Here is a 72,089-nt window from a genome sequence, read left to right on the forward strand (position 1 = left end):
CTAACTGCTGATGGGATAGTCGGGGATGGAATAGCTACCTTAAATAGTTGAAGCATACATTCATTTCAGCTGTGATGGACACAATTTTTTTCCATTCGAATGAAAAATTTGGAATTAATAATCAAAAATGATTTATCCACTTTATTACTGTGATATATTTCGAAATAAAAAAAAACTTTTGCAATTGTTCAGTGACATACTTTGAACTAAATTTTCTTCTGCCTCTTAAGTTTTAAATTTTGGTATTGTGTGAATTTTTTAATTGAAATAAATCCAACAATTAAATTTAAACAATTTGCTTGCCATTCTTAACCGAAGTTCATGTTTAAAATCTCATCCTCGTATTATTTGTCGCGTTATGCTTCTCATATTTCTACAAATTGATATGCTTAAGCTGGTTCGGAAGGTCATATTTTTCCTGCTACAATCACTTATCAGGCTTATGTGGATTTCCTTCCTACCAACTCTCTTACCTTACTCGGTACTTAAAAAGTTGGAAAAACTTTTCGTTTTTGTTTGCGGAAGTATATTGAAATACAATGAAATCATACTCGATGCCTTGCCGAAGATTTTGTATATCATGTATCAGATAAAAGTTTGTTTTGAGTAAGAAATACAAATATTTTTTCTCAGCTTTTATTCCTTTTTTTGTGAATACTTTTTTATAAATATTTTTTAAGTTATTTATTTGAATTCTTTATTATTTCAAGAACTTATTTCTTTTCCATTTGAAAGTTCATTTTAAGGCTATGAATTTAGTAGTCAATTTATTTGTGCATTTAAGCTAAATTTGTATATTTACTCTTTATTTATAAAAACCTAAGTTTTATACTACTAACGTAACTAATATTTTAGAATGAAAAATTTTAAAAGAATTTGTAAAATATTTGATATGCATATTATTAAAATATATATATAAACTGTTTATACAAATTTATACAAATTAATTTATATGTTATTTCTTACGTTTTTAATATTTATATTAGGTTAATTAAATCACAAATACAAATACATCTAGCGACACCAAATCGGGCTCAACATCCACACAGATTCATAGTCGAATCTATGTGGATGTTTCGAAACTAAGGAGTATACGACACTCCATACCTGAGACGGAGCCACCAAGTATTTTAATACGTGTGCTGAAACTTCATGCCGCAGGATGGTTCTGCTATCAGGGCCATCCCTGGTAATATATATGTTGCTATAATAATTTTAAAAATTCTCTTTTTCACATTTTAAATGCAAAATTATAGATCTAGAAAACAAAATATGTGCATAAAATTTTATAAATCAATTTAAAATTAGTCATCCTCTATACTGCACTCAATGGAATATCGAAAAATATTTCCAAAGTCACTGTCGATTATTATAAGCACTGCAATCGTTATTATGATAAAATGGACCGGTCAAATTGATTTCAAGATTAATCCAGGGTATATATAATCCCTACCTTTTTCTTGCCTTGGATTAATGTTACCCTGCTTAGTCTAAATATGAATGTCAATTATTTGGGTTCTATTCTTGTTTCGAAACCCAGCTGGAAAATATACTTAGCAAGAGGGGCTCATAAAGCAACTTCTGCTGTTTACTGTTGCAGTTGTAGAATAGCAGTTGGTTCGGTTCCAGATAGCGATTTCAACATAGGATTGTGCTCTGACTCTCTACTGCAGTTGTTGAATAAATTCATCAATACTAAATTAGCCTTTACGGTAGACTCTCATTCGGGAATGACGTAAACAAATCTATTTTTTTAATTGGTTAAAAATTAATATGGACATTTGAGTGTGAATTGTTAAGCCTACCACAAAACTAATTAAAAAATCTACTACTCAGATTTGATTTGATAATTTCTTCTATAAAAAAGCCACATTAAATAAATTGTCTACATATTTCCGAATAAGTAAGAAGAAAATTGCATAAAAACACTTGCATATTTACAGGGGAAAGAAAATAAAAAACTAAGCAGTTTTTATGCACACATACACATACATGCACATACGTACATACAAACATACTATTAAATTTATTTTAAAAGAAAAATCCCAAAATAGACATAAATTTACAACCACAACAACAATAACAACTACAGTCAACAATGCTTGAAGATGAATGAAGAACTCTTTAGAAAACAAGAAAAAAGAAAGAAAAAAACCAAGCAAATAAATCAACGATTGTGCCAAAAATAGCACAAAATACAACAACCCATCTTACAGTAGCAACAACAACGACCGCAGCAACCTTAGCAGCAGTGGCAATAACAGCAGCAGTTACGCTGTGCTTAAATAATAACAGCAACAGCGGTTACGGCTAACTCAGCAGTATAAATTACAACAACAACAACAACAACAACAACAACAACAACAACTACAACTGCTACTTCCACCAAAACAAAATGCCTAAATAAGAGACACCAACGTCATTGCCAATATACCGACTAAACTGTTAACTGTGCTAAATCCAATAAAAATAAAAGTAAATACTTGAAAATAAGGAATAAATAAACAAAAAAAAACAAAACAAAAACAAATTCACTAAGCGTAAGCATGACTAAGCGGCATTGCTGACTTGTCCCACACACCGTTAATATAAGGCGTCTTCTTCTTGTACTAAGTAAAGCACACAAAATAGCTTTGCCAAAAGCCTTAACAACAGCCACACTTAACATTATACATGCATGTAAATGTAATACAAAAGAAGAGTAGAGTTTCTTCCTTTACATTTTATTGTTGCTGTTACTGTTGCTGTTGCTGTTGCTGTTGCTGTTGCTGTTGTTTTTGTTTTTGCTTATAATACCCGTACACCAGCGAATTAAAGCAGTAGAGTGGATTACATTGGTTAACCGATACCACAAAAATGATTGCAATCGCAATTGTTTATTTCAATTCCTGATTCGATTCTGAATGCTGTTGCCGGTAGAAATATTGCTGATATCGCGTCATCGGCTGTTATTCTTTTTAATAATTAAATATATTTTCTATTAACTTGTGACTATTGATCGCTTGCACAATAGAACATATTTTCAATGATGAATTTTAGGGGCTTCTTGTTTTGAGGACCTTGGCCAACTCTAAAACCTTCCAAGAAAAAAATTTTTCTACGCTTTGCGAAAGGTTCAGAGTGGTTGCTAAACCATTGAAATTCTTATATTGCAACAAGAACCATCGGTATAACGTAACCTAACCTACAATGAAATGCTCCTAACTTTTCATAATACAAAAGTTTCACTTATTCTGACAAATTCAAATTGGTTTTTTTCTACAAATTTATATATACCATATTGCATACCATGATCTGCACAAAATAGCTTTCTCTTACATATACCAACTTGGAATACTATAGAGAGTGTTTTATTATTACACTTAAGATTCGGGCTACAAACTGAAGTTTATAGCGTCTTTGAGCTTTTTCGTTTATAAAAGCTGCAGTGAAAATTTAACAGCTCTTGAAAGCTGCTTAAAGATCAGATAGTTTCGGATACGAAAGATCATACTCTCTTGCCTAAAAATTTTGAAGATTTACCTCAAACAACCTATCCATCATGAAAACCTCTCAGTCTAGAAAATAGTGACTGGGCACGAAGTGACTCTCAAAAAGGGGACATATTTGTAAAACACTTGAAAAATATATTTACTCCAAACGATGTTTCAAATAACACCTCTTTACCAATAACAAACCTACATCCCTCGAGCAGTCGCCTTATCTTTAAACTAGAAAATATCACTAAAATTATAAAAGATCTCAATGCGAAAAAAGCAGTATGATCTGATAAAATCTCAGTTGCAATGATGAAACAGTTACAATAAACAAATAACATATAACATATAAGGTTTACTCTAAGCCCAGGAAACTGTCCCAATATTAAAATTAATGAATAAAAAGTACCCTCGAGCAACTATGTAATATACTTAGGAATATATCTGAACACGTGTTTAACATGAAATAAATATATAGAGGCTAAAAAGACACAAATAAATATAAAACTAAGGTCATTGCATTGGCTTATGGGCACGTCATCTAAGCTGCTACTTGAATACAAAATTCTGCTATACAAGTCGATAATAAAACCTATATGGAGTTATGGAATTCAAATGTGGGGAGCAGCGATGCCATCAAATATTGGAAAACTGCAAAGGCTGCAATCTAAAACCCTAAGAATGAAACCACGGTGCACCGCGGTTTATAAAAAATGTCAACTTTCAGAGACTTGGGTGTACCAACAGTAATTGAAGAAGCTGCTCGATATAGCCGTTAGACCCTTTTAAAGTTAGAAGATCATCCTAACCAATTAGCTTACAAGCTGCTACTGAACAAAGGCCACAGACGTCTAAAAAAGGACACCATTAACATCTGGTAACTTTCAAAATTTTTTGATTTAAAATATTATAAATTTTATTTAATTGAATTGAATGTGTTTTTTTGTGAATTTATTTTAATTTTAAACTAATTTTAGTTTTTAATTTTAATTCTAATTTCAATTTTAATTTTCAATCTTATCTTATTATAAATAATTCAACGTCTCAATAGTTTTTTCCAAAGCAATGGCTTAGGGAAAAAATAGATCCACACTTATTGTTAGTTTCGTTTTCAGAAAGATTCAATAAATAATTTATAAATTGAAAAAAAAAAAGAGAATTTGTGAAACTTAAATATGGCAACGCGATATTTTAGGTTAGGTTTATATATAAAAATAGTTCCTAGCTTAGCTGCTTCCCCAATGTTCCGATTGTTGTTTTGCTGTTCAATCTTTTTGTTCTAGAAAATGCCATTGATATATATGTATATATATATATATGTACCAAACTTTGTGATAGTCGCAATACTTTTTAAAAGCGTCTATCAATTACTAAATGCCGTCGGTAGTGATTAGACCTGTAAAGTTCAAAAGTGATATCAAAAATATCAAGAAAAAAAAAACAGAAAAGGTTTTTATTTGATATTAAATAAAACTTTTATTATTAATTTTTTTTTGTTTTGGATCAATGTCATCGATGGATCATTAGCACATCTAATTCTATTATACTGGGGTTGGTTATAGATTTTTAATATAAATATAAACATATGTAGTTGTGAAGTTCATAACAAAATTTATTTTTGATAAGCTTTAATATGTTTGAAAAATAAAAATGGCGGCACGCAATTTTAGGTTAGGTTTGGTTTTTTTTCCTCAATTTTGATTAAGTAAATAATTTTAATTTTATAAAAAAAATGAAATGAATGAAATGAATAATAATGTAAAAATGGTTTCTAGTTAAGCTGATTACTCATTATTTGTTTCGATTGTTTTATAAGTGTTTGTTCTAGAAAATTCCATTGAATCATGTGCACGGACTGAACATATTAATGGTACATAATAGTTAAGTTTATTAAGTTTATTTGTGACGAAAACTTTTTACTTTAGAAGGCTTCACAAAAGTTTTTATTGGGACCCAGTGCAGCGTAAAGTAGAACTTCAGTGGCAACCAGAATGGCAAAGTCTGCTGAAGCCAATTTACAACTTCTCGTCATTAGAGGATTGAAAGTAGGTGACTCATTAAAGTTAAGGTCAAACAGTGGTTTACATGCTGAAGCTGAAGTTTTCCAAATAAATAAGACTAATGAGACGTTAATATTTATTTCAAAAAAAACAAGGGAATGCATTGTTGATAATACAAAATCACTAACAAGGCTTGGCTATGTTATGTTAGTGCTTATTTGTGATGTTTGCATATTATTAGTTTTGTAGTGACTTTATAAGTCGTAGTATTTGCTATATTTCATAGCATTTAATATATTTAAACTCCATTCATCTTTATCTCCCCAATCTCCATTTAATCTCTATCTTTGTCAAACTTAAACTACAGCCACGGAAGATAAAAGTTTTCAGGACGGCAATTTTAAATCTCCTGGTTATTTACCAGTTGATGCATTAACCAACGAAAATGTTCCAATAAAAGGTGTTAACGTCACCAATGGTGTGAAAGCTGTGAATGTCGACACCTCACAAGCAGTTGATATTGCAAACTTGAAGTTCAGAATTTTACTATAACTACACCTGCTCCAGGCGGTTCTTCTAACGATGTTTCAACGCCATCCAAAGCACTTATAAAAACATAGCCACATCAGAACAGGGTATAATTGTCATAACTGAGTAAACTAAATTTTTCATTCGAATATATTTGTGTAGATCACATGCTAAAGTATGGATGAACGTTCATTCAATATTATTTGATATTAGAATTTTTTTTTTTGCGTTCATTCAATAGGAAGTGGAAATGGCAGAGTTGAGTAAAGCTGTTCTATTACGATGTACGACGCCATAAAGCACAAATATTATATATGTTTCCATCTATCGATCAACTTACTATTTGTATTAACAATAATGCTATTTATTTCTTATAGGAAATATTACACATAGTACACATTTAGTTGCTTTAAAGATCATTTTTATTACTATATCTTTTTACTGTATCCTTATCTCGATTGAACGTAATCTTGATTGAACAGCATCAATTGTTAAAGCTTTGATTGATTCTCATATATAACTTTTCATTTATAATTATATGTTATATGTTTAATTAAGGTGATATTATTCACTTAGTTGTGAAACTTCAGTTTCAGTCTCAGTTATAAATTTTATAAAGATTTGTTAGATAGATTTTCAAATAGATTATTAAAATGTACTTCGCAAATATTTGTTTTTTGTAAGATTCTTCTGATTTTCTTTTTCTAATCATGTATTTATTTAAAATGAAAAATGAAAAATGAAAGCATTTAATAGTTATATACTACAATTTCTTCTAATCCATTTTCTCTTCTCTTCTCCTCTCTTCTCTTAAAAAATAAGTATAATAGATATGGATAAAGTAGTGAGTTTTTCTATGAAAATTGATTCAGTATCCTTACTTGCTAAGCAAATCTTTTCATTCGTTCCAAAGACTCTTGTAATACCTAAATAAAGTATTGCTAACAACTTAAGAATATTATCTTTCCTACATTCAAAATTTACTTAAAGAAGCCTTAAAATTCCTTATCGCAGAACTGCATCCTACCTGCATCCCACCTGTCTTTTTTCAAATAGTAGCCCGAACTCAATAGATATCAATAGTGGAGGAAGTTACATATTGCTTCCACTTGTTTTACTAAAGAAATGTGTACCCTCATATGTGGAATATATATATGGCGGAATAAAATAGTCAAACAATCTGTGTAGAAATGACAATCTCTGCAATTCACGAGATTCAGAACTTTTCTTCTCTTCAACTCACCTGAAAAGTATTTGTGTTTTTTATTTATTTTAGGTGCATACGGGACTCGAAAGGTATATAAATTATAACTATAATTAATTACAAATAAAAATATCAAATTGAAACTGTTGGAAAACGGAAGGATTCTAAATTCGGTATTAATAAAAAATAAGTATTAATAAGAGCATTTGAAAATGCTCTTTAAAATGCCAAAAAATTTTTCAAAAATATAAAATTGAATTAAAAAAACTGTAACCAAACAGGAATAAAACAAAAACTGATATCTGAGATAAAGAGGAACTCATTTTATAAAAGATGTTACCAGGTTAAGCAACCTAAAGCCTTCAACCTGAGCATGTCTGATATAGTAATAGACACCTTTCCCAGATATTTAATTTCCAAATGTTTACTATCAATGCTTGAAAACAATTTTTTGTGTCCCATAGTCCATTAATTAATTAATTTTATTTTTTTAAATTTTGAATTAAAAATGGACCAACGGTGCGTATGAGTATTTTTTGTGAAAGTCTGTTGAAAACAGTTTCGTTTAATTTTGAATGCATATTATGTTATCATTACAATCATTTTTAATAAAGGTTTGTTTGCAAAATATTATAAAAATTAAGTATTGAAAACAAATAAAAACACACAGTTTAATTATAGTAATATATATATATAATATATTTTCAATTATATACCATCTCTTATACCATATACCATTTTTAACGTTGGATTTGTTTCTAGTAATTATATGCTTTCAGTTTCTAATAGAATAGGAAAAAGTCTTATACACAAAGTTATCATCGAGTAATAACGAGTATTTGTGTTTGTTGCCGCATAAGAAACTAACTGCCATACATTATAAATATATTGATGTATGGATATCACACATACAAATTATAAACATTATACGAGTATATACTTCACAATTTTACCTGAAATGTACAGATATCAGTCTTTTTGGTAGGTTTACTTACAGGTCAGTATAAACTAGGGAACCATGCTAGAAAATTAGGTCTCCCTCTCAATTAAATCTGTCACAGCTGTGGGAAAGACGATGAGAGTGCCTTTCATCTACTATGTTTTTGCCCAGCTCAAGCAAAAGCCCTTTCTTGAGATAGTACTTGATGAAAAATCCCCTTCAAATTTTCTCGCACTTGATGAATTATATGGAACTATACCAAACATATCCCAAAACCTAAAGAATGCTCAAGAAAAAGAGATTTGAGACATATGCAAAAGTCATTAGCAGAACATGAGCAGTTAAGATTCTCTAGAATAAAAATTGCTTAAAATTTTAAAGTCTCGAGGTACATATCAAAATACAAAAACTACAAAAATTATATGCTTTAGTTTGACTACCTGTATAAAGCAAATTCTTATAGTTTATTGAATTCTTAAATAGATTTAAGGAAAATAAATTTATAATATCGAATCTGGCATATCGTCTCGATCGAAAAGGCAAACTCCTTATTAGTTAATATCTCAAAAACCGCTCGGCAAATTCCTTTCTAATAATCCAAATATTTATCCAAATATTAGTCCAAATATTTGCTGAACTTTTGCTGAATTTTTAATTATGCCAATTAGCTTTATTAAATATTTAATAGGGAATATAAAAACTCAAACTTTATATCGATGATGGTTTCCATGGATAATGTTTATATAAACTTGATATATAGAAACATATACTGAATTCTTCATGTGCTATATAATCATTAATGTCATATTACAGTCAGAATTCCAAAATTCAATTTTAAATCTTCAGTAAAGTAACTTCGATTATTATTAGTAACTGTTCCTTCTCCGGATGATCACCGGAGAAGGAATTAAATTTAATGGATTTCACTACAAAATAGTTTAAGTTTAATAGTTTAAACCCCATTTGCCAAAATATTGTATGTTAATTCCAAAAAAAAATTAAAATATTTTAATTATAATAATTTCTTATTGAAAAAAAAAATATAAAATTATTAAAAGATAATACATATTAATTTGAAAAATTTGCAAAAGTTCAAAAGTTTTGTGCGTAGGTATTACTTGATATAAAAGTAATTATTTGCTTTGTGAGGTTGTTAAGACATTCCCGAACAAATTTGCGGCATAGGTATATCCTTTGCCCCGCCAAAAGACACAATTTATTTATGATTAAATCATAACAGGAGTATCAGAACAGCTATTAACGTTTCTTCCTGCCACCACTAGTACCACTGATGCTCTTGTAGGTTCCACTACTGTTGCTGTTGCTGTTGCTGTTGCTGTTGCTGTTGCTGCTGCTGCTCCTACTGGATGATGTCGTTGTTGGTGTTGTGAGTCAAAGCTTGTGGCTTCATTAGAATTCATATAATCAACCCAATTGAAACGTGTCAGAACTTTTGATCTTTTTTATTTGATATGTCAAACTATTTTGCGAAAAGTGAAACATAATGTCAGACACGTATGCAGCAGCATTTATATACTTATGTATGTATATATACACCTATGCTTAAATAAATATAAATATATATATTGTATATATATATATATATATATATATCAGCACATTTACAATATTTGAGGCTGCCGTTGCTGCTCGTTGGTTAGCAAGCAAATTTTGTGTAATAAAATTGTGCAGTTTTGTAACATTTGAGGCAGGACCACCGCCTCAATTAAAACGGAGCAAAAACACAAAAATCACTTTTCGACTTACGGACTGGCATACTGGAATTTAGTATCTGTGAAATGGGAGGGCTAAAAATAAAAAAAATAAATCAAAGCACGTCAAACTAACATTGGCAAAGTTGCTGCTATTAATATTAGAGAAGATAGCGTAGTATATTACTATATAATGGCCAGCAAGCAAAGTTGCTGGTAGTGCTGTTGTTGGTTGGTTGACATTGTTGGTAGTGTTGTTAGTGTTGTTAGCTATAGTTCGCATTGGCATTGTCGTCATCAGTGTCAAGAAATCAAATAAACACTGTAAGCATGACTTGTAACAAATTTTAAGGCTTAACAAATTGCCAACGACTAAAGAAAGCACAGCAGCAAGGGCCACACTCTCCCCGTATAGCATATAACACCACATGGCACACAGCACAGCACAGCACAGCATAGCAAGTAACATAAGGCCACCAAGCACTGTTAACTGAATTTGGTTTCCAAACCAAAAAATGATTTTCAACATCCACAAGTTTTGTTAGCAACACCATTTTATTAATAAAATGACTAGCTATCTTATCTAATGCGATGTTGACCTGACCTATCGTCACCCCACTCAACTTAGACCCAACAAATTTTTCTTCGTCTATTGGTCTATCTAATTTCTCAATGAATTTGGCTCGGAACAAATTGTTGCTTGTTTTGGATTGTTTCTTATATATAAATAACTTCCTTTCACTTACCTTTTGCTAGTAAATTGTTGTTATTGTTGTTGTTGATTTGATTGTTGGGATTGTTATTAGCATTGTTAATATTATTATTTTTCAGCAACATATTGTTCATGTTAACGAAGTTTTTGTAATTAGCATTGCCGCTTTCGTACTTAACATTTTTATTATTATTATTGATATTGGCGTTGTTGTTGTTATTGTAGTTGTTGTTGCCATTTCCATTTGCATTTGTAGTTGTCGACAATTCAGAATTTTGCACTAGAACAGATGTTGGCACAGTTGCAACAGTTGCAACAAATGCCACAAGCAACAATATGGCGCTGAAATTTAAAAATTTCAACTGCTGACGTAGGCATTGAATAAACATTTTAGCGTTTTTTTTTAAATCAAAAAAAACTTTAAATTTTTAATTTTTTTATTAAAATAAACAGTTTTTCAAATTAAAATTATTTATCTATTTTTTTTTTTATTGTTTTTTTCAAAATCTCTTAGATGCAACTGTATTTTATTTAAACACTTATTAAAAGTTGCACAATATCCATTGACAAATATTTAAAAATTTTTAAATAATTTTTTTTTTATTTTATTTTATTTAAACAATTCTTTTATTGATTAAGTAAGACTAATTCGAAACAAAGTTTAATGTTTTTGATTTTTTTCTTTGGGAATAACTGAAATCTGAAATTCTGAAATTTGAAAATCGTCCTTTTTGAGTTGCTCCTGACTGAGTGTCCTTATTGACTGCTTCAGTGTTCTGAATGAACTGATACTGTTTGTAGTAGCGCAACAGTTTTTATTGAATTGGCCTCGTTTTTTGTTTGTGTTTTTCTATACATTCAACGATATTGCAGAGCACTTAAGAGGCCGGGGTTGTTAACGTGTACGAACGAAACTGTAATGTTGCTGCTGTGCCCGCTGTTGTCGCGTAGTCGCTGAAGTGCGTGTTGTTATTGTTGTTTTGTTGTTTGGTTGTTTTGTTGTAGTGCTTGCTACGTCATACGTCATTCATAAAGTTTTATTCAGAATTTGCAGTGCTGGTGACGAAAGTGTTAGTGTTTTAGTGTTCGCCTTATCTATAGTAAGAACTCATGCACAGACCACACAGTCCATAGACCACATAGACTATAGAAAAGCTCTGTGCCCATGGGTAAGGGCATGCGCATTACACAAACCTGCCAAGTATTGTTGTTGCTAACAATAACAAAAATAACACTTTACCACCTACATATGTTGACCATATGTTCGGTTATCATATATTAAAGGACGGACCATATTACCACCCTCAGAGAAGTATGAATAAAACAGCTTTTATGATATTATTTTTTTTCTACATAGCACATACAAAAACCCGAAAGAAATTCGTTTAATTCATACGAGTATGTGTTGTGAGTGTTGTTATTGCTTTTAGTTATTGTTTGTGAATATTTTAAATTCTTACTTCTGCTACTGTCTTCAATTCAAGAAACAGCAATTAATATTTATTATATTTATTATATTTAAATGAAAACAAAACGCATTTAAATATATATATTCATTTATTTTAAAATTGCAAAACGAATATTGAAGCAGCACGGACAGACGGAAATTATTTTACAGTTAAGCAAGAATTTCCGATACTGTTAGTAACAGCGTGAATGTTTAACAGAAACTGTTAAAAAGAAAAATGTAACATGAAAGCCCAAATCTTTGCCAGTGACGGATTTTTCACTTATATTGCATAGTATTCTATTTCATTCGTTTTATTAAAATAATTTTTTTTATTTATTTATTTACTATTTTTATAAAATAAAATTATTATTATTATTAATGGTTAAAAAGTAGCGAATTGTTCGAAATACCCAACATAAGTGATCTACATAAGTGGAAATATCTCTTATATTTAATGAATTTTAATATTAATATAGTATTTACTTTAATCATTATATATCAGGGGTTAAACTTATACCCTGGCATATTTGATGTTCCCAGCCAGCGCTAATAAGCCGACTGACCCAACGCAATACTTGGCTTGTATTGTTCTAAGCTAGAGGTTTGTTAGTTGGTTGGGAAAATTCATGAACAAATTCAATTATATGAGAATGATGATGACAATTCAGCTATAGAATAATTCAATTGATTAATTAAAGTTCTTTAGATCTTCAATTTGAGTACTATTTTGATCTGTATTGAACTGCTTTCGATTGCTTTTTATGTACGAGTATGTAACTATGCATTTATCTATGGCTTCACACATATACACGCACACACACACAACTAATCAAAGTTCATGTCATGTATATGCGATCTGCAATTCATCTTATTCGTCTATGTGTCTAGAGACCCACAAAAATTCTTCCAGAAATAACTTTTTGTGTCATTTATTCTTTCAATGAACTAAAGCATTTGATAACTTTTACTGACTGTTTTTCAATTTTTATATGAAACCAATAGTAGCGCAAAAAAAACTTCGTCATTGTCTCATGCAGGGCAATGCTACGGGCAAAACATTTCGATCCAGAAATTACAAATACACATAGTACTTACTAAGAATTAACTACGGTATAACAGAATGTGATGATCTCTTTGAAAAGCATAATCATGACTTAGTACGTAATATTGAGACGATAAGGAATGGTAATAAGCAATGGATAAGAAAATGGATTCCAAACCATTCTTACAATATCTAAACCAATAATTCCTAATGCTCTGATTAGAAATGTATATAAACTTTCCACAGTCATACATAATATTTAGCTAATCACAAGTAAAACTCAATGGAGTATCTTAAAATCGTGGCATATATAGTATTATAAGAAGTTGAAAAGAGCACCACCTTTTTAAATTGCGGCTTAGTTGTCTGTAAAAAATGTTCTAAATAAAAAAAAAAAATCATACCTCGAAGTAATACCTTAACCATGAAATTTTTTTATATTATGTAAGTTTATTTTTTTAAACTTAAGACTTTTCCAAAATTGACAACAAAATCCTATAGCTAATCTGAGAGCTGATACCTACAAGGACATTATATAAGAGATTAAACCAAATTAAGTGAAGAGTTTTCTTATTGTATTTCGTGTTTCATAAGTAAGATGAGACTATAACGGTACTAAGGATCCTAAGAATCTGATTATGTTTATTAATCCATTAACTATACAAAACTGGAAGAGTTGAAGAAAACCATTCAGAACCTTTAATAAGCCTTAAGATGTTCTTCAAGAAGAGGTATTGCGGCTAACTTGCATTCATAGATCATAGATTATAAGTTTCTTACATGAGGTTAGAGCACTTTTTCGTCCTCATAGCTGCCGCTGGAATCATTGTAAGGAAGATTTAATCTTCTAACATGACCAATCAGCAATTCGGATACTTACACACATTTCTACTTAATTACACACATACTTACACACATTTTAAGATGTTCTTCAAGAAGAGGTATTGTGGCTAACTTGGATTCATAGATTATAGGTTATGAGTTTCTTACATGTTTAATCTTCATTGAGTGTAGAGCACTTTTTTGGCCTCATAGCTGCCGCTAGAATCATTGTAAGGAAGATTCAATCTCCTAATATGACGAATCAGTAATTCGGATACTTACACACATTTCGGAAAATCTTAAGGAAATGTTGATATTTGTTTTTTTCTTAATTATTATATTACTCCAATTAATGTTGAACAAAAGAACTCTACTCATCACACCCGTACTTCAAAAGAATATAACATAACCTATCACATTTAAACTATCTAAACGAAGTTGACGTATGCTTAACGCATTTTCTATTATACAAAAATAAATATTTTGAACACACCAACCTGCCGCAGGGACAGACGGTATCGGTCTGGAATCTATTCTGAATATGTTGCACTTCTTGGGAGCAGTTGTGAACCACATTCATACACACACATTCTAGCCGTATAACGCCCGAGCGTATTTCCTCGCCTGTTAAAATTTTATATGTAGCTTTGTGGCATTCGTTTGATGAAGTCGAGAAATAAATAATTTTTATGGTAATTAATTTAATCTTCGAGCTCTTCGCAGCCACGTAAATTCAATTGCATCCAATTTCTACTTACACAAGATGAAAATATAAAATGTCAGGCTTAAATAAATTTCATTAAATATTAATTTTCCTTCTACTACTTTCATTGCTTTCACTGCTTTCACTCTATATGGTTTTTACATTTCCGTCTTATAATTAATTTTATGTGACTAATTTTAAGAACAGTGCTTTAGAGCGTTAAATTAGTGGCTTTAAAAGATTTCTTCAATGCATGCGAAGTCTGTGACTTTCAATATGTACAATTTTATATAATCCATTCCATAAATGATATATATTTTGATTTCAATATCAGTTTACTTTATTTCATTTTCTATTTAAGATTTTTTTAAATTTGGAATATCTATGAACAAATCAGTCTCTCACTCTTTTTGACCGCAAGTTGTCCACATGTTTTTGTTCATAAATCATTTATATTTTTGGATTAAATTAAAAATCGGACTATACTCGAAGCATCAGCGAACTCATAACATAACTTTTCCTTTTCGGAATTAACCATTCATATTGAATCCGGTATGGAAATTCTTGTTCACGCGAACAAGTTCACGTGAACTATTTATTTAGAGAACTAATCAGTTTATGGATTTGTTACCGACTTTTCGTGTTTTTGCACCATCGTTAGCTACGCCAAACCTCAGAACAGCATCCACTAAGAAAACTAATAACAAGTACAGGAGACATCGTATCGGATTCCCCCAATTCTAAAGACATATTATCAAGTTAAATAGCAGCGGACTTACGAGTAAGACTACGTATGATGGACATCAATACTAACTCCAAAAGGTGATTTGGAGTCAAAAGGTTCCTTAATTAGTGTCTCTAGAATAAGCTGATTCTTTAAAGCTTATCGGACATTGCCTTAAGTAGGTGTTATTCCACGTAATCAGTTGGAGTGAATGTTTTAATACCAAACTGCGAATTTATCTTTTTATAATACCACGTCTAGGTTGGACATTTTATTAACCAAATTATTTGAGAAACAAATTATTTGATAAATACATTATATATTTATTATAGATTAATAATTTTTATATAAAATTGTTTTATTAATAACTGCATCGAAAATTTATTCTTTCCATAGAAATGTAAATTATTTCATCGATATGTTATTGAATAATTCGGCGTCTACACTGGCTAGAATATGGCAAGATTTTTATGTTCGAAAACGAATGCGCATTATTTTCGAATTTTCTCTGCGAACACAAATTTGTGTGTGAGTGAAACGTGAGAGTGATTGTATGTAAAAATCTTGATCAAGTACACTTAGTGTAGACGCAGAGGGTGGGTTACTTGTATTTTCTCAAAAACTGGTGATGTATAGGATGATTTATACCTATGCATTTTTTTTTCATTTTTAAATTAAACAGTGTTTACACACGAAGCAGAGTGGCGCAGTGGAAGCGTGCTGGGCCCATAACCCAGAGGTCCGAGGATCGAAACCTTGCTCTGCTAAGACGGCAACCAAATTTTTTTGAAGAAATTTTTTTTTAAATTAACTTATATTGCTAAATTTCTATTTTATATTATGTGTCGTGATTGCCTTATGCACAAAATACATTTTTAAATAAATTATTTAATATAGATTATTTTTTTTAATTTTTTTTATTTTTCTTAATCCATAATTTCAGACTGCCCAATAATTTTTATTGATTTTAATACTTTAAAAATAATTAATTTGAAATTTATAATTTATATATTTCTAAACTTTGCTTAAAAGTAACAAAAATTGTGTAAAAATATAATTATAATAATTTATAATTAATATAACTTATAATTATATATATATCATATCATTTTATTATATAATTATAGTAACTTATAATTACTATTTTATTTCCAATTAATAATTTTTATATCATATTTTATGATATATTATTTTTATATAATATTCGTAGGGTTAAAAATTCACTGTAGTTCACTGGTTTTTGCCGTCCACTTTTCATCCGTCAGGTGTTTACCTTTCGGTAACTGCCTTTAACGCTTTTGTGGGAACACACATATGGGTTAAAGGGGCCATAAGATTCTGCATTCAATTGTAAATATATTGCCAACAAAAGCCGAATACTCCAAAACGGGCTTTATTGTACTCGCAAGTTTGTCGAGGGGATTGTGTATATGCTAGAAGAGGACAGTAAAACAAATTGATTAAATGACATCCAGACAGAGAAATGTCTGTTCCCATATTCAGGGTACTGATATATAAAAAAGCGATGTTTTCTAACAGTATTTCTTTGTTTTAGATATTTTTTCCAATACTTGTTTATAATATTCTTGTTGTTGTTTTATGTTTATTTTTATTACATTTAATTTATAATTTGTATTCTCCATTCTCCATTTTTTTTTATATTTAACAATTATTTTTAAGAATACATTGCTTCATCATATATTACCACTTATCTTACTGATAAGAACGTAGTAACAGTGCCTACCAACTCTCAAGACTACTCCTGTCTTAACCTTGTTTTCGTATACAGTACACTTCTTAAATTTGAGGCTTCTCTAGTAACATGCATTTTATGTGTACACCTCGTCAACCGCTACAATGTTTACTGACTTACTCGGTACAAACTCCACGTCCAAATCTCTTGCAGATGTTCCGTATTTCTTACATATGTACAATGGGTTTCAAGACTTTGTTTGCAAATCGCTATACAATGTTGATATTGTTCTTTGCCGCACATCCCATGGTTGTATGCCATACGACCATACTGGTTGGGGTACTTGTTTGTATAGAGGTACTTGGCTGTATTATGGATATAGCACATCATCTTTTAAATACGAGTAACATACTTCCTTTTAAATGCTAGTTTATCACTTTCCATATTGATGTGTTCCATTCAATGTAGTTTTGAGTTCAAAGTAACACATGAGTATTTTATCTGACTAGCATACCGTATTTGAGTTAAGAAGCTAATAATTAAGTTAAGAACCTAATAATGCTCTATTGTCTGTAATATACATATGTTGTCATGCAGTAGTCAAGTATGGATTCATCACTAGTCGGACTAAGAATGATTCATTGTCGTTCACCTATCAATATTTCCGGTAGGGAATAATTAGTATTTTCATTTCAGCTTAAAAAGGTTGTTCTGAAAAAATTGAAAACATCTTTTTTAAAGATGCTGAGAGATCCTAAAATTTGACTAGTTATTATGATATCAGTATTTATAGTAGTTGAAATGCCGAACTCAACCAAAGTCTTTTGCTACGTCCAGAAATATTGTGAACTTCTCGCGGAACATAACTCTAAAAGCTTTTTCTATAACAATTCTAAGAACTAATTTCATTTAGAACAGTTGCTGCTTAAACCAAATGTATAAACTGGCATCAGATATCTTCTTTCAACAATTTACATTATTCGCTTTAAGAGAAGATTTTCAGTCGATGAAAATGCAGAAATGCTGCAACAAAGTAGAAGAATTGACATATTCAATTCTTTGGTGCATTCACACCAAACGATCGTTTTCAGGTGCGATTACCTGCATCTTTAGTATGCGTCAGGCACTGACTCATAAGAATCGTAATAAATAAAATGGTGGAGATGACAAGATAAATGACCCAACCATATCACAGCGGTTCACAGGTGTAATATGATTCACAATATGTCTATGTTCGTGTTTACTAATATGAGATCTCATTATCATTATGTGTCGCGATAGTGTGACATATCATAAAAGCTTTCGACAAAATTAAAAATTTCAATCGCTTTAAAATTAAACACATTTGTATTTGAATTAAAAGGTATTGTATTTAATTTTGTTTGAAATGTACATGATGTTTATGTAAACAATCTTTACTTGTGTAATATATAGAATACATATATTGCATACATAAATTTTATCTTCCACTGCACTCACATTTTTGTTATATATCTCTTCTCTCTCAAATATTATTTACAAATTTCTCCAATATTTTATGACTTCTAAATATGTTTTTTTATGTAAGAACAACTTTTTGTATTATTTTTTTAATAAAATTAATTATTATCTCCTTTACATTTGAATTTACATTCGCCTTATTTGGACCGATTTTTTTACTCAAGAGTTTATATCCACGGCTAGCAATAAAGATTATTTGGTAGAGAGGTTTCGAAAAGTAGTAAACTACAACAACAAAAACTTATTTATATTATTTTAATTAATTGAATTTTTGGCTCACCAAACATCTGTATGTTTCGAATGTTGCGAAATCCCCATCATCGGATCTTGATGACCAGATTATCTAAATTTGTGCGTTTAACAATTTTTAATTTCGTTAGGTTACCTGACGATTAACTAAACTTATTCCAGACTCAATTGTTTCTGTCTGAAAACCAGAATTTAATTTTCAGATCTAATAAAAATAAAGTCCCTTACTAACTGAGACTGTCAGTGGTTTCTGCTAATCAAAGAACGGAAAACATAAAACAGAAAATATTGTTTTTCGACATGTACCAAAGCTGAAAGTACAACATTTTTTGTCTTCTTTGCATGAAAAGAATCTGAAAAAAGCTATTGCTGTTCACTATCCCCAAGTTTTCTTTGTAAAAATTTAACACTTCTCCACAGCTATGCCAACGCATTATGTGAGAACTACACCCGGGTTCAGTCATAGACATTTTAGCGATACTTACCTTAGAAGCCTCGAATCTCTTAATTTAGTTGTTGTTTTCAACCGCAAGACTAACCGGTATTTTTATGTAGCTAAATTCGTCCTTAAACTAAAATCAACCCGAGAAAATCCTTTTCCGCTACAACTACTGTCAAAGTGCACTCTGTCAATTACAAGTGATCCTAGTACACAAAAAATCCGCACATATCGCACTAACAAGACAAAACTCGATGCCAAGCTTATTATATTCTTTAGATATAAGGACTTTAAAATTGCTACTAACTTTGTTTGATCTATACCCAATTCTATCCGGTGCCAAAAGTCATATTGAGTTCAACCGTAATCAGCTCTCTACTTCTTGGAAGCGGAAGCGATATTCACATTTGCTACGAATATAAAGAGGGATTATATAGAGTTTTCTCCTCAAAGCGTCTACAACACATCTTAAAAATGGAACCACATATTCCATATAAGGTCTATACGAAATGTGTAGTACCATATACTCCATATTCAAAAGAACCATCTTTATTGAAAAGAATAACTAGATTTTATCTAATTCTTATTACTATAACCAGATTAAATTCATGCAACAACTTCGCACTTATAGACCATTACTCCACTCGTAACTCGCAGACGAGTGGAGTTATGTTGTTACGTTGTTTAAACGTAACGTAAAATATATAAATTGTCTCGAAAATGAATTTTTCCTTTCCTATATTGATACTCTAATATCTCTCCAGATCTTTTTTTATTCTGCTTGACGGAGCTAAGCTTGAAAGCTTCTTATTTCCATCACTGCTCATGTACTTATTTTTATTTTAATTAAATTAATGCTTAATTGAGTACCATCAATACGTAATGGTACATTAAAATGCATATTTGATTGAAACAAGGAAATTTTTTTTGGGTACCATATCACCAAAGATCGCCGTTGAGAGAAATCATAAAATAGAGATGAATAGAATATATACTACGAAAGAAATATATCGACAATAACGAAAATTGCCTTGTAGTCAAACCCACAAAGAACACAAGAAAACGTAGTAAATTCAGAATAACTTCGACTCAAACTATTTTTTAATCAAATATGGCAGAAACTGAACCCTTTAGCTGCATATTAAAACCGATGAATAGGCTTTTAATTTGTCCTGAATATTGAATAAGACCAGCTCGAGTTTATGAAATTGTCATGGTATACATTAACATGAATAAAATTTAAAACAATAAATAATACATGTAATATAATCGCAAATAGCTATGATATGATTTAGCAAAGGTTCTAGGAGTCTGCGTCTGAACCTACTTGTCTATACAGATGATTAAGAGCATCTCCCTTCCCATTGAAAACAAGGATAACAAGTCCAATAGTTTACAACAACAACAAGAACACTTCTATGATAATAAACACTAATATATACACCAGTATATATGTTAATGCGGATATACGAGTATAAAATCTTTACGATGGATTATCTTGTTACTGATTTCACTAAATTGTAAAATAATTTTAATTACATGTTATTGTGTATGTAAATAATATCTCAATTGCCACAAGAACTTTATGTAATTTCTGTTCAATATTAACTTTTATCATATATCTCAAAGATCAAAATTTGTAATTTGAGATTGTAAGTCATAGCGAAAAATCAAACAGTTTGTAAAAAATTCAAAATTCTAATATTATCAGAAGTACATATATAAAAGCAAAAGGTAAAAAAATAAAAATAAGATTGCTTTATGAAATTGTTATTAAAAATAAAGAGATATAAAAAATTATTTAACTATAAACAGTGAAGTATAAAAGAATTATAAAATAATATACAAGTTAGGTTATATAATACTTGATTCTATTTTATATAATATTAAACATTATATTAAACACTTTTAATGATTGCTGTCAAGCAAACATACCTATATATCTTAATGGAGGACACACAAGCTTTTATATAATAAAACAAATTATTTAAAAACCAATTAAAAAAAAAACACAAAAAGAATAATAATAAAAACAAAAAAAAAAATAATATTAAAAACAATAAATATAAAAACAAGTAATATTAAAAACAAGTGATATTAAAACGAAACAGAAATAGTATTAAAATACATTCTGATTCACATCCTGAATCCTGATCACATCAAAGTTGATGCTATCCTTGGCCTTAGGAGAAACAATAATTAAATCTACACTGAACTTCTTACAGAACACTGTAGAATTAATCTTCACACGAAGATTATAGGTGCGGTAGAAAGTGACTCCTGTCGACTCTGTCATGAGGAGAAGGAAACATCAGAATGTATTCTTTGCAACTGCCCAGCGGTGGCAAGACGTTAATTCGACTTCCTTGGAAGCGGGACCTTAGTCCCAAATCAAATAGATAAAATTAAGCCCACAGCAATTTCAAGATTTATAAATAGTCTAAAATTGTCCTAGTTGGGCCTTTTGGCGCACAATAGAGCTTTTAGGTCGGGGTGCTTTAATAGCCTATTACTTAATAATAATAATTAAAATAAATAAGAAAACCAAACAGAAATAAAAAAAAATTATATACTCGTATAAATCAAACAGAAAAATAATGCACGTAATAAAGTGTTTAGCGAATTAAAAATATTAGAAAATAAAATAGACACGGGACTATCGAAATAAAAAAAAACTAATAAAATTTATAAATTAATTGATAAATACATAATTAATTTTATAACAAAAAAGAAGAAAACATTAAAATATAAAATACGATAGAAAAAAAAACCAATTTATGAATATATAAAAAAAGCTAACAAGTCGCATACTTGTTAGCCCTAGGCACCTCCTAGGAGTTAAAGGATTCATTATATATATAAAACAGGTATGACGATATATGTATATGTAACAAAAAAGTTTAATAAAATATATAAATACAAATTATCACAAAAAAATAAAATAAAATAAAATCATATGAAATAAATAAATAAAAAATAAATAAATAAAAAATAAATAAATAAAAAATAAATAAATAAAAAATAAATAAAAAATAAAATAAATAAAAAATAAATAAATAAAAAATAATAAAAATAAAAATAAATAAAATAAATAAATAAAAAATAAATAAATAAAAAATAAATAAATAAAAAATAAATAAATAAAAAATAAATAAATAAAAAATAAATAAATTATAACAAAAAGCAAAAACAAAAAGTAACAGCAACTTATAACGAAATGATGCAATATATGTTAATGGATAACAAAACAAAACCTTCATAAAATTTCAATTAATCGACTTTAAAAAATTCATTTTAAATGTCGTCATATATCACATTTAAGACAATTTATTTTTATAAAATTTTTCTAATTCTTATTGTTATCTTTTACATGAAATACTTCGAATATTAAAAATATTCAAAGGACACGCATTTTTATTGCTGAGATACAATAGTCCCCATTTAGGAATCAGCAAACTGTTCATGTGTGTAGAGTTGCAACACAAACAACATATTATTCTATACTATACATATATACTATTCACAAAATTGTTAGATTTTTCTATATAATACAATGTCATAACCATATGTAACTTATAAGTTATAACAGAAAAAATGCGTAATATATTTCTATTAAAAAACAACAAAATAGTATTATCTATAAAGCTAAATTAGTGTTAAAAATAAATAAACGTACATGTCTGTATATAGATATATAAATAATTGATAAAATGACACATTCAACGTATGACATTAGCAACAATTTCAAAGTTTTTAAATTCAATATGCCAACGAAATAGCAACGAAAATAGAAAAGACAAGTTTTTGACTATAAACTTATTGTTAGATAATGGTAGTAGTTACTATATCTTCACACATTTTATATAATTATTATAGTTATATATATATATATATATATATATGTAAATAAGTTAAAATAAAATATAATAAAAATATCTTTTATAGGTATATAAAGTTTACATAAGTAAATATGTGACAATATCTGCATACTTGTGTAGTGGAAGATTTATTGATTAGATCAGTTTAGCACCGTCCAGCACTTGCTTAATGTGTTTCGACACAATTGCAGTGGCCTCACTTGCATTTGGTATTAAAAATCGATCCATATCTGTGACTAAAAGTTCATCGCCATCTGGAAAGCCATATTTAAATGTTATCAAGTCCTTATGACGTTTCTTAGCTGTAATTTTAACAATATTCGCCAATGGACGTCTGACAATTACTTGCGCCAATCTCCGTCCTAATTCCCGCAACACAATCAAATGTGTGGGCGTTATAATTAGGTGGCTGTCATACATAAAACCGTTTACATGAACTTCCTGGCATCTAAATGCATTTATTATGTCCGGTGATTTCAGGTAATCTATTAGCTGCACAATTTCTTTTTCATCACCAGGCAATTTTGTGCTTGCCTTATCGGGTGAATCTTTGGTGTCTACTTGATCATACTGATCATCGTTGTCTTCATCAATGCTAAATACTGGCGCAACATTACGATAACGTTTTCCATTGCGTTCTGATGCGGAAACATGCCGCTCCTGTATCGTTGGTTGACTATTATTACTGCCTGAGGCATTATTCCCCATAACACTGTTCGACGGATTTACAATAATTTCGAAAAGTTTACCTTTGATATCAGCTGATTTCATTTTCATCGCCGTAGAAAATTTACTAAAAATGTCCGATGATGGTTTACTAACCACTGATTTCGTCTGAAAAAACAATATACATATTATTGATGCTGCTAATATAATATATATCTAAGTAAACATGGAAAGCATTTATGATAAGATGATAAAATTAATTTATATAGCTGTAGTTTATGTATTAATTTTAATTAATAACACAGCAACTACAATTGATTAAACTTCAATTTTGCATAACGCAAACACAAGGAAACGCATCGTTGTGTTTACGTTTTATTAAATGGTATTAAAATAAATTGTAAATAAAATTTTATAATGACAATAAATATCTATAGAATTTATGGAAACACAAATAAATTCATATACTAGAAACTATTAACATAGATTAACTTAACTATTACTTCAGTCTAAATTGTAAAATTGCTAAAGATAAGCGCATCCATATCAAATTTAATTTGAAAGTAAACCTAACTGCCATTCCCATTACCAGTTTCCATATGCTTGTTATCAAAAACGATAGTATTAAAATTTCTAAACTGCTGTTACTGCTGTAGAATAGTGGTAGGGATCCTGAATTCACCGATAACAATGGACAGAGTCATGGATGCCTATTTAGTCCAAAAAGTAAAGAGGATGGCGGAGAATTTGTTTGGTAATAGATGAAGATTTCTATCAACCAAAAACGACGCCAAATCAGGGAGGCATTTAATCATTGTGCAGTCATTTGCATACATTATGACTCTGACTCTCTCAGAGAGGTCTGGGAGTTTAGGCATGTAGTGGTTAAAAAGGATCGGTGAAAGAATGCTGTCTTGAGGAATATCTTGTTACATCATCATGTTAACTTTAGATAATTTATCTCTAAAATTGACAAAGGATGATCTGCCTCTTAGGTAATTGCAGAGCCATCGTTTTGTGAATTTCTATTAATTCATTCTATCTTTTATTATTATTTATGTTATTATATTGTTATTTCCCCTTCTTTTTTTTTTTGTGCTAATAATGCTTTACAGGGATTATTGATGAAATAGCAAATTTCGTTAAAAACAACAAAATCAAGTTCCTTATATACTTTAAATGACATATGAAACACATTTTTAGCTGCTTATACTGCATATGCATATATATATATATGTACGTGGAGTTCTTATAAACATACCGCATGTCCATTTGCAACGGTAGGTGTATCAACTGTAACTTGTTTTTTAGGTGCAGTCACTTTGTTTTTAATGCATACAATGCACTTGCGCACATTATGATCTTCTAAGAAATCAACCATTTGGTCGCCAAAATATTCATGTATAGCTGTATATCCACCCGACAATATAGAGACATATTGAGTATTTTTCTGCAAAAATGATGCAACAACCATATGCGTGTACTGATCTTCATCATCACGTCCACTGCCCATAAAACACAAGTGTTCACCACCAGCATTTGAATTTGCTTCAATTGATTGCCGTTGCGCAGTTAGTAGCCCCTGCACAGCAGTTGTAAATGCAACTGGCTCTTGAAGCATTAAATTACAATCAAGATGAAATGCAGTTGATAAATGCCCAGCATTGTATTGCTCGGCTGGACGACAATCGACTAAAAAGAAACGCACCCCATCACTGTTGTTCATTTCGTAAGAAGTTTCAACCAATTCGTACACCGACACCGGAAGACATAATGCCTGCAATAATTAATAAAAATTATAATTTAATAATTCGTGATTAAAAGAAAATATCGTCTATACCTGTGATACAGTACAAGGTGTATCAGGTTTGCCAGTTTCAATTGTTGTACCGTAAAGCGCTTTTAGGAAATCAGTTTTAAACGAAGTTGGAGTTTTTAAAGAATAATACTGTGCTAGTGAGCAAAAATCGACTACATCTTCTGTTTCTATAGCACAAGGCATAACACTTAAAAACTTTATGATTTCTTCTCTGTTTGCATTTTTCATGGCCAAAATCTGTTCTCGTCCATTTACAAGTATAATTAGACCGAGAAAAAATACTAAAAATGGATCAGTGTGTTGAAAGTAAAAATCCCACATTGTCAACGTTACTGACAAGCTGCAACTGGACGCGAATAAGCACAAAAACCATTGCATTGAGTACAAGTCTGGAGTAATTTTCTTCGTGTCCAGCATTGTACACAGTTCCGGATCGTGATAAAGTATGAGTAACCGAAATACATGAAAAACATTGCCTTTTGGTTTACAACCTTTTGGAATATAAGTGTCACGAATTGCCTCAAACAAGTTGTACGTATCGGAGCGATTAAGTTTAAGCGAGAGCAGTGGCAGCAACAACTCAATCCAACCGTTATTATTCCCATACTGCATGTTGCGATTTTTACAATAAAATGTTAATATCGATTCCAGATCAGATAAAACTGACACTTTGTCACTTTCATCATTTCCAATGCGCTCTACCACCGTACCGCAGTCCTCGCGTAGTTTATTTTGGAATGGCAAATCGTATATTTCATTAAATAGCGACATTTGATCGCTTTTGTTGCGCACATCGAGACAGACTTGCCACACATCAGGCCTTAGTGATTCCGGCAATGATTTGCCTTGGCATATGCTGTATATATCGTTAACATTGCAATCATCCAGTAACGCCGATTCCAATTCAATAAGCCTGTAATGTAAATACACACATATATTATATATATTAAATTATATATATTTATTTGTAAACATTAAACTGACACCATATATGGTTAAATAAAAGGTTTCCATTACAAACGAAAATAAATTTCCCAATCACTTACGAAAAGAAAATATAATTAAATTACAAAAGAAAACAAACGTCAAACGTTTCTATTAGCTGCGCTTATTTTGTTGTTGCTTGTTGTGACCTTGCAGTACATAAAATAAATAAATTTATCATTTGCTCCGTCAAAAAATATTACTAATTGTCGTAATATCTCCAAAATAATCTAACCACAATATTAAATAAATAAAACCACTAACACTTTTGCCTTTCCAATTTTTATAACTATTTCATTGTTTTTTGTATTACGTACCATAAACCATCATCCATCTCTGGCTTGTATATAAATTGATTAAAGTAATATTCAACCACAAATTTTTTATATCACTGCTGAATTTTGACAGTTTGGAGATTTTAAGGTATTTCTTGAGTTCTATTTATTATTTATTCAACAAACTTCAGCCAAAATATTATCTTGTCTCCGGAGTAATTCTGTCCGCCATAACAACTTCGACTTGATTTTGACGTTTCAGCGAAGACTACAAAATGTTGCCAGCTAAGTTAAATACGTAATTTATATAATTTAATATACTCTTAGCAGTGCTACCAACTTTTCAAAATATTTGCTTTACATAGTTTATCCCGTTTTTAATTTAATATAATTCACTATACGAAAATTTGAAATAATATTAATTTTCCAAGTATTTTTTATTTTTTTTTAAAACTTTTGTTATTAAAAAAAAGAGCACGTGATATATGAATTAATTTTGTTATATTAATATTTAGTAATATTAACTAAATTTAATATTTTTTTAATTTTTAACGTAAAAGAGACAATATTATTTGCTTTAATATAAAATACATTTAAACAAACAATTATTGTATCATACAAATGTCGCTTTTGAATGGACAAAGGTTGAGATGAAGTAATTCAGTAAATCACGAAAGCTCAATGCAAACCGAATGAACTTTTTGACAAAGAAAGCTGCTACAAATTATTTGCGTAAGCATAGAAGATAAAAATATTGTTAAAAAGTATGATGCCCTTGTCAAAACAATATATTTTGTTTGCTTACTTTGTCGGAAAAATAACAAGAAAAATTAAATTAAACAGCAAATCTTATACGGCATTTACACTGGCCGAATATGGCTCATTTTGGTTACACATTGAAAATGTTAAGCGATTGGCTTATTCTTGCTTACAAAATTTCAAGCGCGAATGCGATCCATTTCATCACATGCTGTATGAATAGGTCCCAACGATGTTCGAATGCATTCTAAATATGTTCCAAATGCAAAGGAATACATTGAACATACCCTAAATAAAAGCTCTTCGTGGCATTTTGACAGTTTGAGAAAGCTGTTTTTGACATATTTACAAAAAAGCGTAAACAAATGTTTGGTGGTTGCATTTTCTTGAAAACAATGCACCTCTTTTTAGAACTTCTACTTCTCAAAAGGTAATTAATCGAAGTTAAAAATATGTTTTAAGTTTATATTGTAAAGTTTGAAGGCATATTTAACTTTCATGCAACATTTTTGTTCAAAGTGAGTCATTTTCGGCCACTGTAAACGCCATATTAGTTCATATTTTTGGCGTTTATTTCAAGTTTTCAAGAGAACTTTTTTTCATTTAAAAAAGCGCAGCTTAACAATAACAATCCCAAAATGCTTAATAATAGACTCTTTCGGTGGCTCGCAAGTGTGGTAAAAAAATGCATGCTGGCCTCTACTATTAACGACACATTGGCATCACTGTAGCAATTTGTCAAGTGTTATGTTTTGACAAATAGCAAATCAGAGAATATCTTTTATAGAATGGAAACTCCGCCCACCTCGATCAAAACTAAGAGAAATTGCTTAAGAAAATTCATTTTTTATAACATTTTTGTCACACGTATTAAATAAGTGTGATTAAACCACATTTATGCCACTTTTACGCTCTTTCATGCTCTTTCAGGGCTGCTGCATAACTTTTTTTCAACTACTTACTGTATAAGTTTTTATTGAAGCAGATATACATATAAATACTCATAAATGAATATAAGCATACATTACATATAATTTGAATATTGTTAAATTAAATAGAATTATTTACAATAACTTATAATCATGCAAAAAATTTTTGTGATTGTAATTGAGTATGTTACACAATTATTTATACACTTTTCTTAGCTATTTATATATTTTTGATGTGCGAAAATAGTTCAGAAGGGTTTCATATAATATGTTGAAAGCAATTAAAATCTATTTTAGCTTGAAATTGAAAAAAATATGTTTTGAAATTAAATTCAGTATAATATCATGGTTATGTTTTCCATTTAAAAAGTTTTTTGGAATAAATTGGGTATATTATACAATGAAATTTAAAGTTATATGACATTAATATATACAATTTATATACTATTACATGCAGCATAAAATTCACATATCTATGCAAATAAATTATATACAGAAAAATAGAAATAATTAATTTTTATAATAGCAATTCAGTGTTAAGCATATCAAAAGTGATATTATAATTTATTTTACTTATTTTCAGAAATAAATAACTGAGTATATAGCATTGTTCACTTCAAGAAATATAATATTCCAAAATTTATTTAATATATATTGGATTTCGTTAGAAATTGTAGAAAATAATTTCAAAATTAAATAAATTTTTAAACAATCGCAATAAATACTAATTTTATTGCTTGCACGGCCACTCTATTATGGTGAATGCATTTTTAAAATAGAGCATTGCCTAAGAAATTTTCATTCTTATTAATTCGTAAAACGAATTTTATAATCAGTACCGAATAAATAGTTGATGCGTGAGGGTGCGCACGCATGTCAACGAGCATGGTTCGATTTCTGCCTACAAAATTTCATTTTATGATTTCGTAAAACGAATTTTGTAGTCAGTACCGAATAGGTCGTTGATGCGCAAGGGAGTGTGCGCACATCGTTAATTTTTAATAAACATTTTGTGTTAACTAATTAAATATTATAATTTGTTTTTATTTTATGTATTATTAGTTTTGGGGAAATTTTCTTAATACTTATTCAAAAAGTTGTGTTGTAAATTAATTACTTCATACTTTTTTGATGTTTTTAAAAAATTTATGTTTTTAAAAACATTTCAACATTCTTTTACTGCAAATAAATTCAAACAACATGAAATTAAATATTATAGTATTATTTTTTAGAGACACATCTAACACACACATTCGTTATCTGTTATGCATTTAATAAATATACACTTAACTCATTTATTTATATATAAATTTAATTTTTATTAAAAAATACACTTGATACAATTCATACAATACTCAAACGGTTATAGTTAGACAAATAAGTAAATATAGAATAAACATGTTTATAATAAACTTAATATTAAAAATGTAGCATCTTAAAATACTTAAATACAGTAGTTGTAAAACATATAAAAAAACAATAGTGATGGTATTTTTTATTATTATTTGCACAGTACTGAATATTAATAGACCAATACGAAAACTTGCCAAAGAAATAATTCATATTTCAAATATTTCACAGATTATAGTATAACAAATAATAACAATTGCATTCCTTCATCATCGGTTGCTGGAAATTTGTGTAACGTCTTGTAAGTGGCACAGCCTCTAACACAATGTCTCACCATCAACAAAACATTAATTTATTAATTATATGCACTAGTATTTTTAAAACATAATTATTATTATTTACTTACTTTATTATTTCAAAAAAATTTATAATTAAATCACTTTGATCATTTTTTGCTTTATACTTTTTCTAATATTGGGCGCAAATTAGTTTTACTACTTTTTTACAATCAATTGCCCGGTAATTTTTTTTTAAATATAGCGCAGTGCATTCAAATTTTTTGTCAAGAAATCAGAACAGAGAACCAAAATTATGCTCTCTGTTGCACTCATTGCCCATAAAATTTTTCTTAAGAGTAACTTAAGGTTCTTATTCGGAGCAAGTTAAGGTCCGTATTCGGAGCGAATAAGGACCTAAACTTGCTCAATTTGGAAATAATCGTACGTTTTGAGATGGTATTAGTGCAATTTCTGAGAGTGTGTTTGTTATTTTCTGTTGTGCTCATTTAAGTTTCCGTTCTATATAAAATCTTCTTTGTAGCAAATCATGCATATGAGCACACAATGCAAGCAAATTACATTTTGCATAAAAATAAATAATTAGTATAATTAAAAGGAATAGTAAAATGTTAATAATTTCAAAATAAAACAATTTTTTCTTTTTTTCCCAATTTTCAAATATATGAAATATTTGAATTTTGTTTGGATTTTTGTTTACATATGATTTTTGATGTATAATTGCAATATTCGTTGGAATTTCCAATGCAGGTTCATAATAGTTCGCTTATTGCGTTGGTAACACCTTTTTCTTTATTAGCCAAAAACTGTGACCAGTAAACAACTACTGGTTTAGATAGAGAAAATAGTGTTATTGTTTTTTATACATTTCGGCCAGTATAGGTTAGCAACTTGCTGTTTTTTGGTATAAATAAATTAAACAATAAATAATTTAAATAAATTAAAATTAAATATTACCATATTTAGATATAACATCTGAAACAGTAATGCAGACTAGTTATAAAGTCTCTAATCAGCTAAGAAACCATATGAGTTTGTTATGTGGTCTATTGTGGTCAATTTCAAAAAAAATTCCTAAATCTCTAAAAGTTGTTTGCAAGAAATAAACAAACAAAAACAGTCAATTCAATTAAAATATAGAAAGTGATCTCAAGCCAAATATATAGCAGAATACAAAAGTACAGCAAGACATTCTCAATGTCCAACTGATGTAGACATAAATGGATATATATATGTAAACATATGGTCATTGCATATAATATTTCTTTCTGCATTGTTGTAAAGTAATGCTAATATTTATGTTGACATTGTTACGTGTAATTAAGTTACTTAGATGTCTTTCGAAAAAGCAGTACTGATAAACTGCTACGAACCAACACAAAAGAATATGATGCTAAATGATATACAAAAGCAAATTCCAAACTAAAACAAACATAAATTTTTTTAAGGAAAAATGTTTTAATATTGAAATTTGAAATTCTGAGATGCAATAATTGCAATGAAATGTATTGGCAACGCTATTTGAAATGTCAAATAAAGATGAACTCTATGCTTTCTGTCAAGAAGGTACAAACCAAAAAGAATTGTGTGCAAAAACAAAAAAACGGTAACAAATCAAAAACAAAACTACTGCATTACACTACGTTGGCTGAGGACAATTACTGTTGCTCTTCTGCTGCGCTGTGTTGTTTTGGTTTCGTTTGTAGTGATTTTATTTCTCTGATTTAAGAAGTGGGTTTTTCTAAATAATAAGTTATATATGAATAATTATTTTATGCTTTTTGTTCAAAAAATTAAACATGAATTCAAATTGAATTCACTACCAAAAAGTTCAAATATTGTTTTCTGAGTAATTTTTCTTATTAAAATGCACAAAAACTTAAGAAATACGCGCGTTCAAGTTTGCATCTTCCACCAAGAAAGTAAATTCGGTAAACTTGGTTCTTAAATTTCAAATTTCGAATTTAAAATATAAATAAAGATATTGATTGATTTCAACTAAAAGTGCTCTCATTTAAAACAATATAAAGTGTATTGTTTATTCTATATATAATAAAATTAAATAAAATCTAAAAATTATATAAAGCGCCAAATTAAAATGTAAGTATTGCTTTTCTTATAGCATTTGAATATGTACACATAGCCAATAAAGTCTGCGTACACCTTACGAATTTTGATATGTGATAAAGAAACAACATAAATAAATATTTTAAATTAAAATTTTTACATATATTTGTTTTTTGAAATCTTAAGTTAAAATAGCAAAAGACAAAAATTGTATTCGTTTGTTCATTCGTGAGATAACGGGATAAAAATGTTCCTGCATGTAAATATAGGCTCCATAAAGTTTGCGTACAGTTCGTTTGTTTAGATAATACCGTTAATTTTTGAGCAGTTTGTTCTTATTTTTGCTCATTTGATATTATTTAGCATTTGAATTAAACATTTAGCGAATTCAGTGATCAATTAATTTTTAAGTAGTAATTATTTTAAAGTATGGAATCAAGGGGAAGAGAAATCAGTGTGCACGAAAGAAAAATAATTATTTAACTATGGAAAGATGGAAAAGTTTCCGAAAATTGGTGAAACTATTGAAAGAACGCATTCATCAGTCCAGCGCATATTGTACAACTTCAACAAAATCGGAATTTTAACATATAAACCGCGTCCTGGGCGTCCAAAAGTTTTATCAGTCCGAAAAGCGAAAAATAGTCCATATGATAAATATCAACCCTCGTATTTCAATCATTTAAAAAAGTATTTGTGCGGAGACTGCTACAAAAGTATTACGTAAAGCTAGATATCATGGTAGAGTCTCGCGAAAGGACCGTATATTTACCTTGTAAACAAAGAAATACACAAATAAATTATGGAATTATGGTAAGGGGGTGCATGCATGGTGGCTAATGATGTAGGCCAGTTGGAATTTATAGAATCGACAATGAATAAATGGAAATTGGAAACAAAGTGCAGATAATTTGAACGAACAAACGAATTCAATTTTTGTCTTTTGCTATTTTAACTTAAGATTTCAAAGAACAAATATATGCAAAAATTTTAATTTAAAATATTTATTTATTATTTATTTATTCTTTATCACATATCAAAATTCGTTAGGTGTACGCAGACTTTATTGGCTATGTGTGTATATATATATGTACGTATATAGCGTTAATTTGCAGTACATTAACGTTAAAACGTGATGTATTTCAAGTAAATTAATTAACATATATGTATTATAATTTATTTCAAATGTCGTACCCGTTGTAAACCCAATATCCTGTATTTTATTAATTAATTTCATTTCATTTGCTCCGTTGCGTTGTCTTCCTCTTGCCGCTCTCCTAAGTTTCAAGTGCTTCAAATATTTTTTATTTGGTTGTAAAAACCTTGCCCAATCGTCGTTATATCTATTTTCAACGCTAGCCAACGTTGCTTCTTTTTGCTTTTTTTTCTTGCTAGGAGTTTAATGCGCTTGGATTTGGATTTCTTATGGATATTTTCTCGGTCAGCGTCGCTGCGTTTGCTTTATTGTTTATTTCCTTACAGCTGCTTGACTGCGTTGCTAATGTCTGACTGCCGAAGCTCCTTTTTCTTTTAGCTGCGCTTCTGTGTGAGATTCGTTCGCTTTGCAATGTAAACGCAAACTTGTGTTAATGACATCGTCTCCGAACTGTTAGAGTTTTATTTAGTTTTTGTTTTTTAACGTTTTTGTTGTTGTTTATGGTTTGGTGAATTTTGGTGAGCTACAGTGAAATATGCCAATCACACTTGAACTAAATTATTAAACTAATACTAAAAACAAATTATTAAATTATTATTATTAATTTATTATTATTTATGAATTATTATTAATTCATTATATTAATAATTATTAAATTATTAAACTAATACTAAAAATAATAACGAAGAATGAAAAGTATAGAAAGTGATTAGTGTTATTATTAAGAAGAAGATTCATTGCTCGAAACATGGATGCTAATGTTTTCATAATGTATAACATGCATTCGATATTACATTGAATAAAACATTGAATACATTGAATCAACTAAAAAAATGATTAGAATTTGATAAGTTTATATGAGGTTAAAGTGTCCTATTTATTTGAAATTCATAAAGTTTTTTTATTCGCTTCATCATAATGTCAAAGTAATATACCACCAAATTTTATTATGTTCTTCATTCGAGAGGTAATTTATATTAAATCAGTTGATAAGTTTAAATATAAAACAGATAGATACCATCTTAATAATATTTTGAAATCGAAACTGTTTATATACAGGCCAGATATGTTCAGTTTAAAATCAATTCTAAAACTAATTCACCAAAGCTAGCAACGTATTGATGGATTTGTCTTAGCAAAAACAAATGAAAAATTTGCAACAAAAATGATGTTGTTTTGCGTATTATACGAGCTTACTTGTTTGTTTATTCTTATTGGTAGCTATCAGAAGAAAAGTGGAATTTTGTATGAGAATATTTTCAATGTTTGGTTTCGTTATATTAGTAAATTTTATTGGGTATTTTTTTGAACTCTAATATCTGGAATCTACCAAGTGGATAAATTACAAAAATTTCTTGATGTGTCTGTTTTATAATTTCATGTTTTGTGTTTGATAAACAAAAGTGTGTCACGACAACCGCAATATGTTCGATTAATACATATTTAATCAAGAGTCATTATCAAAAATCATTCACGTATACATATACATTTGTTTTTCCATGGGTTTTGTGTATTATATATATATAATAATAAAATTAAATTATTTTAATTATATAAGTTACCATATAATTTAACAATTAGAACAACTAGAAGTTTGTTTAATTTAACAGACTTAACAATACTGTGCAATAATTTTTTATTTTGATGCAGAATGTAATTTGCTTGCACTATGTGTACATATGCAAGATTTAATACTTGACAGTTTACAATAGTGATGCCAATGTCTCGCTTAGCGAGTATAAGCTAGCATGCGTTTTTTGTCACACTTGTGTGTCACCGAAAACGCCTAATATTAATCAATTAGTAGTTGGATTGTATTTTTTTTATACATACATACATACAAAACAATTATATATATATATATATATATATATATTGATAATACATTGTGACCGAAAAGTTTTCGGAAATTCTCATTTAAAATTCGCGCGCTGTATATTTTTCGATATTTTAAGTTTATGTAGTTTGGCAGCACTGTCCTTAATTACTATGCCAAAAATGAGCGCGATCTGTCAGACAGTTCGTTTACGGCAGCTGTTGAAACCAGTTCACCTCAGTAGTGCGTTGCGAAAAAAACAATGGAAAAAAATATTGAACAAAGAGTTTGCATCAAATTTTGTTTTTCGAACGAAATTTCGTGTGCAGAATCGTTGCGAATGCTACAAAAGGCTTATGGGGAATCAGTTTTATCGAAAACTCAAGTTTATGAGTGGTACAAAGCCTTTCAGGACTGTCGTACGACCGTCGAAGACATGCCGCGTTCTGGACGACCTTCGACCTCTACCACCGACGAAAACATTGAAAAGGCAAAGGAAATCGTGTTCAAAAATCCTCATGTGAGTGTTAGAGAGATAGCACGAGAGCTAGGCATCGGTCGTGAGATGGCTCGTTTGATTTTGGTGGACAATTTGTGTATGCGACGTGTCAACGCCCGGCTTGTTCCGATTCACCTCAATTTGTTCAACATTATCAACGATTTTAAGGCCAAACATTCAATAAATACCATCGAACAGCCACCGTATTCACCTGATCTTGCACCGTGTGACTTTTTCCTGTTTCCCAACCTCAAATTACCACTCAGAGGAACGCGTTTTGAATCCATAGAAGACGTAAAACAGAATTCGCAGAGGGAACTCAAAGCCATACCGGAAAGCGCCTATAAAAAATGTTTTGATGATTGGAAGAAACGTTGGCATTTGTGTATCGCTTCTAATGGAGCATATTTTGAAGGAGATAAAATAAATATTGATGAAGATTAAGAATTTTGCGTTTTATTTAAAATTTCCCGAAAACTTTTCGGTCACAATGTAAGTAATAATCCATTTAGTTACAATGGTTAAAATAGCTAATTGAGTACAAATTATTATTTCAAAGTATGTGAAGTATGTTGTTATTTTTGTTGTCGCGTGATAGGTAGTTCTGTATAGTTTCTGAGAAGTCCTGTTTGGCTTTTGTCTTCATTTCAAACCGTTAAATTTTGATGTGAATTAAAAATGATGCTTGGTCGTCCATGACTAATATCTTCAGCAGCTAAAGTCGGTCTGTTTTGATTATAGTGAGCTAGGTCTGATGTCATCTAGAAGCATTTAATATCGGTCTACTGTGTAGTATAATCGCTAAGTATCGCACAAAACCCTTTTCGAAATTGCTTTGCTATGCTTTTCGAATGGATTTGTGTGCAAACCGAAAACTGTTTCCAATTGCATCTCATGCAGTTTTGCTCTGCTGTTTAGTTAACATTTGTTTAATGTTTGCCTTTAGTGGACTCAGCTTTGTTTGTATCCTGCGAATGGAGGGGAAGTTTAAAATTATTGATTTTGTGAAAACAAGAAAAAACTGATATATTTATACGAGTACTTTGTGCTTTGCCTTTTACTTATTCATTTCGAAATGGTTTTCAAGCAAAAAATGACCTTCAATAGAACAAACGAAGGCAGGTCCTTTAACGGGTACCAATGTGCGTAGCTGATGATTGCAACCTTGGAGCAATATTTGCTATTGACCCACTTTTCTGTTGCAATCAGTGAAATTTAATACAAATGCACTCTTTTTTGCTAAACATATTCGAAATGAAATTCTTAGCAAACATTTCAAATAATTTGTGGTTTAGTAGACATATTTCAGCCTAGTGATATTATTGTCCTTCATATGGATTATAAGTGTTATATGTGCCGTCGTTAATGCAAATTAATGCAATTCCTGAAATCTGTTTTATTCAGACATTAAAATAGTCAATATTTGTCAGGATATAAATTAAAAGTTGAGATATATTGCGCGTTGACGTCAATAATACTCCTCTCCCACCTCACTTCTCCCTGAGACCACCCAGTCCACAATAAAAACTAGGCTTTCTAATTCACTTTTTGTTTGTTATGTGTTTTTGAGCGGTGGAACTGAAATTTTATGGTGTAGGGAATTATACAAATTCCCTACACCAAAATCTTTTTTATTATATTGTAGTAATAGTTTAAAGTTTTACTGTCAATTATATTTTTATTTTTATAATCAGTTTTTATGCATTTCACTTTTCAGCTGTGCTCTGTACTTAGCAGAGGGCAAGATGCAGATGCACTTACATATGTACATATATTCTTTGCAGCACAGGTTGTCCGTCTTTTGCCAACAAGAAATAATTTCATAGAAATTATCAGAAAAATTCACAAGAAATTATCATATACTCAGTCAGATATGGATCCGTGCGACTTTTTCCTGTTCCCGAAACTCAAATTGCCCCTTCGTGGTAAGCGTTTTAAGTCGATTGAATCGGTAAAAGAGAATTCGCCGAAGGAACTAAAAGCCATACCTTCACGGAAGACACTAACAAGCCCCATATAAACATAAGGTGTCAGGTGTTATCATGTGCTGGTGCTTTTTTACAGTCTCTAATGTATTATGAATTTCTCAAATAATCTCATTACACCTTATTTTCGTAACATTGAATCGAGGTTAAGTGGAAAATTGATTACACCCTGATACACAGTATTTCTTTGCTTGATGATTAACACATTTTTTTGTTTGGATATTATTTACTATTCGAATTTAATTAACTAAATTTAATTTCTCTTCAGATCAAAATGAAAGAACGTCCAAAAGAACTAACTGAATGGGAAGACAATATCCATTTCGATTCTGATGATCCAGATTTCATTGGTGTTACTGTCATCGAAACTAACGCAGATGGAGAAATTTCAAAGTTCAACAATAGTCATTTAAATCCAATTCTTTCTATTGGTAAGTGCAATATTTCTTTATTTTATTAACATTAAAGTCGTATATAGGAATAGGAATAAACGGGGTGCCAGCTCTTTTGTGCTGCAACAGACCTTAACTGAACAGAAGACATTCCGCCTTTCGAACGAAAGCCAGAATGTCAGACATTGAGGACCTCTTAATGCCAAAAGAGGAGAGTAGTTCTCGACACAGTGACCCAGATCAACCCCGGTCAAGGGTGGGCAGTCACAGAGAATGAAAGTCTCGTCTGCTTTTAAGCAGAGTCGACAATCTATCTCTTCGGACAGACCCATTTTGTTAAGGTGAAAACGCAGTCTATGGTGACATGTTAAATATCCCGCCATCAACTTGAACTCTGTTCTACTAAAGAAGGATACCTTATCATAACTGTAGGGAGAAACAAGCTCTTTAGCCTGAAGGTTACGTGAAATGTCGCGCCATTAGCGACTTTTCTCGACTAAAAACCATTTATCAATCAGAGAACTTGATCCACAATATAGCTCCGGTTCATAAATTTGAGTATCAGATCCTAACCTCGCTAGACTATTGGCAGACTCATTACCATTCATTTCTCTGTGACCAGGCACCCAGTAAAGCATCACTTTGGTTTTGCTTGCCAGCTGCTGCAGCGTGTCATAGCAGTCGTGTATAAGTCGCCACAATATTTTTTATTCAAAATTTGCATAATCTGGCAGCACTTGGAGTTCATCTCGTTTTTATGATTTATATTATTATTAATGAATATTGTTGTCAATTTAAGCAAAAGCGCGTATGTCGAATGCAATACAAATTATCGACCTGACCATTTTCAAACAATAAGAAATGTGTTCGCGTGCTTCGCTGCATACTTAAATATTTATTAAAAAATTGAAAATTAAAAAAAAACATAATAATAAAAACTTTTTGCAATTTTTAACGAAACAATTACATTTTTTATAATTATCCAGAAAACAGAAAAATGCTTCTTTCCATATAAATAATAAGTGCGGACAGTGCAACTGGCAACTGGCAACTGGCAAATCCAGCGAGCCCTACAAATATCTTATTATTCCGTCCGTTTTAGTTTTAAATAACTTTTTCATTTTTCAAAATTATATTTTAAATTAATTAAATATTTTTTTGCTTATTGTCTTTTTGAGCTTCCAAATAAGTAAATCGAAATGGCAATGCAAAATTTCTTTCTTTTCTTTCTTACAGTATTCAATTCTTTCTGATTTTAAATTTCTATTTCCCCTTAATCAGCATTTCAGAAAAGGGTCACATAAAAGCCTCGATTCGAGCGCATGTATTCATCGTAATTTCCGATCGATGATGGTGTCAACTGATTTTAATTGAATTGCTTCGGTTTTTGAATTTCAAAAATCTGGTTTTTTTTCTAGATTTTCCTAACAGGAACTCAAGCCTCGTGGATGGAGAGTAATAATTAGATGGAGAGTTAGTTATCATATTTCACAGGGATAGAAAGAGAAAAGTTTGGGAAGAATGTGGGCATGTCAAAAGCAAATTTAACCCCAAACTAAATTAACTGTTGAGATGGAAAGATGTCTCGTCATTCGAAATTACATTGCATTACATATCAGGAGAAGATTTGGTTTATAATATGTCTTCCCAAAAGAGGCGCAATAAAACATATATAGATATGTAGCTTGTGTATAATATGTATACATACATACATCTGAAATCTGATGTAATGATTCATATACAAATTAAATTTTTAAAGTATTAAATCATATGATACCAAAACACCGTTTTTATAAAGGAATTATTAGGAATTCTCCTGATGAAGGCAAAGGCGAATTTGTCGACACTTGACGGCTAAAAAAATTTAAAACAAAATTATGTTACATCGTTTTTATTATATTTGGAAACAAAAATGAATTAAAACGATTAACTTTATACCTTTTTCCGTATCTTTGATATTAGAATTTCAAAATTATATTGCATAAATTACAGTCAAGCTTCCATAACTCGAACTTCTATAACTCGAATTTTCTAAAAATAGTGCACCAAGGTTTTAGAGAGTAAATTACACACAATTCTGCTTCCATAACTCGTATTTTTCTATAATTCGAACAAAAATTTTGTTCCGTGCCGATAGGAATATGAGAAAGTGCATTCTATAAGTCGAATTTCTCTTATAAGTATGAATTCATTTTGGTATTTGGGGAAGTCCCTTTTTCCAAAACAAGCGTTTAATTTTTTCTTTCTTATGTTGCTTCTGGTATTTGTGCAAATGCATAGAATTGACATTTTTCCGCCGAGTATGACATCTAAATTGCAACCGCTTGGTCAGGGAGTAATTCAAATTTTAAAGTGTAACTATCGTAAATCACAACAGAATCGTGAAGGACGCACTAAAGCGTATAGAAGCATACAAAAAGCAGGATATGACACTTATGGATTGCATAAATCATGTAGCAGAAGCTTGAGATATTGATGTAAGTAGTGAAACGATAGCGCACTGCTTAAAAAAAGCTGGATTTGGCCAATTTTTTACATGGGACGAATAGGACGCCATTCCTTTAGTTTTCTTGAATATCATTGATGAAGACCATGAATTGATTTAAAAATAAAGTAAAAGTAAAGCAGATAAAATGACTTCCAATGCTACTCCTAACGATTATATTAAGCTTGACAATGAAATGTGTACATCAAGCTTTCCTACAGATGACGATATTATTGAGCACTATAGCTCTAAATTACTGGATCCAATTCTAAACGTAACGGAAAGTGATGATGAAGGTTCGGTGGATGCAATTGTTGTTCAGCCTTCCAAGAATGAAGTAGAAGACTCATTCAAAATTCTGAATTTAATTTGGAAACGAATGATACTACAACTGATGATCACTATAAGAGTATGAATAAAGTGGAATCTCTTTTTACTGAAAATAAAAAATTAAAGTACCAAACCCTAATTTCTGAATATTTTACTTCACTATAACTTCTGTACTTTATTTGATTGCAAATAAATAAATATCTTAAAATGTGATTCTAGTTTCTTTCAAAAATAAAAAAAAAATAAAAAATTCTCTAACTCGAAGTCTCCATAAATCGAAACTCGAAGTCTCCATAACTTATGAAAGTTATGGAAGTATGACTGTATTTATAAATTGGGAGTGCCTGAGGCCAGGTAAAATGAATGCCAAACTCATTGGTGAATGCCACTATTTTGATAATTGCTTTGTTGAATATGTTGTGGAGTGAAAGAGTAGCGTGTTGATATGCTTAAGTCTGAACAGTGAAACGGTAGATGTTCCGGTTGTTTTTTTGAGCGAATATGATCTACAGGAGTAACGATAGAACAAATCCAAGCTGCCTTCATCTTGTGGACATTTCCCTCTTGTTACTATTGAACAAACATAAAGTTCTAAAATCAGCTATCATGTCATGTTTTATGTGTAGGTCATTTTGCTATTAACCTGACCACGATATGTGGTAATTGATATTTTCTATTTAAATTACAAATCCTGAAATTTGTACAAAATAAAGAACAATAATTTTGATAGCTGCCAGCATGGATATATGTGAGAAGATAGTCCTCTTTCAGTGTACTAAGTCAGCGATGTCATTTCATAAATCTGGTTAGAGACTGTGGTAATGAGTAAAATCAAAATTTTAATAATGAAATTTCATCCTAAAATTATGCTTCACATAAAATAGTATTTGAATGCTTTTTTACATACGCTTTGGGTTGGGCAAAAAGTATTTGGCGTGTTGGAGTTTGCTCGACTTTTAAATGCAATTACTTTGAAACCGATAAGTGGATAAATTAATTGATAAAATTATAAATTAATAAATATTTTATTGTATTAAATATAAATATAAAGCTGGTCGCAAACATGGCATTTTATTTTTAACCAGAGCAAAATAAAACGCTTGGTTGGTGTTGTGAACTCACGAATAAAATGTTTGAATCGATTGGTGCAGGAGGTAAAGAGTTATTATATTTTTTACTTAATAAGTATTGTTGTTACAGATGTCATCTTGAGTTTTTGTAAATTTTAAGTATCCACTTAAGTATGCAACTAGAATCAGTTGTTAAAGGTGGGGGAGGAACACAAGTGTAGAGGGACAGATGCATAGAGAAAGAATATCAGGTTTAGGCTGGATGCAAAACAATTGCATTACCTGAATAGAGAGATATTATAATTGATTTTGTTTAAATTTATTTTCTTCAAGAAGTATGAATAATAGGTGCAGTGCAAAAAAATTATATTAATTAAAAGCAAATTTAATTATGATTTTTAATTTTTGTTTAAAAATGGACTACATATGAAGCATGCATTATATGATGGATGCATATTGTTTAATATTATAGCTACAAACTTAAAAAAGAGTTTACACAACTTTTTGCTGCTGCGTTTTTTCCTAGATGGTTTTTAAAAGAACTATTATGTTCGGTCTTTGATATCAGCTAATTTTCTACTTAACCCAAAGGTAAATTCTAGAACTCTGATTTTAATTAGTATTTCAGTTTAGATTACGTGAAAGTTAACTTATTTTGCTTTTTCTATGTAATTTGATCTGTTTTCAAGTACCTATGCTAATCACCTATAGTGCTCTATTCGGCGGTCATGAAATCCGTACATTTTGTACACGTTTTGGCTGACATTCGCTGCTCACTTGTTTAGTTGATAATGATCCACAAACATTTAACAAAATCAGGTAGAAATTTTTGCTCATATTGGCATAGCGCCGGTATTTCTGCTTATCACGAACTCATACGCGTTATCAGTTGAACAGGGTAAACAAAATTGGTGACTCGACTCCCTCCCTATACCTTCTCAAATCCAACTTCTGTAAAGAGAAAGAACCTCTGTTTGCACATGTTCACTGATAATGTCTCGGCAACTGCCGTCTTAATTCATTTTTAATTCTAATAATTGATTAATTCAAAATCCCAAAAAAAAACACGAACATACGAGCTTACAAATCTAATATATGTACGACGGATAGTGTGTTTAATGGAAAACCAGAGATAATACTTAGCCAATATCTGTTATTGTTTTATTGTGTCTGTTTGAATTTGCAATATTTTAAAACATTCACGAAATGATTAATTGAATTGTTTTTGTTTTTTGCTTCCATTGATAATTTCGAATTCGGGTTCAATAGAGTGGGTTTTCGCCACTGTTTGCTTGAAGTCAAATGGATTCCTGTACGATCCATTTGACAGCTGCTTTTTTATGGCCGTTATTGAAATAAACTTTATGGCAGCTGCTTGGATTAAATATTATTTATGAGCAATTGTTTAGAGGTGTGTGTGCGTGAAGTTTTATTTTAGGCCAAAGTTTTTGTTTATAGTATTGCAATTTGTACTCCAGATAAACCCACTTTGACACACATAGCAGCATTGGTGTACAAAAATATTTTTAAAATAAAAATTTATTAATAAACATATTTTATTTATTTTATAGTTTCTTTTACGATTTCACATTCCACCGTTTATTTTTTTATAGCTTTTGTATTTCTTTCAGAATTCAAGTGCATTGGCAAGGTTAAAATTTTTTACTTCTTACTGTGAAAGTAAGTGCACTGGTGTGCACAGTTCTGACGCAATTTTCCGTACTTAATTAAAGTGTCAATTTGCTTCACAAAAAAAACAAGAATAATAAAACTCAGTATTAAAAAAAACTTATCAATAATATTGTAATTGTATTGATTAAACTGTCCATAGTTTATTTCTGAATTATTCAACTGCAAAGATCCATATAAGCAACTGCTATAGATTTATTTGAATATGATCAGGTTTCAGAGGTGCGCTTAAACTTTACGTTCTCAAGCTTTCTGGGAGTAAACACAAATATATATCCTTTTCTAGGGTGAACTATCTTTGACCACTTTATAATTGATTAAATGGATTGTTATTATAAAAAATCTACCAGAGTTCTTATGAGCTGAGATGAAGTTTGGGCAAAGTTTTGGCAAGTAATCGCCAGTTCTAAGAATTTCTAGAAGAACCTTCCGCTAAAATAATATGTTTTTTTTTATTGAAAAGCTCTTTTTTAAAGATCTATAACATGATCTAATACAATAACAAGGCAAGTTATTATTAATGAACAATCGGCTTAAAATTAATAAATTAATGTAAATACATAAGTAACAGACCTTAACTGTTTACATCATCTATACTAAATGCTTCAAAAACTGTTACCCATTTGTATCTAGGAAGAATTTAATCTGTGTCACAATTAGACATAAAGTTCTCTGTGTATCTGTATATTTCTTTGTGTCTATGGTATATCTATCTCTGTATATGAACTTGTACCGGCATCTCAATCTGCTCTGTGTCTGTATCTGTATCTATAGCTGCATTCATACATATATTTCTTAAAAGTAATTTTACCTTAATAATTTTTGTCTTTTTTTCAGTCTCTTTTTAAATATTTTTAATTTTTTTCTTAAATAACATTAAACAAAAGTTTAAAATAAGTTTTCCAAGTTTTATTTTCTTCAAATTACTTGTATTTTTTTATTAATATTTGTTGAAAAAATGCTAACCATGCATTAATCAATCTATACTCGTAAGTCTGGGACACTTTGTTCTCAGGTTTATGAAATCGGAATATTTTTCACATATATTTACATATATGTTTTACACATATGATATGCAAGTATGTATGTCATATTGTCTGTACTTTACTAACATCAGACCTTCAGACTAAATTATTGTAATTTGTTGTTTAATTATGGACAAAAATCAGGCACTACGTTTTTATATACTGGAAATTTATAACTTGCTTATAGCAGTTGCAATACTCTGTACACAGATATCTATTTTGAGAAATCAATTATTGGCCTTTAATAAATTACACTTAATAAGTTCAATAAATCTTATCTAATTGTTAACTTTTCATGAATGTAGTCTCTTTCTGGAAAGTTTCGTACGATTAGCTCAAACTAGAGATTAGTTTATTTGTACACGAAATACAGATATACAGATGAACATTTCAAATGGCCATTCTACGATATATATGTCAATATAGTTACCGATGGAATAGAGTTCAAAATTTTTGACAATTTCAATGTATCCTCATCGCAACTATACCTATGTTCACTTTATATATAACAACATCATATAGTATGTGTACACCAAAAAGATAGCACATTAAAACACAACTATTTCTATCTATTGAAAGTCATCTAAGTATCTATTCTATCTTGCTGGAAAGTCATTCTACTCGTATTACTACTTCCATCCTTCACTGTGTGGTTTTAGTTTAACAGCTCTACTTCAGTGACATATAGTCACTTTATCTAACAGAATGTTTAGATAAAGGTATGGATCGTTTTATAATCAGTGAATATTATTAAAATGTAGTAGGTGACTACTACCTACTACAAATATGGTGAAGATTTCTTACACTCTTAAACACTCAATTCTCTCAATGACAACAATGACGAATAATCCTAGATGCGATAAATATGCAGTAAAAATCCATGTGTAACTATCAAAAGACCATTGCATATAAAAGCACTTATTGTATGGTGTGCATATTGGTCTGAAGATATGATAGATTCTCAGTAATGTAAGACTGAATGGCCCTTAATTTCTCTAAATTAGTGGTTAATTTTTTAGGCTTAAAAATTGAAAATGCGAATGTTAAAGGTATGTGGTTTTGGCAGGAGGATGCTATAAATCATTGAGCCGGGGCTATTATGCAGCTATCTAGCTTTGATGAAAAACATTGCAAACATTGTAAAATTTCCCGTATATGGGACGTAAGTGTCAAGATCTGTTTATATATATATAAATTTAAAATTTTAGCAAATAGTATCTGAGACTATACGCTGTTGTCTGATTCCCACTGTGTAGAACCGACTTTGTTCATTTTTTTTCTTATTTAATTTGAATAAAATAAATTATTGGTTTCATACTACTCTTAATTGTATGAAAACAATACTGTGACCATTTGATACGTTTCAAACTAAGTAAATTAAAATGAATTCCAATATCAATAAATGTTGTATTGACAGTTTTTAATTGTGAAGGTGCGCAAATTTCTTATTTACAATTAAAATTTTCAATTATCGAATCAATAACGAAAGTATTACATCCATTCTCCATTCTCCATTCTCCTCAGCACATTTAAGGTTACTTTCTCAGCTATTATGAGAACGTTTGATGACGCACACGATAAATAAGATTTTTAAGGTTTCGTGGCGGCATTCCCTTGAAGGAAGAATATAGTTTCAGCAGAAGTGTGTTATTTCTGAAACAAACCATAAAAAATATTTATAGGTATATATATAAACATGTGTCTTAAGATAAATGCAGTAATTAAGTAAGACTTTAAACTATTGTTTCATTTACGATTATAATATATATATGTCTTTAATAACTAGAAAATGATATTATCTAGCATATTTTTAGCCATATTGAAAGCGTTACGTCTCTATAAATAAAAATTCAATGAGCCTTTGTTTATGGGTGAACCCTACTTTCGAAAGCATTCAGATCTGCATAACATTATTTATTTCTTAGAATTTCTATATTATTGTTTGCCGTCCTCCATGATGATTAGAACTATTTGCATTACCCTGTCATGTTGCATGTTGAATGTGGCTCTGTGTCTCTAGCGTCATCGATGCATATACCCGTAAGTTTTAAAAATTTGTTTCGATTTGTTATTTTGAATTAATTGAATTTAATTAATTCCAGAATAAGCAAATTTCCAAGGCGACGTGATATTCAAATTGCGCATTTCTTTCTCAATTTAGACTCGTATGTGCTTTCTTTTCTCGAATAAATTATATACCTATGTCCACATTGGGGAAACATTCGTACTTAAGTACTTTCACATCCTTTACTGAATATGTAGAAAAGTGCATTGAAGTACAACAAGGGATTGACTTGGAAATTTGAGTGTTTTGGAAGCGCTCATTAGCTGACGGATAACGGATCGTCTTCCAAACTTTTTTTCCTACCTAACGAGACAAAGTTACTGAGACAGAAGTGAATGCGTATCCCTCATAGAATACTGATTTGTAATCTTTTTTCGCTGATGGTTTAATTCAGATATATCTTTTATTAAATATTATTTAATAAAAGATATATGTTTTATATGATATTTTCAGCTGTTTGTGTGTCTTTATATTGAAAAGAGTTTCTTCTGAAAGAAGCCCAATTATATAAGATAACTTTCTGTGTGATGGGTAGCTATTAAAGCTTCGGTTGAATTATTTAGATTATATTCGTCTATAAATATATTTATAAAAATTTATTTCGTATAAAGAAGAAAGCAGGCAAAAAATCAACAAAGGCTACAAAAATCAAATATTGACTTTTCCGGAAATCGCTGAGAAATTGGGCTTTTGATTTATCAAAAATATTGACCAATTAAACAATGTTAAATTGGTATTTTATATTGTTTAAACAATTGCCATTTCAGATAAATATTTACTTTATAAATCTGCAGCGTAATTTTTTTTATTTCATATTTGTAATAATTTTTTTTCTTCTGATCCAATTCAGCTGTTGCATGTTCTGTTTTCAACATGAAATTTCAAAATTTCTAGGAAGTCCACAAAATATCTGTGATTAAATCATTTGTGCAAACAAACATGTTTACCAGATTCTTTTCAAACTTCTCCATGGGACTACTTCAAAGTGCTTGCAAAGCCATAAATAAAGATTGTGATTTGCTCTTACTTTAGATGCTTTAAATTTTTTTTTAAATTCTTCACTGGCAAGTGATGTACTTTAAATGTACTTTGCAGGTTTAATATTAAAAGTGGTCCAACAATTACAGATTAACCGATTTTATCTAGAACCAATAGAACCAATTTATCTAGAATCATGATTTATAAAAATTGTTGTATTTGTGGTCATTATCATGACTCATTAGTCTATATATTCTTTATTTTATTGGAAATATATTTTCTAATCATATAAATATTTTTTATATGGTTTCTATGTCTGAAATATGGCTTCAGTTTCTATTCAAAAAATTATTTCACAAAATATTATACTTAAATAAAGATAAAGCACTTACTGGTCCATGAATTTTTTTTAATGCTACCAATGGTATGCGTTGTCTAGCGTTATTTTGATCACACAATAATGCTAAATGCTTTCTTCTTTATAATTTTTGGTTCCGTTCCTTAAATTTTTGTTCCAACCGTTTTAATTGCTGATTGTGGTCACCTCAATTAATAGTAATTAAACTCGGTTTTGCTACCGGCTACTGAGCTTTCCAATCCATTTTTCATCATTTAATATTATACTAGATGAATTGATAATTACCTAACTTTACAATAGGTGGCAACGCTAGAACAAAATCAATTATATTTTTTATACCTAACAAGTTTTAAAGTGCTGATGTAAAAGTTTCGACTTCATCAGATATTTGGTTAGATTTTTGCAAATAACTGAAATAGTGCATCTTAGTGATTTTTTATAAAGTGATATTGAGCAGTAATAAAACTCCTCCATTTGAAAGGAATGAACAATGATGCAATCAAATTTAAAATGCATTCTACTTACGATAACCTTGCTCCATCGTTAACAACAATAAAATGTTAGAAACCTGAATTAAAACGCGATTGTAAGGATCTTTTTGATGATGATCGCCCGGGTCGTCCAAAAGAGGTCACAACTGAAAAAACTGTCAAAAAAATCTACTATATTTTGTTGGATGATCCGAAAACTAAATTGCGTGCGATAACAGAGATGAAAAACATATAATTTAAACGTGTATCGAATATTTTACATGAATATTTGCGCATGGAAAGGCTTTCAGCAAGATGAGTGGTCCGTTTGTTTACAATTGACCACAAATGACTACAACTTCGCCATTCCAAACATTGTTTGAAAGCTGACTGTGAACGTCGAGTAGTGACAATGGGTAGAGCCCGGGTTTAGTGTTCCCAGACGATCGCGAAGTCAACAATTGGCTGAAAAAGTTTTGGTTTCTGAATTTTAGGATAGATTAATTGGAAAAAGGAAAAACAATAACATTAGACTACTATTGCATATTGTTGGATCGATTGAATGAAGAAGTCAAGAAAAAACAAAATTAAATTAATTACGGTTCGAATTGTTTCCTCACCCACCATATTTTTCAGATTTGGCTCCCAGTGACTATTACCTGTTTCCAAATTTGAAAAGAGCCATCTTTTCAGAAAGAGATTTGCATCAAATAATAAAGTGAGGACTTAATAAATAGTATTATTTCAAAGGTATTAAAATATTGAAACAGTGTTGGTCTCGGTGTCGGTGTGTCGAGCTAAAAGGAGACTATATAGAAGCATAAAATATAATTTTCAAAAAAATGCATTTTTATTTTTTAGACTAGGTAGATATTAATCTATCTGTGTGTTTTTGTTCTGTTGACACAGTGAAGTTCGGTTTAATAGATTTTTTTACTCAGTTTGTGAAGCACCTAAACGAACTACGACCAACACTGTTTTATAGTCAGCTAACACATATGCAAATGGTTTAAAACAATGGCAACTAATCTTGTAATATTAAGTTTGCAACTTTTATAACTACTCCTACTTTATGTTATATATTACACAATTATATTGTATTGTGGACTGTTTTGACGTTTTCCGGTGTCACCACCTCTTTTGGGTGGCCATAGCCTTGGGTATCATCGCTGTTTGTACGGCCGTGTTTAAAGTCAGTAGGAGTGGTAGAGTCTATTTCTCTATCATCTGTGTCAATGGGGCAGAGTCTAGGCAGAATCTAGGCAGCACTTATCAAATCAAACTTTTGCTGTCACGGTATTTTGTCCCAACAAAAAGTAATGATAAATCAAGACACGAGCGTACTTCGAACTCATTGTTCTAAAAATATAAAAGTAGTTTCAATAAAATATCTTTAATTAAATAAGTGAACGTTCAAATGTCAAGAAATTTTAGCAGGCATAATTCGGAAACTGACGCTTTTTAAAATTGATATGAATTTTGCATTAGTGACGTTGTTAATATGTCATCCACAGACTTCACAGTAAATATGTTATGTTATAAGTGCTGAGCTAGGCTAGGTTCTTCCTGCTACTTTTTAAGCAGTTAACTCTTGTCCTCATCGTTTGAAAAATCTTCCAGAATTTGCATGTTATTTTACATAGGGTTGTAATGGAACTCGCTTTGTAATTAAAATGTTTGGATTTATTACTGCAATATGATAACGATCTATAAACATGCTTACTCACATACACTTATTTCTTTAGTTTTATCTAAATTTGTCACATATACGCAAATCTGTTTCCACAAACGACAACAACGCGTTTATGACGTTTGATTGGACAGCAGTTTTAGTCACTTAAGTGTTCTGTATGTTTGTATTTCACATATTATCATAGTTGGTTCACATTGCTTATTTTTTACAAGTACGTCACTCTAAAAATAACAACAAATATATACAATATATGTATACTAATTCTTTCTTCTTGTATTTACCAGTTCCCAAGCGCCTTTACAACGTCACTTCTGTTTAATTTTTCATATTAATTTGCATAAATTTTCTGTAATTCTGTTCTGTGTTCATTATAAAATAATTAATAACATTTAAAATAATACGAATGAGTATATATTTGTGTATCATTTTGAGTACGACGCTGTATCACTAAGTACGACGCGTATCTAAAATAAAGCATTCAATAATTTTCTACTGGCGTATCTGTTTTTGAAGCCGTTCCTAATGATTAACGACTGTTATTCAAAAAAAAAAAAAATATGAAAATAATTTAAAAATAATAAGCAAAAACCTATTATTTAATTATATTCTGCTTTACAAAATTACATGCTGATAACAATTTAATAATTTATTCAGTTTATTCAGTTTATTATACTCTTTGACGTCACCTGCTGTATTGTAATTCGTATCTAATTTGCTTACACTATGAAATATGTTTGATTATTTTAAGGTAATTAAGGTAATTGAACAAAAAAAAACTACATAATTACATATTCTTGTTATTAATATACATATACGTAATGTATTATATTTTTTTCTAATTTTTGCTATTGTTTTCTGTAATTCAAAACTACATTAAATTAAAAGTTTGTAAATTAATTGTTGAGTAGTTTTATAAACTATGAAATAAATAAAAGAACAGCATTTCTGATCTAACAATATATTTTAAAAAATTAAAGAAATGTAATAGTTGACTTTCAATTTAATAACAAATTATTATACTTCAATCAAACTAAAACTGAAAATATTTTCTATATTAAGAAGTAAAATATAAGAAATTTATGATTTAATGAATTAAATTAAATTTAGTACGGTTTTTATACCACGTTTCCACTGCTTACTTAGTAAGTTACTTAAGTAACTTTAAGATATTATCGTTTCCATGGGCGTGAGTTACTTATTGCATGTGAAAGAGCTTTATATGTCAGAAAGTTCTTTGAAAGTTTTAAGATAGATTCTTAAATCTATGTTTAAATGACCTTTACTTAATAATACATCTCAAAAAAAAATAAATTGATTAATTGATATATTAAATATTAAAATTGATGTATATATATTATATCCACTACATATTCAGGCAATGAAATGGCAGACGAACTTGCAAGAAGAATCGCGGCTTCAGGAATGATTCTGTGGTCCAGAATCATTCTGTGGTCCAGGCAAAGGACCTGTATCTATTCTTATGGACGACGCAGAGGAAAAAGAAAGAGATCTCTATAAGCATCCAAGACTAGGAAAGATAGGCTCTATACTGTCTATCATTAAAGAAATCAGTCTTGGAGAAACACTATAATCCGACTTAGGGGCACAATAGATCTTTTAGGTCGTCCCTTCTTTATCCCTTCTTTTCAATAATATTAATAATATTTTATAAAATACTTACTTCCTCAGTGCATTTGTGAACAGCTCAGCTATTGTTTGTTTACATTTTACATATAAAACATATGACAAATATTTCAAATTTTGATGATTTCCTTTATGGGAAATTTATTTTTAGGGATTTATTCATCATTTTTCGTCTAATTTTTCTTGCTTTATTTTTAAGTAAGTTAAAAAGCATGGAAGCTCTTTATATGGTTAATGAAATTTACTTAATAAGTTAAACTTAATAAGTAAGTAGTGGAAATATTCTATAAAAGCTTATTCTCATGTTTTAAATGCCACTTTGAAAATTATCACACTTCAAGAATGAGTTTGTTTTGATATTATATATTATTATATATCGATAAAAATTAAAAAATTGTTTTAATATAATTTATAGCTCAACGGATTGGCAAAAATTATTTATTGATATAAACAAATTAACATCAAACGGCTGGTTGATATTATAAATTATCTTAGAAGTAGTGACAACAATGAAGAGTTACTATTAGCAATGGTAAAAAAATTGTTATTATTAAAAATGTTTCATATATGACTGCAATTTGTTTTTATGTATATATATTAAAAGGTATTTATGTATATAAAAACGTTTAAAAAAAATTGTGTGCTCTGAAATTCCAAAACAGCAATCAAAATGTGAAAATCAGAATATGATAGAATTCTCTGGTATTTTAAATTGCAATAAGTAAGGTATATATGCCATTTCGAATTCGAATACTTTATATATATGTTAATATTTCCGCAAAATTCATTAAAATTTTAAATATTTTTAACCTAAATAAAATTAGTCTACACGACAGCTTTAATATGACCTTTCCAATTGAATAATATAGTCTGATATTATTTTTGGATAAATACCCTATTGGTAAGGCAGATAAATGTTTTATTTAAATTCTCGAATGATGTATAGGTTCCATCTTTAACTTTATTTTAGAGTAAATTTTGAATTATTTAGCGTGACTGCGAAAAAAGTTGCTTCTGTATCTAATTATTACACATTCATAAAGTAATTCTTTAATCTGTCTATACACTCTTCCAACTGGGTAACTGGTTGGTTAATATTGCTGAAAAGTATAAGTGCTTGACCCAGACTTTCGTATATCGACCGAATCCTACAAACTCATTAACAGGTAGAGCGTTAATACTGCAATACTTACTGCAATACACTTTATTCACTGGTCTATAGGAACCCACATGCAGAGAAACTACGCATTCCTTTCAACACTCATTGTAGAAGCTGTAGAAACAATACAGAAACAATGAAGCATTTTCTCTCTGATTGCAAAATTTTGATATAATATAATATAATATAAAATAATGTAATATAATATAATAATAATATAATATAATAATAATGCAATATAATAATAATATAATATAATAACAATATAATATAATAATAATATAATATAATAATAATATAATATAATAATAATATAATATAATAATAATATAATATAATAATAATATAACATAATAATAATATAATATAATAATAATATAATATAATAATACTATAATATAATAATGTATAATATAATTAATATAATAATATATAATAAATATAATTTAATATATAAATATAATAATAATATAACAAAATAATATAATAATATAATAAAATGAATAATAATATAATAAAATAATATAATAATGTAATAAAATAAATAATAATATAATAAAATAATATAATAATATAATATAATAATATAATATAATAATAATATAATAATAATATAATATAATAATAATGTAATATAATAATAATATAATATAATAATAGTATGATATAATAATAATATAATATAATATAATAATAATATAATATAATTATAATATAATATAATATAATATAATACACATGTATATCATATATATTTGAAAATTACTATTTTAATGCAAAGTAATTTATGTTTGGTTTAAGTTAAGTTCGTATTATTAAAATTTAATTCTATTAAATTCTTTATTATAATAAATAACTGAAAGTCAAACAACGACACTGAAATCATCTATGCATCTTAGGTATATCAAAATAAACGCATAAAATTCCATTAAATATCAAAGATCTTTTTAAAGATTCACGCGCTGCACAAAAAAAATTCATAAAAATAAATTTTAGGAAAAAACAATTTTTTTGACCAGATTCGCGAATATTTTCACAATTTGAAAATATTTTTTAATAGCCTAAACATCTACGCATAAAAATAAAAAGTTTCAGTAAGTTCTTCGACTGCTGTTTCTTTTCATAATAATAAAAATCAAAAGTTCTCCTATGAATAACATATACTCGTATGTTAAAGTAAAAACAAAAAATGTATCTTACATACAGTTTGTGAAGACAATGTTGTATACCATAGTACAATGTATATTGTATTAGTTATATTCCGTGCAGTGATACCAACTTACAGAAATAAATTATAGCGGTATTTTTTATACGCTAATGCTAGTTCATATATGTATGATTTATATGAAAACTGAATATTAAAACTAATAGTTTTTTAATTTAATTTATTTTTTAATCTAAATAATTTATGAATAGATTGTGAATAAGCGAATACTGAAAAATATATATACGAATGTATTATCAACGTAGTAATAAAAGGACTTTCATAAATAAGAAGAGCTTTGATTTTATTCCTGGCGTCGCTTCTAAGGCATTATATGTTAAGTTTAAAATTTGTCATTTTTCAATATGGATCGTGTAACGATCGCTGAAGATATTGAAATTGTAAAAACTTACTACAAAAATGGTGACGATTTTTCGTATAAAGTTTTCCTTAATAATCAGGCTCATAAAATTGTCTTATTTGTGGCCATGAAAATCCACAAGTAATTGTTGAAAGTCTTTTGTATCTACAAAAGTCGCTATAAGGTGTGGCGTTTGGTCTAGAGTTATAATAGGCCCTTTCTTTTTTTGAAAGTGACAAAAGTCTAACACAAATCATCATCAAATTTGATCGTTATCTTTCACTATTACTCTTTATTTTGTATGTTGAGGCTAGTTGAGTCAGTGCATTTGAGTACTTTTACTCTCTATTAACTGCGAGGTTTCTTCATAACCCCTTTCTTCGCCTTGACTGGATTATTGTTTATCACTTCGTCAGACTAAGCAATAACTGACCTCAGATCTGCATAGCTCCCCGAGGAGCCTGTAACCATTTTGAGATTCGATACAACAATGTTGGTAAGCCTGTCTATTTTATATAATTCAAATGTTAATAATTTTTTTTATAGACAACGTAATGTCGTTTAAAATATATCAAATTTTTTGATTTTTTGCAGCTAAATAAAGAAAGTCAACTTATGATTTTTCGAACTTTCTACTACTTTTTTCGCAAATTCAAAACTAAAATAAAATAATTTCGGTAAAAATATTGTTTTTTTCCATACACATTATATATATATATATATACATATAATACATATTTAATGCTATGTTTGCAAATTCAAAAACTTAAAAAAGGAAAAAAATATTGAAAAATTACTGAAAATGCGATTATAATCTTTTTTTCATACTAGAATCGCACGTGAGGTTTGCATCACATGCTTCGCCGACAATTGCTTTACCAATAATTTTTAGTCATGAAATAATTTTTGAAATTCATTTTTGTATATTTAAATAAATATTTTGCTTAGAATATTTATACAAAGTATTATGTCTCAGCTTCTTCTAAGTTCCACCCAACGGTGGGCTTATAAAAATTTTAATAAAAAAGATATGCACGCTTTATTATTTATTATTTTATTGAAACATATGTATATATAGCTATCAATATCAATTTATTTTTTATATTATATATACGTATCTATGCATAAACACAACGTTCATATATACAGATGTGTAAATCTAAACATACGTATGTAGATATATACCATAGATCATAGATGTGCTGATTAAGTTTACTCAAGTGTGACAAGTCTCTTGTGTTTTGTTGTTTATCACTTTTTATCACTTTTTGGTTTATAAATATCTGTATATATGGTTTATATTATATTTTGGTTTTGCTAAAATAGTATACGAAAACCGAATATTTGTTATAGTACTTATATTAAAATATCTGCATATATTTACTGTATGTTTTCCATATCATTATTATATACTATTTTGATTGGCAGTGTAAAACTGTAAAGTTGCTACGATATCAAAAATACTATCATATATTACTTATATCTATTATCGTTCAACGAACGTACCTATATTTTTTTTACGAGTATAAGTAGAAATACTTAGAGATTACTTAATATCACACAAAAATATCTAATAACGCTTGTTTAGATAAATAGCCGATTTGCCTGTATTTTACTCTACCAACTTTCTTATTATTGCTATAATTTATCCTTGGCCGCGTCGAGTACCCTCCGCCAAACAGCCCGACTAGGTGCTTGCTGTTGCCAGTTGGTATACGTTGATCACCTAGTCCTTCCATCGAATAATGCTATTAATATATATTATAAAGGAGATATATAAAGTAATGCAACTAAAACTTTTATTGTACTACCTTCTATCCAGATCCTCAAGAATTCAAGAATTTTGGCTAAGTAGGGCGTTACTAATTCTCTGCCTGATAATAATTATGATCGAAGGTACTTCTATCTGTTGTGTAACAGTGTATTATACTTTGCTACAGATGTACCTTAAGCCTACAGTGATCTGTGAATAGCCTAGTTAACATTCGCAATCTGTTCTTGTATAAACAGTTGTGAATAATTCAAATTTTTTACTATTATAATAAGGGTTGTTTGAATATAAATATGTATAGATTGAACCAAACCTCAAATTAATTCTTTGTCCATATATAGAATTCTTTGAATTAAGAAAATAGAGCTCAGGCCTCATGAAGTTAATTAAAATTTGTATGGTATTTTTAACTTTATACTACCATATATACTATACGTACTATACTATACTATAAGTATGGTATTTATATACCATTTCCTCTCTTGACGTTCTCTTCGGAAACTACTCTGTAGGCACATATATTAACTTTTGGTACAGTACGTAACTTGAGTGTAGACCCATAATTTCTATTTATGGTTCTACGAATTATTTTAAATTAACCTATAATGAATTTTGTATCACAATCTTCTTTTATTTACTTTATTGTTTTTTATTTACTTGATATGTATTTTTATTTTGTTATTTTTTTATATTTTTTAGTCACTGTTGAATTTTTAATGAGAAATAACACGCACACGACGATTTCTTTCTTTTTCATTAAAAAAGCACCGAAATACAAAAGAAAAGTCATGTGATAATAAAGCTTAAATTTTTTCTTCTTTTCGATTGACATATGTACAAGTAAGCATTTTTTTGTCATTTAATGCAAATATCTTAATAATTCTTATTTAGTTTTGTCATTCATGTTTATCATGATAAACATTCCCTCTTTGTAAAATATGTTAAATAATTATTATATATTAAAATCAAATCGATGAAATCGATGGTTCGAAAATTTTTGTTAAAATCAAAAAATAATCATGATTTCCTATCGATCGAAGTCGTTATCGATATTGTAAATAATTTTAGCTAAAAAATTATAAATATAATAATCTGAGGATACGCTTTAGAAAACGATCAATGAGAGTCCAGGAAGTTTCAATTAAATCTCTGGAAATATGGTGAAATATTATATGCAAGCACTATTAGCTTGCATATAAAAGAAGGAATAAAAAATATATGGATTATACTAATAACAATTCGGAAAACATAATTCACTTTATACTTTACTATATCAACACATGAAAAGTTGTTGAAGATCCATAATATGATCTGTTGTTAACACTTTTCTTTTTGTTAATATGGATTGTTAATATGGAACTTATACAAAAGTATATAGCTGAAAAATGGAACACAGATTGAAATAGTTGTGAAACATTAGATTAAAAATTTTGATATAATCCAACCTTAGTCTATATTTTTAAAGATCATTATATTAGATGCTCTAATATACGGAATGACAATGAATGTAACGGTTACAATTCTCAGAAGGTTTGCTCTTCTAATTCGACTCAAAAATACCCAATGTCAGTTTGTAAAATTATTGGATAGTTGTTATTTGTTGATTAGCTATACTTTAATTTATTTATATATCTACAACTTCTGAGCTTTCTCAGAACAAATGAACTGTACAATCCCGAGATTACGTATGGTAATAATGACATATTGTTACATACTCTATTTACTTAATTTTTTCGTTTTAATTATAATTTTAAATATATTTGTCAGTTAAAATTATATTTATTTATAATTAATTGTAAATATTTAAATAAACTGTTTACTAACAAACCGGATAGCACTGTACCAGACTGCATTAGTAATGTAAATTGTGTTTGCTTACTAAATAATTGGATGAGTATTTTACGATGACATACGTTCATTTGAATATTGATTAACACCTTCTTCTGTTCTGATAAAACACTACAAAATATTGGGTTTTTTACTGGGTTTAAATTAAATTAAATTTAATTTATTTGTAAAAATTCGAGTATTTTAAGTTAGTAGAATATTTTTTTAGTAATATCGTCGGTGAGTTTTGTAAACAACTAAAATTCGTAGAAATCACTGTTTTTTATTATTTGTCATATTCAGAAATTTTAAAGATGTAACAAAATATTTATTGCGAAAATTTCAAGAGAGTCTCTAATTGAATTTTAATTAATATATTTTTATATTATTATGTTTATAAGTCATATCTAGCGAATTGGGTTGAATTGACGCAGAATCTGTTATCAAATTAGTTTAAATAATAAAAGAAACATTTTTTTTGGCTAAAGCTAACTTAAATTTAGCAATTAATTTTCTTAATCTTTTTACTTTTTAGTAATTCAGTCACATTCTCTGTGACTGGCCAGCCTTTATCACTTGGTCGAGAACTATTCTCCCATTCTGACATTAGGAGGTCGTCAACGGCTGACACTCTGGTTTTCATTCAGAAGGCGGAATGTCTTCGTTTCGGTTAGGGTCTGTTGCAGCACAAAAGATCAACCACGGTCGCAGTGCTCCACTCCGTTGCAAACTGCCACTCTGTTTATTTCTATTTCTATTCCTGCTTCTTAGGAAAAAGTTTACTCTTTTAACATCTGAGTATCGCCATCAATTCAAATGGTTATTGTATTTCAATGAAATTATTTTCTTACACGTACGTATACTGACTAATTTATCTTGGTTTTTTAAATACACGTAATCCTCATCTATTATGTCTTCCTATCTATATATGTTGCTCTATATATGTATCTGTATATGTTCCTTATTGAGCATGGCTCAATTAACCAATTTCCAAACAATACATTTTTATTATATGTTATTGATACTTTTCATTCACTACTAAAGTACTAAAATACTTGCTTGATCTTGTTTTTCTTAAGCATCACTAGGTCTTACAAAGAAGATACATATAAGTTTAAACATTATTCAAAATATATCACAAGTTCAGCACAAAACGTATATTTAGTAATATTCTTTAAACTTAACTCATACCAAATTTTAGAGGTAAATCAAACTCAATCTATATACAGTAAAACTGCTCTTAAGCTGTCATTGATTGCCAGAAAATATTTGTTTATTGGGATGTTCGGGCAACAAGGGTTAAATTGTTCGAAATAGTGATGAAGGAGAAGTGTCCGTTTTAAATGGTTTTATGTTTTTCCTTGTTTTTGTATTTTTTTTTTTTCCAATTTATTCCATAAAATTCCTAACGTTTTCGGTACAAGTAATGAAAAAATATTTTTTGGTAGTTAATCTCTAAGCGCTTGCTACATTATCTAATAGATATATTGTCCATGAATATATGTATTTAAGTCATTTAAAATTTGTAACTCCATGCACACACACATACAACGCCTCATTTATTTTCTTCTACTTACGAGTAAATCGCAAACATCTTTTAACACTTCTCAGGTGCAATTCACACAAGGATTGCAATAAACTTTTTAGTAAATTCAGATTTGAAAACAACATAAAATATCAGCTTGCAAATTATCAGTTGCCATCACAAAAACAATAACAACAACACAAATAATAACTTACTAACCACACCAGCAGTTGTAACTAGCAGTGCAGTTGCTAGTTGTTAGTACAATATTGCCAACAATAGCAGTACTACCAGACACACTGATTAACAACAATAACAACTTAATTAAGAAGTCAAATCTTTTATTTTCTTGCGTAATGTACAAGTGTTGCTCACACGTGATACTACCGACTAACAACAAAAACAATAATATATATATAACCACAAGAGCAGCTACAACAATCAAAACAATTATATCAAAAAGTCCCGATATATTGACAGAAGAATGCATAAAAAACTAAACCTCAACTGAAATCAAGGTTTTCAAACATGAATTTTAAACATTTACCTCCATTTTTCTGATCTCTGTATTTCATAAATACATAGATACATTGGTTAGAGATATTAAAATCTGTTTTAAGCTAAGATTGTGATGTATTTACAATACAGGGTTTGAATCTATCTAACTAAATTTTCGTTACCTATTCAAGCGACCATGTCTTGTTTGTGTGCAATTATTTTTTGTTAATTCAAATTACGAAAATTTGGGGAAATAATCAAAATTTCAGAATCCATTCATTCTAGTTCGATGTGTTCAACTTTTGCTCTGACTATGGCCTTCAAATAGTTAAAAAATCAGTTGTATGCTTCACGAATGTGGTCTTCCGGTTTTTTGGTTGAATCCTAAACAATGGCATTCTTCAGAGTATCCATAATGGCATATTTTTTTGTCCTCACCTTGCTCTCGATGAAGTGTAGAATATGATTCATTAAATATTCTTGGTTCACATGAGCTTTAAAGGACGGCATTGAGTCTTGTTGAAACGTCCGTGGTGTACGACAGACATGTTTGCATGCGAACAGCTCTAAAGAAGTTTTCATAACATTTTCTCGGTAATAAATCGCATTGTCTCTGACATCACAGAACAGAGAGCGTCCATTGGCGGTCTCAGTTGCCCATATCATTATTTGGAATGGAAAATTACTTTAGATGGTCGTAAGATTCGTAGTCTCAAATTTTAGGCAGTGGTTTTAGTTTAGTTTCAGCAGTTTCTGAACTGCTCAGTCGGAAAATTTTTCTCATCAGAGAACACAATGTTTGAAAATTTGTCATAATCGTGCAAGCGTAAGAACTCCTTTGTTCTTTCGGTCTAATTTTAGTGAAAGATCTTGTGCCTTTTGGAACTTGTAAGGCTTCACCTTGAGCTCATTTCGGGATATGTGTCAGATGCTTCGCTGGAATATTTTCAGTTCATTGATTTGATTACCACTACGACGTGAATTTCACTTAAGTCGAGCCTTCAATGTCCAAACTATTTCAGGTGATATTACTGTTTTTTTTTTGTCTTCCACCATAGCGTTTGGCAACACTGCGCGTACTATTATAACGATTTATGGTACGATACACAAACATTTTATTCGCTTTGAAGTGTTTGAGCTCACGAAAAATAGCTGGGTGGTTTTCTTCAAGGAAATATAACGCAATCACACTATTATGTTTGAATTCCATTTCGAATAACTTTTGTTCTGTACAAAACTTAGACGATAATCCTTGTGGTAGCTTATAAACAATATAAACATCTGTCATTCATCTGAATTTCGCGTAGGTTACGGTTATATCTGTGTACAGTTGGTAACACTTCAATCGCCTAATCCTGCGTATATATTATTTCCTAATCGCAGTACTGCTGCAATGACTTATCTTTAAGATCTCAATATAGTTCTCTTATAAATGTACTAGTCATCATTATTAAAAAGGAAAACTTTTGCATAAGTCTCTTATATTGTTAGTTTAATTTCAGTGTACAATTATTAGTGTGAGAGCAGTAATTACAACTTATCTATAAACATTCGCCCACGTAATCGCATACCACACATCAAAGGACTCTAAGGCTTGTGGCCTTGCATCCACTCCACACACAAATCCACTAAAGTTGCGAAACCACAGCATCGAAAATTGCGAGAATGGCAAAGATATTTTGTGCTTAATTATTTTGTAGGCGTCGTTTTGCTGTCGACTCCACCGCTTTTCTCATTTGCTTTATTGTATCTGAAACATTCCCCTCTGTGTTCGTGTAACTAAATTTTACATGTACAATAAATACATTAAAGGTTATAGATTTTTTTCACAATTTTGGATGCTTTTATTACTTTATATTCATCGTTCATTTAAGATCATGGTTTATGTTTGAATTAACGTCAAAGTTAATTTTGAAACAAATGCGTTGCGGAAAAAGCGTTGGTGATGAAATTAAGATTGAACTTCACGTGAATTTTGAACCAGTAATTCAAATTTCAAAAATGTTAACATGGTATGCTAAATTTACTAATACGTATGTTTACAAAATGTGAGATACATTGTTAGGAAGGGACCTTTTGTTTTTTGCAGTAGGTGGAAAATATCGAAAGCCACAGTGTGAGCCTTGAATCCATATTAAAATCACCTCTTAGGAATGAAAGGAAAAGACTTCCATAGCATTAAGGAAACTTCACTCCAGCAATCAAAGGATTACTGGAGTGATTCATCTAAGCCAGAAAGCACGCTTCCATTAACCCATTTCCGACCAGCATGTGGTGCACCACACTGCTAGCTTTGAATATTTTGTTGATATTTAAAGAATATTTTATTTTTTTCAGATAAAGATAAAGTGAGAGTGATCTTTCAAATAAATACTAAGCTCTTCTCATTTACTTAAACTTGTTTTTTTAAACTATTTACTATAGAAATTTCACCGTGAAATTCCAAGTCTGAAATCGGCTGGTACTTACATTGCAGAATTCTTCATGAAATGAAGAAATGGTTCGGCGGTTCGGCAGTAAGAGATTAAGGCAAATTAAGAAATCACCAATAAATCAAACGTCTAATTTGAAGACCTAAAGCAAACCTACTATTGAGACTATTGTAAAATCGCGGACTATGGTAAATGTATCAAGCTAAAAGCTGAGCGTTACTCTTACTGCTAAAGGCAATAAAACGTTGCAACCTGAAAAGACTCTTTTGCGGAAAAAGCATCTTTTATCTACCATAACTGCCATAAAAAGTTATAATATTTTTATTACCTGATATTACATGTTGTAACACATGCTCTACTGAAATGATAGTTGTAATGGCATGTCTTCGATGTGTGACTTTGCGGAGATTTTTGGATGTTTATATTAAAAACATGATATAAAATATATAAAAAAATATATATTTAATAATTAAAAATATATACCACATATCTCACATATATCACTTTTTTTTTGTTATGTTTGTTTATTAATTATCAATATTAGAGGCATTGAAGACTACGAAGCACGTGTAGGAATGAATAATTGTTGATCGCTTAAATTGATGCGAAATAGTGTTGTGGAGTACACCATTTTTTTATTGACATAATTTTGAAAATGAAAACAAATTTTTTTAACAATTGTTTAACATACCTTCATCTCAATCGATCTAGTTTTTTACATTATTTTGCAATAGTTGTAATTTAAACAAATTTTGTAATAAAAGTAGATAAATATTTGTTTCTGTTTACAAATAAGTAGTTTTCATCTTGTTTGCGGATTGATGAGAGAGATCTTTCTAACTCTGAAAGCGGCACTTCAGCGCACATCATCGCACATCATCATCAAATCAGATTTTGTTTCCTCTTTTCGGCGAAAAATTCCAGTTTGAACTGATTTGGACCGCCCTAGTAAGCAGCCAAGCAAGCAAACAACAAAGACTAGAGCGAATCGCTGAGTATGCAGAATGCATGCTCCCGCAGCCGCAGCCGCAGCCGCAGCCTTTACCAAAGCGGCTTGAAGTCGTAAAATTACTGTCGCGACTGAAGTATAAAAGTTTGTCTCAAATCGTCAACGTTTCAAACACAATTGACCAATTTATAATAATTTTGTAAACATCTAATATTGTACAACGCAGAAGATACAGAAGGAATTGTCTACCATTTGTAATGGGCAAAAAATGAAATTCTAAAGCTTTCGAAAAGATACTTCAGAACGAAGTACTGACAAAAAACCAAAATGCAGAAACCATAGGCAGAGATTTCGAATTACAAATACTGACTTGACGGTCTAGGTGGTGGCCTGTAACGTGAGGAGGCTATGTTGATGATGGCACGTTGCTATGAAATGTGTGCAACCAACATTGCACATGGAAGTTTAAACCTTATGTATCTTTGAACGCGGTATAAAAAGATCCGAATATGAGTATATACAACGCGGTGGATCACATGAACACAATTTTTTGTCCAGATAGTTTTTTTTTGTTAATAAACGTGCCTTGCCGTTTGCTGGCGTTTCACGAATATTCGATGAGAGACTAGAATTTCGGTTTACCAATTAAAAAATGAATGCGCTGTCAGTGGATGCAATTGCTTCTATACAATATATGCCATCAGCATATTATTATTACTAAAATAAACTGAATATGATAGCTAATAAATGTTAAAATGTAAAAATGTAAAAAAATTTTATCACAACATTGACAAAAGTTAACGAATTATATACATAACATATTATTTGTTTGAACTAATATTATGATCTCGTCCTCTTTGTATATAGTGACAAACATATGCAATCATCTAAGAGATACTATACATTCTGATCTTAAAGCTATGATAAACGAGTAAATTTCCCCTTAACGATTTATTTATTTTTTTCAATATACAAGTTACGATGAAGTTCTCTGCTACGGACATACTATTGAGCATATTGAGCATGTTACGGACATATCACACTCACATTTGTATAAATGAAACTTTTTCAGTTTTGCTGTAAAAGTATATACCTCTATATATATCTCTATATATTCTAATCTTCTTATTGTTTTCTTTATTATGATATTTGCTTCTTTTTTTGTTGCCTTGTGGAATGTTACTACCTTACTTTCACATCTCTGTTAAACTGTTTATTATTGTTCCACACATTATTATGTTCTGTACTATATTTGTTTGTATAAACTTAGCCTATTCACAAAGAGTTTGTACGAAATTTTCCAATTTGGCCTACTCCGAGTTATATATCTCATTTCAGCTTTGTTTTAAGGTTATGACAGAAGATAAGCTTAATAATTTTTCAACATCTTGATTAATTTAGTTAAAGTATGTCTATTAATGAAGAGAAAATAAATGGTGTATACTTCACTAAATAAAACCAAAACTAATCAAATAAAAAAAAATTTTATTAATAGTACCTCATCAAAAATTTTTTTGCTATATATTAAAGTTGTCGCATTGTAAAAGAAGTATTTCTGCTAACATCCTATGTATATACGAATATATATCATAACATGTCCATAATATGTTTTTGCCTTTCCTTGTTATATAAGAGAATAACAATGAGTAAAAAAAACAGGTGTCCAGTTGATTTAATAATCGAATGCTTGCATCACAAAAAAGCCAAAATGAGTATTATTGCGAAGTTTATCAAATGTTTGAGTCAATCGTGTATATATATTATACTATCTATCTATTATTTATCCAGCAAAAATTAATTGTAATGGTATCACATATTGTTATATATTATGTAAAGGTTTATTGTGATTATATATTTTTGATTAGATATCGGTTAGATATTAATCATATACCGTTTTTACAATGTATTCATCATATATCTATTACTTATATTATCTATAAAGGCATTTTATATTGATTAACTTTCAAACATATGTCGGTTATAAATCGATCACATATTAATCAACTTATTGATTGGATATTGATCATGTGTCGGTAAGATATTAATCGTATATTGTTTTTATGTATCATTTATCGGTCAAATATTGATTATATATCGAATAAATATTAATCATATATCGATAATGAATGGAAGTTATGTGTATAAATAGTTAACCTCTTTAACAGTTTCTTAAAATCGCTGATAATATGACATAAGTAGAACTAGTAGAGAAAAAGCGAAAAGTGCGCCAAGGATGTACAACTTCATTCGGCTTTTATATAACATATATGTAAAGTAAAAATTATATATTTACTTTAGAAGCACGCTTTTAAAGTACGCTTTTAATAAATATTTGAAAATGAATGAAAACATTATCTTCGTCTTCAGTTGTGTTTGGTAAGAAATTAGAAAAAATCGTCTTTATCGTTTTCTATAGATTTTTTTATAGAACCTTCTATAGATCCTTCTATAGATCCTTCTATAGAACCTTCTATAGATCCTATCCTTCTATAATCTTCTATAGATCCTTCTATAGAACCTTCTATAGATCCTATCCTTCTATAATCTTCTATAGATCCTTCTATAGAACCTTCTACACATATTTGACACAATCAGTCCAGTCCCCATAATGAAAAAAAGTGAACTACATTTTTTGTCGATTATTTTAAAACATTTTAATTAAATCGATAATTCGCATTTATTTTTTCTTCCGCCGCGTGTGCTATAGATAGATTTAATGGATTGTGTATTGAATACCGTCGCGTGGACTGAACGATGTGAACGTCAGCAGTAAGAAGTGAGTGCTTTCGCGTGGCGCAATTGAATTTATGTATTAAATATGTGAGTGAACCTAAACATTGAACCACTTAATCGAATTTATTTTTTTATTATGAAAATTGCTTAGCAAATAATATTTAATAAAAGAAAGAACGATCGATGTGAAAATCGAATACATTTTGCATTGGTATATGAAATATTATACTTATTGAACGTAATCGGGATTTGAACGTCAATAATTTAATGTCATATTGTCATATATTCAATAAATTGCATATTCAAAATTTGTGCATTTTAAATTTTCAACAGTTTTTTTTTAATTTTTAAAATTTGCTGCGTACATTCGTTGAAAATGCTAAAATAATTTTAAATGCTTTTCCACAATTTATAAATTATATAAGTTTTTTGTTTTTTTAATCTAATATTTCTTCAATACTAAAGCGAAGTTAGTTAGTTAGTTAGTGAGTTAAAATATAGTACATTCAATTTCTGGTTTTAAACTTGTATGAACAGCGTATGAATATGAACTTTATGTATAATATATATATGTACATATATATATATTTATTCTTGCATCAAAAAATTTCTTCCTATTACAGCGAATGCCGTTACGTTGTAATATATGACTGCGTGTATTGGGAAGTGTGAATGTAAGTAAATATCAAATTACCATTATCTCAATTTCAAGTGAAACTAGAATATGTTATGTACTTAAGAATCCCTTCTAAGCCATCGTCTGTTCCCCATTTGGTTGTTGGCTTCGCTGATCGATATCAATCAAATTGTCGTTATGTCCTGACTCGATATACTGGTTATTGTTTTGCTATTGCCTTGGTATCCACATAGCTGTAGTTGTTAGTTCTGTTTCATAAGGCGCTAAAGCCATTACAGATAATAACAGAGTATTTTTGATATAAATTTCTAATCGAGCTTAATTGACATCTCTGTATACTCTCATTCTCAACAAACGAATACGAATGAATATGCGTAAAAACGGAATGGAATGGAATGAATATTAGTTTCGTTTCTTTGGAGTATTCTAACTCTCAGCATTCTCAAAATACTTGAAGTATTTGAGAGTACTCTGAGTATTTGATTTTCAATTCATCTCCAAAATCAACTTATGTAGGTATAACCCACACAAATTTATTTATTTACGTTTTTTTATTAATTAAATATTATTTAAAATATAATTTATTTGAAAATACTAATTTGTTAATTTTATAATAAAGCTATGTGACATGACTTACCATAATACATTTATGATGTATAAAAAAAGATTTTGAACAAAAATTTATTTAAAAAAATTATAATTGGTTTTTTTACAGTTTTCATATAAAAAATATAAGAAAAAACGACACTCTGCAGTAATTTTAATTTGCCTTTTAGAATTCAATATATAAAATATTACAAATTTAAAATTTAATTTAATATACAACTTAAACGCTTAGCATCGCCTGACTTAATTCCTATTTTTCAAGATTGTTGTGTAAAAACATGATTTGATTAATTTTTTGATCTTTGATTTGACACCTTTCTTTACTTTTACTCAGGCAACCAAAGGAACACAACATATATTAAATATTTCCTCATTATTTAACTATTATTTGTAACAGTTTTCCCCTATCTAAGTTGCGAGTGGAAGCCTAATTATAGTGGATATTTCTGAATTAAACATCTAAAATTGGGCAATGATATTGTTATCACCTTGAGTTTTATATTTCTTAAATGACTTTATTGCGCTCCTTAGTCTCAGTGTGGACCTTAGTCTTACAGTGAGACCTATGATAAAGCGTTTAATATAAATGATGTCTAAGTATCTGTATACTTCAATTATATTGTTTAAAACCTCCATAAAGTGTTACGCCCTTTTTTTGTGTCTTATATTAACACTGGTGAAAAATGGTCCACGCTTATCTTTTATAGTTCTACTTAATCTAATTTTCCTTGCCAAAAGATTCGGTGTGACGTTTCGGTGTATGATCTTTTATTTGAAAGCAATTTATAGCAGTTCCGGCTATATAAACTTGTTTGTCCAGTCAATTTATTTTAGCCTGCCTGACCTATATCTAAATAGACGTGCGAGTTGACAGTACTTCAAGAGTTACTTCAATAAAATGGTACTGTCTCTCTCTCTCTGTTTGTAACTTTGTTCGATGCTAATTTATCATTACTTCGTCTAAAAACCAAGTCTCTCTTGAACAATCAAGCCTTTTTGTTTTAATTTCTGTAATCTATAATATCTACAACTACTTTTTCGTATATCTGAATATTTTTCTGATGTGATTGTCAATGTTATTTTCTAGAATAGTGGACTCGTGGATATCTTTGTAATAGTATTCTTAAGAATGTTCCACTTTTTTGTTGAATGTTTTAATTGATGAATGTGTTAATTAGCGATGACTACTGTTTTATATTCCCAGTAGTAAATTAACCTTTCAGTGCCATTGCCTTAAGTTGTGCAGAATCAGTATCAGAATCAGACTAAAATTTAATGGACTATTCAGTTATTCTAGTATGAATATAAAATAACTACTTGTATTATCTGATATTCGTTTGTATATATAGGTAGATATATAAGTAGTTTGCTTTGCTATGTGGACTATTTCAGTTTAATCATTTTACATAACACATTTATTCATTTTCCAATACTCACATCACTACATTCATTTATATTAGTCTCGAATTTTAACAGTTATACTATGTTCAGATAGCTAAATTAAGTTAATTTCGTAAGTACTCATACTGCCACAAATGTGTCAACTTTATCTTTCGTGTCATCGAAATTAAAGTCATTTTCCTTAATTTCGTTCTAACTTAAAACTGAATTTTGTATGGAAAAAAACAACTTAATTTCACTGAAATGAAGATGAAATCAAGATGAAATCAAGACTTTTGCGAAATTAAGATGTGTCTGAACACAGTATTAAGCAGAGTTAATTTGGGTTTCTTGAAAATTCATAAATTCATTTATTAGGATTTCGTAGATTATCTATCCATCCAATATGATGTCCAATATGAGAGTGTTGTACATTATTTTCAATAAATAATATCTCATCTGCAATATTATAAATAAACCATGGAATGTTATGCATATAAAATAAATAGGAATTTCGTTTCTTAAATTAAACTAGTTATGAATATTTATTTGTTGTTAAACGACGGTTCAAGTTAAAGGCAGATAAAAAGCGTGTAACGTCATGAATATTTATTCAAAGAATTCAATTAAATTTCAATCGACTGTTTATTTTGTTGTATAATTAAAGTAGTTTCTGTATCTTAATTAATCGTTGAGTCAAACAAACAGACACTAATTTGCATGTAATACGTTTACGATGAATTGTTGTTTAGGAATTTCTAGCTTTCATAGAAAAAAGAAAACTGGAGTAAGAAAATTGGAGTAATTCTATATCTATTCTATATGCAGTCCTTAAGAATTTCCTATTAAAGCTGCGATGGGTGTTGGTAGAAAAGATTTGTGTAATAATTTTAATTTTCTTATTTATATATAAGTATGTTTCCTGACATAGCTAAAGCGTAGAGCCTTGAGATAATACTCTTGTATTTAATTTTTTAGTAATTTGTCAATATTAACGCGCTTTGTTTTTATTTACATTGAAATAAAAATAAAAAATAAATACTAGATTTATCTCATATAAAATTTAATTTTAAATATTTAAGAAGGTCGTTTCGGAATTTTGCTCTCATCAATATTTGACAACGTTTTGGACTTCCGCTCTTGAACCGAATTAGTTCAATCAACTTTTGTTATCTTTTTCGACTTTTTCGATTTTTTCGATTTTTTCGACATGGGAATCAAAAAAATATAAAAGTCTTGAAGCAGTGGGAGGTCAATTAATGAGAAATGAGAGAGTGAACTGAGCTAAGAGATCAGCAGAATGAAATCGAATGAGCAGATCTTGTTTTTGTTTTGTTTTGAGCACTTTTTGCTCTTCTTAGAAAATTGGCATTTTGCAGAATTCATGTGTGTATGAATCTATTAGCATTGTGACCCACTTCTATAAATGGAACAAGTATCTAATACAATATTCAGTTGCATTATACACAAATATATTGTATGTGCAGTTATTAAGCATCTCATTTTTTTATTAGTTTGATATATCAAATGTTTATAGGAATTATTATTCGTTTATTTATATAATGGAATGTTTGTTCTATTTGTTGTGTTTGTTTATTGAATTATAGAAATATATATATTCTCATGGAATCTGCTTGCTATACAACATTCTTAAAAAATTTATAGAGAACATACTTTATAATTGAAAAAAGTTGTGGATTTGTGGATCAACAATTCAAGAAAAATGTTAGCTGCAAGTGAAAATTAGTAAAATTGTTGGGTTTGTTGAGGTCATAGACATATGACATATCATATGCCACAGTGATTAAAATCTTGCGCCAAAGTATTGGCTATTTAAAAGCTATTGGCAAAATAGGTGTTAATCTGTACCATAAAAGTGGTGGTCTGACAATTTTAAAATAATGTACCTAGTAACTATTTCTCATAGCTATACCCTAGACGCGAGCACATTTGAAAATTGTGATCACCGGTTAATTTAGCTCAAAAGAATGCTTCACATGCTTCGTGAAGTCAGTTGGTATAAATGAGTTGGATCAATAGCCAAGCCAATTTAGCCAATTTACTCGTTTCAACAACATTAAAAAAGACTAATATTTCATTTCGTCAAAAGAAGAAGCTTTTTTATTCAGACAACGCTGTAACGCACCAATCATGAAGGTTTATGGTTTAAGAAAAATGAACGAAAATTGTTAGTTCTCATTCTTTGAAGAAAAGTTCAATAGAAGGAACATATGACACTAAATATAGTGTTATTTATATTTATTTATATTTTATTTATATTTTATTTATTTATATTATTTATATTTATTTTGTGTGAAATGATGAAAAATGCTATGATACATAAGTAATCACTTCTTATGAAAGAACATATTTTTCTAATTATGGATTTATTACAGCAATGTATTATAAATTCCGTAAATTTCTTTCATATATGTTAACCTAGGGACAAGATTCACACGTTCTGGAGCTCTATATGTAATTCGTCTCTTTTGTTATCATTAAATTATGAATATAATATTGGTTTTTTAATTTATATCTTCATTAGGTTTTAACTATATTTGGTTTTTAGGTCCCCTAATTGTTTGCCGACTTTTAATAATGAATTGCTAGTGGAGTCTTCTACGTTGTATAGCTTTTATTGGAACCATTCATAGAGGTGTGAGTAGAATGCAAAGAAATGCTCTTTTTTGTTACTGTAATAGCTGTGATGATTATCGCAATCAAAGCATTTGTACCTATTATGTTACTATGGTTTTATATTGAGGCTAATTATGCTACCGAACAATATTGGTTCTTACATAGAGGTTTAAGTGTCGTTAGTAATAGACGATGGATAAATAGATTAAAGCACCATAAGTTAGTTTTTTTTATAAAAAATCTGTATAACTTAACACAATTTCCTTAATGGAAAATTTGTTAATGGAATATTGATTTGTTTAAAGGTTTCCCTTATTTATTTTTTATATATAAATGTATTCATTCATTGCTTCTATAAGTAATTACAGCAGAAGCTTTACAAATACGAACTCAATGAATTCAAAGGATAAAAGCAATTTATTTATATTTTTCGGTCTAAAAATAATTTTTGAAGACAAGCTAAGCTATTAAATAAATCAAATTAAATTTGTCAATTGT

The 72,089-nt window shown here is 29.3% G+C and overlaps 1 protein-coding gene and 1 non-coding gene across 2 annotated transcripts; one reads left to right on the plus strand and one right to left on the minus strand.

The window, feature by feature from the left end:
• The first annotated feature begins 16,008 nt into the window (after positions 1-16,008).
• On the plus strand, positions 16,009-16,080 carry Trnam-cau. The gene has a single exon. It is a non-coding gene; the product is annotated as a tRNA-Met (tRNA).
• Positions 16,081-23,116: 7,036 nt separating this feature from the next.
• Positions 23,117-27,190, minus strand: LOC119687895 (TBC1 domain family member 23). The gene is made up of 4 exons (XM_038102436.1): positions 26,859-27,190; positions 25,579-26,470; positions 25,000-25,515; positions 23,117-23,906 (listed from the first exon to the last, which is right to left on the minus strand). Exons 1-4 carry the CDS (start codon positions 26,873-26,875, stop codon positions 23,208-23,210), a joined length of 2,124 nt encoding a protein of 707 aa, XP_037958364.1. The 5' UTR covers positions 26,876-27,190; the 3' UTR covers positions 23,117-23,207.
• Positions 27,191-72,089: the final 44,899 nt, after the last annotated feature.

Source organism: Teleopsis dalmanni, chromosome X (genome assembly GCF_002237135.1).
Source record: "Teleopsis dalmanni isolate 2A chromosome X, ASM223713v2, whole genome shotgun sequence".
Classification (NCBI taxonomy): Eukaryota; Metazoa; Arthropoda; class Insecta; order Diptera; family Diopsidae; genus Teleopsis; species Teleopsis dalmanni.

Excerpts from the sequence above, each read along its gene's own strand:
- LOC119687895 (XM_038102436.1), bottom strand. Across the intron at positions 25,516-25,578 it reads CACCTTGTACTGTATCACAG|GCATTATGTCTTCCGGTGTC; the intron begins GTATAGACGATA and ends TAATTATTGCAG. Across the intron at positions 23,907-24,999 it reads CCGTTGCAAATGGACATGCG|ACGAAATCAGTGGTTAGTAA; the intron begins GTATGTTTATAA and ends TTGTTTTTTCAG.